A 64,705-nucleotide genomic window follows, 5' to 3' on the forward strand; every position below is an offset into this window, starting at 1 on the left:
GTACTCTAAGTTTTTGAGTCGGTCTGAATGCACCCCTTATAGAAGTAAAATGTAGGATAGGCAGTGACTGGTAGTGTTTGGATGGTCATAGGTCTGTAGAAACCAATCAGACAAAAGTAGTACTTAGAATTGATGGGTGTTTGGCATGGTCTTGAGGATCGATGAGACGGGATGGAGGGATGAGGAGAAGAATACAATGAAGGAGAGGAATGATAAAAAGAGTGAGAGCAAAAAGATAGATGAAGAGATAGTTGGGGGAATAGTACAGACAGAAAGGGAGAATAATTAATTAGCAAAAAGAAGGTTGGAACATACTGACTAACACTGACCTATTATCTGACAATAATGGCGGAAGGGGGAGAAAAAATTGATCAATTGGAAGAAGAAGAAGAAAAATAGGTAGAGGTACAAGAAGAGAAGCAAGGTAAAAAGAGAGTATGAAGAGATAAAAGACAGACTGAAGAATGGCAAAAAAGATGATGATGATAAATCTGGATAGAGAAAGAAATTGAGGAAGATTATTGTTTTACTCTCATGTTCTGTTAATTCATGCAATTTTACTCCAATGAGTGCATGATGCAAAGCATTTGATAAATAAGACTTGGAGATAAGAGTACATTACTGTACATGTACAGAGATGGAGAGAGAGAGAGAGACAGAGAGACAGAGAGTGGGAGATATAGACAGAGGAAAAAAATGGTAGTAGACAAGCATAAAACTTCAAGATGAATCATAGATGAAATACACATAAAATTTTGTTATAAAGAAAGAGAGGGAAGGAGAGAGTGAACTAGCAAACTTTTTATTATTTCACAAGGTACAGAGCAACATATGTTATTGACAATCAAAAGGAAATCTGCGAAATGACAAACGTCAGATGTACGAAGACCCGATGTTTCTGGGCTAGCGGGTTAAGTGCCGTCATAAGCGCAGTGTTGAGACATACTTCAGCCTGTCTCGTAGACCGTACACCGTGTCTTTCCGACTAGGTTTGCTGACGATAGATTATAGTCGTCCATCATCGCATGTGCTTTTAAGGTGTCAGAAGCACTTCGTACCCTGTGTCTCTCTGCATGCTTTTCATGCTCTCAGTTATTTTGGTTCGTGGTGTTCCTTTGAAGTTTGAATAGAGGATGAGTAATGCGTTCAGCTCTGATTGGTCATTCCATTTTTTTTTCCAATGGACTGAAAAATTCTGAATCAAAAGTTGCAAAATTTGTGAAGACTCTGTATGGCAACAATCATTAGACATTTATTTTGTATGATGCTGCATGTATGGTACTGGTACGTTTTGTCGTTATGATTTTTTACATTTGTGTAAACATTTTTTTTGCATTTAATTTGTAAAAATGAACAAATAAATCTTGAAATTGTATATTTTTCCCCTCGGGTGAATAATTCTTATAAAAGACAATGGTCACAATACTTTCATGTTTCAGCCTTATCAGTTTATTGATCTGATGATGATGCTGATGGTTGTAATGGTGATGAGGATGATGATGATGATGATGAGGATGATGGTGATAATGATAATGGTGATGATGATGATGGTTATGATGATGATGGTGATGATGATGATTATAATGATGGTGGTGATGGTGTTGACGAAGTTCATGATGGTGATGATAAGGAATCGATGGAGAATTCTTTCCACTTAATCATTCAAACCATTACACCAAAATTATATGATTAATAAAACCGCTTTCCTTCTTTCTTATCTCTTCACTAGGCATATGTGCCATACAATGCATGCATGGTGAGCGGCATCCGAAGAAATGTCGCTGCGTTTGTGATGAAGGATACAGCGGAGACCTCTGTCAGATACCAGACCCTACCTCGCCCCCTCCGCCCACCACACCCGTACCATGCGACCTTGACTGCGGAACCAATGGCACTCTCGATGACATGCTGTAAGTAGTATTTGTATTCGGGGGAGCATTTCATGAAACATGAATTCAGTGATTTTCACTGACAATTTTGGTGTTAGCCAATCAGATGCAAGGATTTCAGTAGATTGTGAAATAGTCGTGTGAAAATATTGACTTTCTGTTTCATGAAAATGCTCCTCTTTTTTCTTGTTATATTTAATCTTTTAGTTTTTATTCGTTATTAAGAACATACACTTGTGTGATGAAGCCAGGGATGAACTCACGACCTATCTATATTCATAGAGCAAGCACAGTACCACTGAGCCACCATATGTGCCATTAGTGGTCTAAAGTTTTTCTCATTTTGGCTCACTAGTACTTAGTCTAAAGCCAGAAGGTCTAATGACAATCTTGCCTAAACATCTCTCGTTTCCTTTTTAGGCAGAAAAAGTAGCAAAAGTTTGTTAGACTAAATGGAGAATAGACAAACTGGATAGTACTCCAACTGGTTATCATGCTAACAGGTTAATTGACGAAGTGGAGAGTAGACCAACTAGTTTTAAACAAAATTTAATTTTGCAATTACTAGTTAATTTGGTCAAGTGATTTATAGATCAAGCAAGCAGGAGTGAAACAAAGTATTCTGGAGTACGATTTTTTTTGTCTCCAAACATTCCTCAACTTACAATCAGTTGTTTGTTTTATACAAAATCAATATGGAAGACAATAGGTGGTTTCAGACCGCCTCGAAGTTCGTCAGTTCCAGGTATTCTCTGATCGGGAAATTTACCCCGATCAGAAAATACCAGGTATTTTGGTAATGTGAAAGCAAACTACGCGTAATTTCCCCGAAAGAAAATACCCGCTAAATAGTAGGTACTTGGCGAAATTACGAGAACTTTCGCGGGGATTTTTCCAAGGTCGCAGGTATTTTGGCGATGTGAAAGCAAATTACGGGAACTTTTAGCCCAGCGTGTCGTTGGGTGCGGCGCCGTGGGTGGCTGCTGGGCTAGTAGTTTTGAATCTCGCGCCTTGCCTGCTTATTAGACCATACTGCGCATGCTCCTAACTTCAGGAATTTATCCCGAAGTGTATGTTTTGGGGCGGTCTGAATGCAGGAATAATTAATGGGTATTTTTTAGCCTAAAAATGTTCTCGTAATTTAACGGGGATTCTTGTGATCGAGGCGGTTTGAAACCACCTAATTATGCGGTTTTGTAAGAAATGGAAGCGGTTATTGCTCCCATCTCGATAAACAATCTATTGTTTAAACAGATTATTTTGATGTGCTTGATATATTTGGCCTTCTGTATAAAAAGAACATTAATTAATTTTTGACTTCACGAGATGATGCAACAAGACTTGTTATTTCATTTCCATTTTGTTTATCTAACTCCACCATCAATTTTGTAATCCAGGCATATTTTGGGTGATTGTTTGCATTAAGTTTAGGGCCGTCGTCGCTGCTATTTGCGCAACTGTCCGCGGCACATCTGCCTCTGTTGCCAAATGGGAGACGGGGGCATGCATATATGCCGGTTGATTACCGGCTAATGAAATGGATGGTGTCATGTTGGTGTACGGTTATCTGATGGGAATTATCAATTTACCAGAGTCGAGTTTTGTTATTGGTTATATAAACATGACAAGGGGATGAAGGGATGGATGGAGGGAGAGAAGAATATAGTTATGAAGATGAGATACTAATGAAAGTGGCGATAGGAAGGAGGGAAGGAAAAGGGAAATTATTTTTACATTTAAGTAGTGACTTTCTACTTTCATAATAATAAAAGACAAGAAAGAAAAAGAATAAATGGAAAAAAAATGTATGGATGTATTTGATCTATCGGGTTAAACTATTGTGATTAATTTACATTCTTTTTTTCAAATTTTATTTGAAATAAGTGATGAAACTCCATCCCAGATCCAAATAACATACATTCATCTTCGAGAAAGCTGCTACAAACCTCGGGAAAATTTTGTAACCAATATCAAGGCAATGCCCTTATATTCATGATTTACTTTAGGGTGCGTTTATCCGCCACTTTTTTACCCTAGAATCATGATCTGAATCATGATTCAAATCATGATTCTGCAGAATCACGATTGCGTTTAGTCGAAATTGAATATAATCATGATTAGAATCACAAACATGAAACACGAAAAAAGGGGCGTTTGGAAAGACGTTTCTGCAGAATCACGTACGAAAATGTTCGAATAAACGATATCGTGATTACAATCATGATTCTATGACCTCACTGTTGTGTCGGGCTACTTTTGGTTTGGCTCTTGCCAAGCTCAAGGCGCTCTATATGCTCATTGTATGTACATGATTATGTACTACGCATGCATTTATTGTCATGTTCAAGTTCTGTGTTGGTCATCGCATCGTCCACTACTTTTCATTTTTTGGTCATGTCTTCAACTTCAAGTTCCAGTAAATTAATTAACTGGACAGACAATGATCCCAGTTGTTGTTGAGTATACAGTATCAATATTAAATTGGATCTGCGTTGAAATTCACTTCCGAACACCATTTTGGATAAACTAACAAGATGAATAGAAGCATATGGACTCTATATGATAGAAGTAAACAAAATGATGTATAGACTGAATTCTGGAAGCAAAAGATTTTTCGAGAGCCGAAATACGTGCGAAAAACTTCCTCTGTCAAACTGCGCACTAGTGATGCGCACTGGATTGGCCCGAATCTGAGGAGAAACAGCATTGGAATGAAGGTCGTCTAAACGCTGATTCTGTGATATTGTGATTCATGTTTGTGTTTTGAATCATGATTCAAATCATGATTCAAATCATGATTCTGGCTTGAGGTCGCATAAACGCAGCCTTAGTCTTGAAAATATTATTTTGTGTGTAAGAGATATCATTTTGATGCTGCAAACAATAACAACATAATTTTTGTATTTAATTGTGTTATTTAATGGGACAATACCTAGGCAAGTTTTATGAAGTGTTCTTGTATTTTCTTTCTCATTTTTTTCAGCTGTTTTTGTAACTGCAACCCTGGTTTCGAGGGTCAAACCTGTTCAGAAGTACTTCCGACGGGTCGCACGCCCCAGCCAATCAGCCCAGACAACTGCACGCTGGACTGCGGTGACCATGGCAACAGGGTCAGAGGTAGCTGTTCCTGCTTGTGTGACAAGGGTTTCAGTGGGACGACCTGTGAAAGTGAGTCCTCTTCCAGCGTCGTAGATGTCGGCGAAGATTCCGACATCAGTTCCAGCAGCAGCAGTGGCTACTCAGGTGCTTTTGAGTTAACGCTTGTGATTGGGTCATGTGACCGTATCATGTGACACAACAGCTTTCTAATCATGTGACTTGTGTGATCAGGATGTGCTTGCAAAACATATTTTATTCTTGACTCATTTGTTCAAATTATGTAAATTTATTTCTTCATTATCAAGTTGAAAACAAATGTTTTTAAATAAGACAGACAAAACATAACACCCCCTCCCCCCAAAAAAGTAAAAACAATGATTAATAAATAAATGAATGAATGAATAAAAGAGAGAGAAACGATTAAGTCTCTCAAACATGAGTTATTGGCCCGAATTCACAAAGGTTTATGCAGATTTCCTGTATAAATTATACTTATTTACCACGTATATTAAAAAATGTCCAATGCTGATATACGCTTTTGTAACAGTGCGCCAAATTGACGCTTGTTGCCATGAGTAAGTACACTATTTTGTTCATGAGTCCACTGTTTTGAATCAATGATTCCACTCTTCAAACACTGGACTCATGAATAAAAATAGCGTACATAACCATGGCAACAGGCATCAATTTTGCGCACTTTGACAAAAGCGCGCATCGGCATTGAAATTTGTTAATATACGCTGTAAATAAGCGTAATTTATACAGGAAATCTACATAAACCATGGGTTCAAACAATGGTTCTTAAAACCACCTTTTTTTTCCTTATCTAAAATGCCTGTATAAATCCATTATTATTCGGACTTAAATCCTTTTATGTACCATTGATCAGATATATTCAAACAGATAATTGAGTCAAGAAAATGTGATATGAATTGCATTTCACAAGCACACCTGATAAATAAAGTCATCTTGAAATTTCCACGTCGCCTAACCTTCAATGCTTTTGTTAATTATTTTTCACGACCACCCTTTTACACCTCCGCCCCCCTCGTATTAACATTCCACATTTCATGCACTCCAGTTCATTGTAACTTTCATTCACATTCATCACAAATCAATTTACTGTTCACACTAATTTAATTTCACCCTCAATTTGTCTCATTAGGGATACTTAATATCCCCATTTAATCAACATTCTGTTACTCACTGGAAACCTTTCATTGACTCCATGAATTAGCTCCAGATTCAGAAATGACTGAATAAATCTCATCGGTTCATTAAATGCTGCACATTAATCAAACTGAATTGGAACGTTAGGTCAATATATATTTGTCAAAGTCATTTCATTTATCTAACGCAATCAAATTAATGCCTTTGTCACAATAACATATTTCAACAATAACAAATCAGTCAATGAGCCACTTAAATTGCCTTTTAATGTTACCCAAACACAATATATTCATCTATCATGCTCCGACTCTCAGACATTAATGAAATGCTCATATATCACCCTGTCAAATTCTAGCTATTTAGACTAATTTCTTCTTTTCTGGTATCTATAAAATTGCTAGTCTTCTTTAAAACTTGTGTCACATGACTAAATTCAGCCAATCACATGACTAAATTGAGCCAATCACGAAGCAGTGTTAACCCAAAAGTAACGAAATAGTCAATGCTGTTGGCTAAAGTGATTATTGTGTGCACTTAATAACTAAAAATAATAGATGATGATTCCATTAAAGAAAAATAATAATAACGAAATAGAATAGATGTTCATTCCATACAAATTGTCACCATTTTCACAGTGTCTCACGAGGTCATGATGAAATGAAAAATCTGAAAATTGTATGTTAACTAGAATGTGGAATTTCTATTATCTCAAAATTTCAGTCTATAATGCTTTCATTTGATTCCTTCAATGTTCTACTATCGTGGTTTAAAATTTGATTTTAATCTCTGTAAACACATTCATCTTAAAAGTTATATTTTTCTGGCAAACTTCTCCTAGGTAGTTTGTGAAAATGGTGACAAAATGTACTCACATGTTTGTGTTGATTTAATTTCAAGAATCATTTTTATTTGAAAGTTTATATTACTATTATTTCTTCATGTCTGCTATTATTATTTATCCTTTGTGTCCTTGATGACTCATAACTGAAAATATTTCAGGTTAATTTCAGGTTGAGCTGTAGAGTGTTCAAAGAAAGGAGAGTGTGTTTCATTTGAGTAATTGCTCAGTTTCTAATGAAAATCAACAAATGTTTACTTGTATTAGACCTCGCCAAATAGAACGTGAACATTTTGTGCCTTAGAATCAAAGATGACAAGGTCATTTTTGTACCGAGGATTATTTTGCATCTCCAACGGAGAGAAAGGGCGAAAAAGGTAGAAAGGGAATTTTCTACAATTAAAGTTCAGGCTGGCATTGCAATGAACTACGTGAGCAAAATACTATGACTCACAGACTCCCACTTAAACATCATTAAAAGGAATAGACTTTAATATTGACATCTAAATTGAGAAGTTTAAAGGGCATTTCCAGCTCCCGTTCAGTGCCGACGTAATTAGTATCAAGCAGTGATAACAAGGAACCCACTATGTTTCTCAGCGATACTGATTTAACTATAAACAGCAAAGTACCATGTACATGAAAATGTGTCAGAATCAACAGCAAATATTCTTAAGGTGAATGTACAATGAAATACTGTACTTCACTTGCATCTTAAGTGGCCATTCCACTATCACGATTTGAAACCCCGATCATTAGATCGGCGGAGAGCGGGATAGGAATCGGTCAAAATCGGGAGCAGCGTAATGACAAAGTTGATCAAGACGGGGTAACAACGGGCATTTTATTTAGATCGGCGTGATCCGCTAATTTTTTAAAACATTTTCAACATTTCATGGGGATCTTTATCATCAGAAAACGCCCATTTAGAATCGTGGGGGAAGCGGGAAAAGCGTGAGCAACACGGTGCGCTGTCGTGGGATGAGCATAATCAGGTCTTTACTTGTGTACTAACAGCGGCACGTGGACGTAATGAATCCCCCATTTCCTTTGGAAAACTTATGTTACAGCAAATTAATTTTCGCTGACTCCTGGTAAAATGGTTCATTTTCCCCTGATCATGCCTGATCTGGGGTTTCTTAAATCGTAGCCAAATCAGCATAGTGGAGTGGGCTTTATAGACGAATTCGACTTCAGAGCACTGTAACTAATGACAGCCATAACCGGGGAACTTGTAAAAACAAAAGCACTTTCATGTACTAGTATTCTGCAATGAGCTAGAATTGGTCTTATGCAGGTGTAGATCTGCAGTTCTGAGGGGGTACAGGAGGTTTGTGCACCCCCCCCCCCCCGCAAAACTGTATACTTTTTTTAATTGGAGATGTGCCCCTGGCCTCCCCTCCTCCCTGATGAGAGGCAAATATTCTTGGGGGACAGTAAAAACCTTTTTGTCCATTTCCTTTGAACCTCCCCCCCCCCCCCATTTGAAATCTTTGATACGCCCATAGCATAGTGACAAATTCTGTCAGATTGACATTGATAAATGCAATAAGAGTGAAGAATTAGTATTTTTTTTTAAATTCACCCCACCCCCTTATGAAATCCTAGATACGCCCATAGCACAGTGACAAATTCTGTCAGATTAACATTGATAAATGCAATAAGAGTGAAGAATTAGTATTTTTTTAAAATTCACCCCACCCCCCTTATGAAATCCTAGATACGCCCATAGCATAGTGACAAATTCTGTCAGATTAACATTGATAAATGCAATAAGAGTGAAGAATTAGTTTTTTTTTTTAAATTCACCCCACCCCCCTTATGAAATCCTAGATACGCCCATAGCATAGTGACAAATTCAGTCCGATTGATCCTGATAAATGCAATATGAGTGAAGAATGAGTACTTTAAAACTTTACCCCACCCCCTTTATGAAATCCTAGATACGCCCATAGCATGGTGACAAATTCTGTCAGATCGTGGAGGTAGAAGTCAGATTGACATTGATAAATGCAATGTGCGTGAAGAATGGAGTATACAATGTAGATCATATGTCCGCGTTGTTGTGTAATATCCATCTTTGCATGATGGTATGTGAGGCATTCTCGACATGCTGTGTGTATATAAGTCGTATGACGTATTAGACAGTCAAGTATATATAGAAGCACACGTGCATGTGGGGTTACATCACAGTGTGTGGATATCTGGTATTATAGAGGGGAAGTTGAAAAGTAAACAAATATTTGTATTTCATCTTTTACATATCAATGTGTCAATAGCTATGATATCTATGATAAACATAAAAATTAACTTAATTATTAAATCAAGCTTTCTTTCATGAGGTAAACCTGTACAATTTAGTATTATTCAACCATAGCAAAACAATCATTTTGTATTTTTTTATGGTCCAAACCATGTCAAATGCCATTAAAAAGTATAAAATAATCGAAAGTATTTATTAAAGTCTAACAATATCATTTTGAAGGTGTTTGTAGATCAGTTTTAAGGACTAAGAACCAAAAGGCAAAGGGTTGATGTCTTACAGCAACAGGCATATCCTTAGGCAAGCCATTAATCATGAATTTGTCTCTCCCCATCAAGGTCAAGTTAATTTGTATCTTGCAAATTGCAATAATGTATTTTTTGATATATTAGTGTATTATCTGCTGCACTCATGTTCTATGGCAATACATCAATTTTCATTTGCCACCCTACACCCGGGTGAATAATGAATAATGGGTATTTTGCAAGAATTTTTTTTCTTGAGATGGTATAGTGCTTTTTTCAGTTGGTGGTAAAGAAGACAATGAGAATGAAGTCATTTGGAAGAGCTTGGATATAATGATTAACATTTTTTTTTTTGCTTTTTAATAGTATTGCCTTCTTTATTCAAATATTTGATATTTTCCATGTGCATTTTTAACTTTTCAGTCATTTTCAGTGGGTTTGTGTTTTCAAGCGCAGAAATCGTCTCTGGCACCACTGACTCTGGTGCTATAGATTTTACTATTGTAAAATTCCTCTCTATTCATTAGACTTTTCTTATTACCTGATAGGAGTGCACATAATCTTTTATATCGCCCTTTCCTACATGTACGTATCGAACCTCGTGGCAAAGAGGAGAACGGGTAGAGAGGGATGTTTATTGAGTTTAATCTTTCATAAATGACTCACAAAAGTACCCCTGATCAATACAAGTCCTTCAATTACAATTATGTGATTGCAATCGCATTCATATTCCAACTTCATTTGATCTGTTACCATGGAAACGTTCTCTCATGAGAAATTTGAAATATACTTTACCTATCACTGCTGGGAGAAATCGAGTCCATGTTTGATGCAGGTGAATAGTATGGATATTGCATGCTCAACTATCATTTCTTCAAGGGGGAAGTTCAACCCTGACATTAGGTTGGTTTTAATCAAAGTCAAATAATAAGAGATGCATGAAAATTGAGAATTTTTGTGAAAACACATCAGAGAAAAACAGAAAATTATTGATTTTCAAGCCGTCGATTTGTGACATTCCTCCGCATGTCAGTTGATCTAAATTCCAATTAGATCTAAATTCCATTTAGTGCCATATATTGGAAATTGAAAATAACTTTACCCTTGCATTGAATATTCAATCAGGCACATTTATATGATACATTCTTTCGTGAAAAGATCATTTTATATTTAATTTACCAAGTAATGGAATTTAAATTACATGAAAAATGGGGAACTTCTCACATGTCACAAACTTAAAACTTTGAAAAGAGAGGCTTTTTTAAGGATATTTCATCATGGCTGGGTGGTGAGAGGAACAAGACTATCCTCTCTCATTTATTAAAGCTGCTGGCCAAAATTCGAAATTCCAGGGGTGGAGGCATGTCCCACCCCCCTTCCATCAGCTCCGATTGCTGAGTTGCCCCCCCCCCCCCTATTACGCAGGTGTGTTCAACTTGCAAATTAATTCAATGGAGAATCTGTTCCCCTTACGATTTTTATCAGCAATGTGCAGTTATATCAAGAGGAATAGGTACACAAAAATATTGGGTGCTTTTACACCTTCCCATCGGTAACAATACTGGGCATTTTTTATAGGGAATCATTCCCCTATCACTAAGTGTAAGGTATTTTGCAAGTGTGAAAGCAAGTACTCACCTATAGTACATGTAGCCTAGATGGAAAATCCCAGTTAAATAGTAGGTACTTTTCCAATACAAGAACTTTCATTGGGATTTCTAAAAGGTTACAGTGCAAGGCAAGAAGAATCTGCATCTTTTGTAGCAAGTTCATGATAGAACTTAATCTGCTTGAGGCAGGTGATAATCTGCGAAATAAACCCCCACTGCAGCACTTTCCCCATTTGGCAAGGCATTTATCTACATTTGCCACTCTCCACCCAGGTGTATGGGTACCCTGTAGGAAGGAATTCCTTGAATAATCAAGCACCTGAGCAAGATAGCTGTGTTAAAACTGGGATAATAACATGCAGTGCTTAGAAACATTGTATCAAGTGCTGTAAAGGTTGTGTATTATTATCATTATGTTGGGTCTCAGAAGATTCTTATAATTTACAGATATTTTCCCTTGTGGCAGGTGTGAATATGCGTATTGGCACTTCCCGGTGACGTCAAATTCTAATCATCATTCATATCTAGTCATACCGGTCATTGTGATAGCTATCTTGGAAATCAAATGAGGAGAAAAGCTAGGTCAAAATCATTTGTGCATCTCCTTTTTTTTTTTTTGGGGGGGGGGTTCTTGTGAATAAAAGCAAGTTGAGTCATCCGTTTCACAACATTTGCTTTTATACACTGTATCGTCAGTTGAGACTGATTCAGGAGGGTGTTATTGCAGCTGAAAGATGTTCCGTTGAGTACCAGAACGGCACTATTGTTGTACAAAGTCAATGGTAATAGAGCCCTTCTGGTTCTCAATGGAATATAATCTGATGGTATGGCTTTATCTGACAAGCTCACTCAGTTTATCTTTCTTTTATGGTGACCATTTTCCTGTTATGGACTTTGATATCACAAAAAGACACAAATCCTAGTTTTTATTTTTTTGTATGTAAAATGTAATGTGTCTTAACATTTTTGTGTTTTGAATTATGTCATTTCTTATTTTTTTTCAACTAATGCTTGGTTTTGTGTACAATTTACATTATTTGATTCTCTCCTTATCGAAACTGTGGTAGCCAAGTTCACCATGAAGGCCAGCAGAAGTATTTCTTTGTCACTTGACTTTTAGCCTGTTTCAATACACTCAATGGCATAGCAAACTGGGAATTTCATATGTCACTTTAAGCGAAGACGCCGCCGATTCTAAATTGAGGCATACGAATGGGCACCTCTCCGGCTTTTAGCAGACACCGTCTTAAGTTGCAATTCTTGCCTGCCTGTTGCCGAGTGGTCTGTAGTGGTGGTGATCAGTGCCCAGTGACTCAAAGCTCTGCAATTGATCTTATAGTTGATTTGTATGAGTGATTACATGTAGTAATCCATGTAATTATTCATAAAGATCGCTCCTACAATTGATCGCAAAGCTTTGTGTGGCCGGGGGACCATCTTTATCCTCTGACTCCGTTCTGTTTGCTTTGTTTTAGATGACGATGTGGCGTCGTGTCTGGAAGGGACGTACTGCTTCAACGGAGGGACATGCGAAACCATTCCAAATACAGACGGTCAATCGGGGAATGCTCCAACGCCAACTTGCTCGTAAGTTTACACTTGGTCTTGATTGGAAAGTGCTCTGTACCTTTAACCCATATTTACTCATTTGATGTCTCATTCTGCAAAGAGACCAGGGGGGTTTTACACAAAGATTTAAGTATGACTTAGAGTCGCGCTTAATGCCTAGTTGCGTGCGATATAAAAGGCATGACTGCAATGGTCAGATCATGCTAAGAGGACGCGCACTATTGCGTATTGATCAATAAGATTGCGCGTTGCATATCATGTATGCATCGGCATTTAAAGGGATCGTTTAACTTTGTGAGCAGCTGATTAAAAAAATTCTCAAACTGGGTTGAAACGTGCGTATGAGTGCCTGTATTTGTCCTCAAAAACCCTGAAACAGACCACAATATAGGATGAAAAACTCTAATTTAGATACAAGTAGCAATTTATTAGCCTGAATTTGAGAACCGTCTAGTAGACGGGTTCAGCTTATGACCAGTTTTCTCCAATTCAAAAAGTCTGTTGGCTATTTTGACTGCCTTCTGTTGTGTGTATCTCCTATACACACACTATTAGCTGCACTGTACATTCAGTGTATACCTTGTACACACTGTATGTAGGTCATGATGTGTTCATCTAGAATTAATGTGTTGTGGGCACAGATTCCCTGTATACACATAGTCATTGAAACCAACTCCCAATTATTTCAAACTTTGGTTTACATCTCCAAGGTTTTAAAATTGATCCTGTAAATATAATACTTTGAAACTTTGGGGATGGTATTTTTACACTATAAGCCTAATGTTTAGCCCATTTTCAGGAACCAAAAGGAGAATTTTTTTAAATCAGAACAAAGTGAAATGATCACTTTAAGTGCGACTTAAGTCATACTTGAATCTTTGTGAAACATCCCCCTGGACCCAGTGACACATAGCGTAGTCATCAATCGTATGGTTGATTTGTACACTTTATAGCACGTAATGATCAATGCTATCAGTCATAGGAATCAGTCGTAAAGAATAGAGGTCCAAGCTACTACAATCCTTGAATCTGATTGGCTGAGAAAGAAATTAGTGAAGAGCGTTGCCAAGATGCTTAATGACACCCCCCCACCAATGTTTCAATGTTTCATGGTGTTCCTAAATGAGGTGACCATAAATGATTGCAAAACGAAGGGATGTTCTAGTTCAAGCAATTGGAAGAAATAAAGAGCAGTTATAGAGCGATTTGGAGAAATGTTAGTATTTTGTTTTAAATTGTGAATTAATTCATTGTCGATATTGATCATTTTTATATTCATGTAAAACAACACAAACAGAAAAGTTTTTGGAGAATGATATAAGTGATTAGAGAAAATTCATGGTCATCACTCGCATAGTTCTACAAGATTTTAGGGGCTGGGTATTGAAAATCGTAGACTGTTTAGAAACATTTGGAAGTGAGCAAAGCAAGCGAGCAAAAGTATTTATAATTTTCAAATTTTGAAGTGAATTTGACATTTTATAAAGGCAAATTAACCCAATAATGAAGGAAATCAAATAAAAATACAGATGTTTATGAAATATCATGAAACAGCATCCAAAAATGCTACTTTTCTTATTTTTTTAGGGGGATTTGTGTTTATATGGCAATGCTATATCAGTATTCAATTAGATCACCACCGCAGAAGTTTAATTACTGATTCATTCCATTCTCCCCATCGCTAAAGCCTTGGAAGGAAATTGGAAAAGAGAAAGGCATATTGACATTCATTGACGACTGTTAGCTAGCTTGTCAGTTTGGTCTATCGATTAGTGAAAGTTCATTGGTGGGTACCATACTCTCAAAATGAAGACTGATGGCGGGAAAGTAGGGAGACGACCACTCAGAGAAATCAATGAACTTGAGTCACAAAAAGGACCTTTCGAGAGAGAGACCCAGAATTAGTTTAATATGCGGTTGTGTCTATGTTCTAAGCGCTCAATTATTTGTAGATTAAAAGAAAGCTCTGTATGTTTTAAAATTTATATGAACTTTTGTCACAAAAAGGACATCCTTCCGAGAGAAACCTAGAGTTAGTTTAAGCTTGTGGTTGTGTCTATGCTAAAAGTGATCGGTTAACATTTGTAGATTGATAGAAAGTTAGTATGTTTAAAAATTGATACAAACTTGAGTCACAAAAAGGACCTCCTTTTGAAAGAAACTCAGAACTTAATCTGTGCTTGTGTCTGTATGCTTAATGTGATTGGTTAACATTTGGAGATTAAAGAAACGCTCATTTGATTGATTGATTTTATTTTATTTATATGTATATTGTCAACATTACAAACATTTGTCACTAGTATAATCACAAGGATAATATACATACATGAAAGGATCATCATAAGCTGTAAGAGCTTGAGAGCGATGTCCAAAATATATTTATACATAAATTATACAATAGCTAAAAGAATACAATCAATGATGCAAGCATCAAATTAAAGAACAGAATTAGAATTAGAGAGAAAGGGTGAAGGGGTGGAAAAAAATGACATTGATTTGACATTTAGAAATTGATATGAACTCTATTTACAAAAAGGACCCCATTTCAAGAGAAACCTAGAATTTGTTTCATCTCAGTTTGTGTCTATGCTTTATAAAATGATTGGTCAATACTTTAGATTAAAAGAAAGCTCATTCAAGTATTGTTATGAATTGGAGTATCAAAAAGGACCTCCTTTCGAGAGAATCCTATAATTAGTTTAATCTGCGAGTGTGTCTATGGATGCTTCAAGTAATCGGTTAAAGGAGAATGAAACTCTTGGAGCAAGTTAGCTTTTGTGAAAGCAGAAAAATCAAAGAATAAGATCAACAAAAGTTTGAGTAAAATAGGACTAGCAATAGAAGAGTTATGAGCATTTGAATGTCGAGATCACTAATGCTATGGAGATCCTCCCATTGGCAATGCGACCAAGATCTATGATGTCACAGATGAACAACTCTCCCCTTTTGGACACTGAAAATATACCCCAAAACATCTCTTTTTGCTCATTCTAATCATATGACAAACGATTCATCAATGATATAATTTTGTGAAACCTCTGTACTTGTCCTCTCATATAAAGAGAACACCTCACCTTGTGATAGACTCTATAAAAGTGAGAATATAAGTGAAATAAGTACTAAAGTAATGAGGGAGTTGTACGTGTGTGACATCACAGATCTTGGTCGCATTGCCAATGGGAAGATCTACATGGCATTAGTGATCTCAATATTCTAATGCTCATAACTTTCTTATTATTCATTCAATCTTCCTCAAACTTTCAACAATATGTTTCTTTGATTTTTCTCTTTGATATGGATTCAGCTGGTTTCAAGGGTTTCATTCTCCTTTAACATTTGCAGATTAAAAGAATTAAAACTCATTTTGATATTTATCAATTAATGTATGACATCAATGGTTTCATCAAATACTGTGCAAGATCAAGGGTAGCATTCACAGAAATGGTGAAATATAAATGCTATATTATGCATGATTTTGCCCTTTGTGCTTCCAAAATCTGTATGTTCATTGGAAATGTTGATCTCAAAAACAGAGTTTTGAAGTTGAGTGTCATATTGAAGTTGATACAATATTAGAAAGAGAGCAACCATTTTTTAAACCAAACATGTTTGAAAATGTTCAATTCAGTTACAAAGAAAGGTTGAACATGAACACACCATGATGAGAGAGACAGAGAGTAGTCTGCAGGCACAGATCCTTGGGTTCCATAATTTGCATAGTGCGTAGTGCAGAGTCTGACGTAGTGAGACTAGATTCACAATGTACTGTGGCTGGCTCTTCCAAGGTCTTACTTGACACAGACAGAGCCTTTGGCATCTAGTCTTCTCTCTAGACATGTTGTAATTGGTTAAAGTGTCAGATATGAGTCTTTCAATTTGTTAGTGTGTTGGACTTGGAACAGAATCAAATTCCGGTCCTGCCAATGAGAAAATGATTATTCCCAGGGATTTGGGAGGGAGGAGTAAACAAGCACAAATCTTTATCTGATTAATGACATATGTTTTCAATCAGGGGCAGCACCCACTCGGGGGGGGGGGTGTCCCCTGCCACCCCCCCCCCTCCCCTACACCTATGGTCCTGCCCCTGATAATGAACCAACCCCTAATTGTAAAAAGTTTGTGAATAAATTACTACTTACTGCCGCTACTTCAGAATAGCATCAAATCATTTCATGATTTTAGATTCAAGATTCAACATTTATTAAAACCATACAATGAAAAATTTAAAAATATGATGAGAAGTCCTCCAAAAATTCATTTTGCCCAATTCATCATGGCCCCCCCCCCCCCCCCCCCCCCCCCCGGGCTGGCACTGAGCAGCTCTTTTCCCAATAGGGTAGTAGCATTCTCCATCTTTTAACGTCATTTGGTCTGACGTGGCCGGGGTTTGAACTCCCGACCTCTCGGTTGTGAGATGGACGCTCTACCAACTGAGCCACCACACCAATTGCAGCTTGACAGCTGCATTGGCAAGTGTTCTCACAGCAAAATAAAAATACACATCAAATACAAATATGCAAACTGACAACAAAGCAAGAAATGATAAAAAACAGTTTGCATATATAATCAAATTTTAAATATTATGGTATGATGCTAATTCATGTTAACGGTTTCTTTGATATTTCATTCATTTTTCCTAGTTGTCCGTATGGTTTTACTGGTGATCTGTGCGAGGTAGAGGTAAGATGTCCTGATCTTGACTGTGGTCCTAATGGAAACCTATCTCCCGATGATTGTTCCTGCGTCTGCCAGGATAAGTACTCGGGACCAATGTGCGAAGGTGAGGAATGACGTAACGATAAGTATTGGCTGTGTTTCACAAATGACTGTGCTTGTTTATTATAATGATAATAGTCATAGCGGGGCAATTCCATAAAATATGTACATCCGACCCCCTATATGTAGGACCTTCATAAGTTTTTATGTCTCTGATTTCTGATTCTTTTGACAGTCTGTAATGCTCTCAAGTGACCATGACTTGGTCAGTTTATGAAGTAGAGTGAGACTTGAGAAAAATGGGGGTCGGACGTACAAAAAGGTTGATCATTTTATGGAATTTCCCAGCGGTATATTTACCCAGGGTAACCACTTCAGTTCCGAAAACTGTTCTCCCAGCGGGCCCTGCTATTATTATTACCCCGGCTTTAGCTGGGCTGCCTTGGCGCTAAGCATCCAAGGAATTGATCCTGCCGGGTACCCATTCACCTCACCTGGGTCGAGTGCAGCACAGTGTGGATAAATTTCTTGCTGAAGGAAAACACGCCATGGCTAGGAATCGAACCCGCGACCCTCTCTTTGAAAGGCAAGAGTCAGAACCACTAGACCACGACGTGCCAACCCGTGGTGGGCACCTATCTCTTACATTAAGAACAGTTTCAAGCACTCTACAAATAGCTCTATGCTACAATTATAGTGCAGCATCATTTCCCTGGCTCTAGCAGAGCAGCTGTTGTGCACTTCTGAGTTTCTCTGAAATTATTCATGCAAGGCCCCCGTTTACCTCACCTGAGTTGAGTGCAGCTAAACACGAATACATTTTCAATTGTCATAACTAATAAGATTATCCTGTATTCAAGTTTGAATATAAATGCATCATAATCCATAGTTTTTAATAGACTTTTAATAGACTGAGTACTTTTTCCTGCATGGTTGCTATTTGTTAGGGGAAAAATATAGGTACACTATATACAAAATTTGTAAAGTATAGGATACTTATACTTAAAAAAAGAGAATAATGAATCAAAAACAATAGAAATTAAAAGGTTAAAACAGAAAAAAAATGTAATAAAAGTGTTTGCAACTACATAAATTACCTGTACCCACTCATGTTTGTGTATATCCTTCATGAATTTGTATGGATAGATAAATTTGTGTTCAGAAAGTATGAAGTCTATCAGATTGTATCCATTTAAAAGGAGTATGGGTGGATAGATTAGGATATTGCAGGACAAAATCAGGATTCCATGAATTTATGCCATGATGACAGATGTAAACAACCTAATTAAGGACATCTCCAATTTTCTCTCGGAAGTGTTTTTATGACCAGCACTCTTTCAGATAGGAAAAAGCACATTCCTACCCAAATGGAGAAAGGAAATTTATTTTATTACAATTCTTCCTTGTAATCAACTTTCATTTCTGTCTCGTCTTGAATTAAAGTGATGATGCAGGATTAAATTGCAATTTGCACTCTCAAGCTGACGTATTCAAAATTTTGTTTAAAAATTTGTTTTAATTTTGAAATTCATAAATAGCTCTGTCTTATTTCTAAGAATATATGTATATGAGTTTATATTAAATTTGTATGTAAAAGAATTTGGTGTCCCGATGCAAAACTGGGAATTACAGAATAAAGTCAACCATCACTTGATTATCAAGATACCACTGTGTTTTGTATATAATTGATCCGCTGATGAAATTTAAAGGAGCAGATCTACTTGAACACAATCAGTTTTACAATTTCACAGTTTTATATTGGTTCAACATAAAGCGGCAGTGAACATAATAATAATAATAATGGTGGCTACTTATATAGCGCACAGGTCCACCTTTCGGTGCTCATGGCGCTTCAAGGAAAATAAACACAAAACACAACAACAATAGAAAACAAAAAAGAATAGAATTTGAATTCTCCTGAATAAACACAATATTAAACTGCTAACGGGAGATTAAATAAGTTTTCAACTGGGACTTGAATGCTTCTGTTGATGAAATTTGGCGTAATTGGATAGGCAGTTGATTCCATAGCTTTGGTCCTATAACAGAGAATGCATGGTCCCCCCATTTGTGTTTTGTTCTGGGTGTCTGGAGCAATAGAGAATCAGATGATGAGCAAAGACTACGTGAAGGCTGATATTTTGAGATAGAGCTGCTGAGATACATGTATGTGGGGAAGAGAGAATAAATTGAATGATGTATTAGTAAAAGAATTTTGAAGGTGATTCTTTTACCAACAGGCAGCCAATGAGAGTAAATTAAACCATGTATGTGACCGACCACCCCAAAACCACCAATAAATCGCCGGGTAAGGTTCTCTCTAAATAGCCAAATTAGTAATTTAGTCTCCAAAAACCAAAAATTATAAAAATAGCTTATCTGAAAGAGCAATTCTTCTTCTTCATACTGTAAAAATTTAAAGTCGTGAAGTTGAATAAAAGAAAAGATACAGCAGTTTCTTGGACACTACTTTTTCGGACTGCTCGCAAGTTTCACTGAGATTACACAGTATGCACATCTCACGCTTGAGTGAACCCCACACTTCAAACCTTGTTTTCTCCTTATTTTTTAAGCTCTTGCTGAATTTCCTCAGCATTCAATCGAAAACTTGTAATGGTTATTGTTGGTCAATTTTAACATGTTATATATCATTTTAAAGCTTAGGAAATGAATTATCAAACTCAATAAAGATCTCAATATTCGTTTGGGTCGACTTTTTGTTTGCAGGTCACATATGTACACAAATTTGTTGACTTGCAAGGCTTTCAGAATTACGGAATAAAGTAGATAACAATTCAAACCTTACATCTGCTTAAAATACCCTGATATTTCTTTATCCCCTGATGGAGTTAAGGTAGTAGGTCTACTTGCACACAGTCAATAGTTTTACAGTTTTATATTATTTCAACAGAAAGCAGCAGTGCACATGAGAGAAAAACGTGCCTGAAGTGTACATGAGAGAAAAATAAACCATGTATGTACACAAATTTGGTGACTTGCAAGGCTGTTGGAATTACAGAATACAGTAGATAACCGGTCAAACCTCATTTGTGCATGAAGATACTCTCGTGTCTTATCCCCTCCTTGAGAGATCTTGTGTTTCCGTGGTTATCAGACCTCAATCAGAATGACCGCAAATAACCCTTCACGGGTAATCGTTTGCCGAAAGATCAATCTATCTCGTCGTTCCATGGCTACAAAGCCACTGACTGAATAGGAAATAGCCGCAGTGATTTGTACTGTATCGTTATAAGTGCACTCTAAAAACGCAAAAAGTGGAAAGGATGGAAATGGTCAAAAACAGAGGAGTGACTTTGTTTTCATTATTTTGTAAAAACCCTGTCGCTTCTCAGCGCTTTCGAGGTCTTTTTTGTCCTTTCCACCTTTTTATTTTTTTAAGTGTACCAGCTGGGTGATATTCTGCAAACAAAGACTCACATTTGACACTTTAACCAATTATACCATGTCTAGAGTGAAGACTAGATGCCAAACTCTTATGTCTGTGTCTTGGAGCCAGCCACAGTACTACATAGTGAATCTAGTCTCACTACTTCAGACTCTGCATTATGCACTATGCAATTTGCGAAAACCAAGGGTCTGTACATTGAGACTACTTGTAGCTGGGTGTTGCATGATGGGGTATGATAATACTTTACAATTATTAATTGCAAGTTTTGGTACATGGATTGCCATAGAACAAGGACCTGAGAAATATAATTGCTGTTCCTGGAGTCTCAAAAGGTGTCGGAAAATTTTTTGCCATCCCTAGCGATTTTGAATTTCTTCAAAGTTCCTCATATTTGGCAATGGTGACACAGCACATAAATAAAACATTGTTTTTTAATTCAATCGGACAAATTGGTATGATTGTCATTATGTTGAATGTAAGCAGGAACGTGGGTTATGTTTTAGTTGTTTGTTAACAATGTAACAAATGAGTGGTTAGCGGGCATTACCCATCATGCCGTGGGTGGTTATCGGTCATCCATCACGATCGCCATGGTGATGACGCATCAGATGTTTAGGTATCTCTTCCAATCCATGCTATGTATCATCCGGTAGCACGCTGGAGGGGACATGGGGAGGATGAGGAGCGGACGGATACTGACGATTTCTTTTTATCTAAGGATGCATTCAAACAGCCTGTTCTTTTGGCCTAGAATCACGTTTTGAAACGTGTTCAGAGGGAAAATGTGGTTGTTTTCATTCGAATAGTTATTGCTGCGAATGAGAAAGACACCACTATTGCAGAAATAATCACAAAACAGTCAAAGCTGCTTTATAAGTAACCACCTGCACAGAAAGAACATCTGTCTAATAATTTTATTTATCTTGAATAATTTTCCTCATTGAACACAAGCCTCAAGAACCTGGTGGGTGTTTCATAAAGCTGTTCGTAAGATAAGAGCGACTTTAAGAACGACTGGTGATCCTTTCTTTTGGTAAATGGTATGCACCATTGACGATGTTTTAGCGCGTAAGAAAGGATCACCAGTCGTTCTTAAAGTCGCTCTTAACTTACGAACAGCTTTATGAAACACCCACCTGTTCATAAAGATCACTTTCGCTGTCCCCCTTTTGTGGTCCTTTGATACAGGAGGCCGTTTCATAAAGCTGTTCGTAAGTTAAGAGCGACTTCAAGAACGACTGGTGATCCTTTCTTGCGCGCTAAATCATCGTCAATGGTGTGTATCATTTACAACAAGAAAGGATCACCAGTCATTCTTAAAGTCGCTCTTAACTTACGAACAGCTTTATGAAACACCCGCCTGGTCTCACTGTATTATGAACAATTGTAATGTGCCGGTATCTATCATGATTTTTTGCTTGTGGCATAGTAAAAAAGGAAAGAGAAAATGAAATATAACAATAAAACAACAGTTATAATTTTGAAATTATCATATTAGTAAATTATCATTGCACTGCTCAAGCTACATGTAGAATTGAAGAAAAAAAATTAATGAACAATTGTTTAAATGCTCTTTCACTGAAAAAAGCATTATGGATTACATACGTGAATTGTAATACCTTTTGGTGTTTTGAGGTGGCACAAAATATGTGTGAACGCAGCTGTAATACTGTACATAGGAGAGATCAGTGTAGCGTTTATCCCTACAGGTTTTTCTTTGACACTTGTAAACTGATTTTTATTGATGTGTGGTAGTAAACACATCTCGGTTAAAAATCTTGGTTGATTGCATTAATAGGGACATTTACACAAAGAAATAAATGCATTTTGATCACAATTCTGATTTCATATAAAAGGAAAATTGCTACTTGCAAAATGTTTTTAGTGAGTACAGCATTGAAGCTGCAGTTTTCATCATAAAGATTTCTATAATTTTAGGAGTGTTAGCTTTGGTGCTTTGTATTCCTAGATTTAATGCCACAGTCACTGACACTGGAACAGATTGGAGACTGCCCGATTACGGTATATTACATTTTTTCTGATAACACCGTCATGGCGCTATAGCTTAGTCGGTAGAGCGGAGGTTTCGGATTCCGGTGACCCGGGTTTAATTCCCACCTGGTGCGCTAATGCCCTTTGGAAGGCATTAATCCTCATTACCAGGTCCCCCGGAGAGTTCCTTAAGCCGTCGGTCCTCTGGTTGCTTGCTCACAAGCATTTGTTTATGTAGTCAGGTAAAAAAATCACCATTTGCCGTTGGTCTATTTGTTGATTTGTCTGTATCATTTGTTAAAATTGTGTATTTTCTAAGTAAATCATACCGTTAATATTTGAAGTATGCATACATGTATGTTGTAGTTTTGCTCTATCCTGTATATATTTTTTTTGGGGGGGCGGGTTGTTTGCTTTCGACTTATTATCTTTGATTTGCCATAAAATCTGTATTTATTTTGTTTTTCTTTGCAGTTTTGAGTGACAACCATACGATTCCTTGCAGTGATAAGTACCTCAACTACTGTTTAAACGGAGGGACGTGCCATCAACTCGTGGGGATTAAGAAACCAACGTGCAAGTACGTCACTCTAACAAACAAACCAAACACTTTCAAAATTCTCAAATTATCCCTTTTTCTTCCAAAGCTTAGGCATCAAACATGTTTATCATTCACCATCATGCGATATCATGAAAGAAATTAAGACTGCATGTGAATTAAAACCATTCATTTTAACAGGTTTTTCTCCCTCCCTCCCTCCCTCCATGATGCAGCTATCTACCCTAGATATCAACATGGTAGAGTCCTGATCGCATGTCCTTCTCCCATTGGCCCGATGCATGTAGTGGGCTTGAATGTGGGAGTGCTGATACAATTACTAGTGCATGTGCAATCATAGCCGATCATAATCATGACAAATAAATCCACCATCCTATCCTAACTCTGCTTTCATCATCATCACCTTTTTTAAAACATTTACTCCCCCAAATGACCATGTGACAGTTAAAATATGAGGTCTCTGCAGGATTTGGAAGACATTAAAGCACCTTTGCTTTATTTTGCTTATGAGTTGCTCATGAAACTCGAAGCCCTTTGCTCATCTAGAGTACATTGCTCTGCCGTGATGCTCATGACATGATTATGTATTGATGGGACTGTGATAAGCATCTGTCATCACACATGGCGCCAACTTCCTTCAATTTTCATCCAAATTGGAAGAAAAGTCCAAATGGCCAAAACTTCGACATTGAAAAATTCTTTTGCCTGTCCGAGGCATATTTGTACACCTGCTTTCACTTCTGCAACACATTATGATATTCTTTCTTTTTTAATAGAGGCTCTTTGAAATGCATTAAAGAAGGTAAAATCCTTGATGTACATGTACTAGGGGGGGGGGGGTAGTGCCCCCTCAAAGATTATTATAAATAAATGAATAAATAATAATTATAAAAACACTGATAATAATTAGATAACTATATAAAAACAGATACAAAAAATTAAGAATAAATTAAAGAAGATAAGAATGATATGTTTTTAAATAAATGATGGTGAGAAAAATGATGATTATAGTTATAGAAACTATAACGGTGTTAATGATAATGCTCATAATATTCTCTTTTATTACTATCAATTACTTTTTCAATATCGGAATTTCCATTAAATGTTCTCGAATGTCTGGCTGATTTGACTCTATTACATTATCAACAGTAAATAAAAGATTCATTTCACTTTTTTTCCAAACAAATTTGAAACAAAATAAAAGGCAACTGGAAGTAAGTCTTGTAATGTTAGCAACTGAATATTCGGCCTAATTGTTCCGATTGCTAAAGACTCGTAAAGTGAAGCCTAGAATAGAAAGGGGGTGTTCCTTAGATTCACAGATATATGGATTGCATTACCTCATCCTTCCATTAGCAAGTTCAAAGTGAAACACCTGTCTTACGTTGCCATGGTAACTGAACCTTTTTCAAGGGGAAGTTCTCATGTAGCCAGGCAATTACCAGGGATTTGAGTTACAGCATTTTTTATAGGAATGGTGGAAAGGTAAAAAATAAGAAGACCCCATAGGATTGGGTTGATTGGACGGAAAAGAGGATTGTGAGGTTTTTCATTTGTTTCATATTCGAAATGAGGTGACAGATGCACGAAAAAAGGGAATTGGTATGTCATGTCATATTCAGTTAGGTGTTGATTACTGACCTTCAAATTCTCAGTTTGTGATATTTCTTAATTTATGAATTAGGTTTAGGTTTTCAAACATTAAATGAGTGTCCAGAGGAGATGGGGGCAGAGATATAGAAAGAATGAGAGAACAGGAGAGAGGGAGAGGGAGGAGAGAGGGGTGAAAGGGGAGATAGAGAAAAGGAAGAGTTGGGCAAAGAGATTTAAAGGGGCAGGGTGGAAAGTGGGATAAACAGAAGATAGAATGAAAGAGACAAAAGTAGAAAAGAGATGCAGGAAGAAAGGGAAGGTGTAATAAACAGAGACAGAGAGAGAAAGTCAGAGATAGAGTCAACGAGAAATGGAGAGAGAGGCAGTGGGGCAGATATCTGACTGGCAGAGAGGGATAGAGGATGAGGGTAGAGAGAAGTGAGAGAGTGATAAAAAGAGAAGACATACATACAGAAGACAGAGACGGATAGAAAGTCAAATATGGAGAGAGATGCAAAGAGAGAGGGGATGGGGCAGACAGTAACAGAGTGACGGAAAGAGTGGGACACACAGAGATATAGAGGGGGACAGAGATGGACAGATGTAGGGATAGTAAGAGAGAGATATAGTAAGATAGAGACAGTCAACGGGAAGAGAGATGAGGGTGGTAGGGGTTGATAGAAAACAGCTACAAATTTTTGTAATGAATGGGGAAGGAAATGACAAGCAAGGAGAAAATGACAGTCATCATACATACAATTTTACCTGTTCATCCTTCGTCTAGTAGGTAGATCAGTATATAAGTTTGAGCAAATCAAAAGGAGATCAGAGAGAGAAATGAAGAAATCAGGCTCTAGCAGAGAGCAATAAGCTCTGAAGCCTATTTCTTGAAAGTTATGAATGCTCTAGAATTGGGGGAGGGGGTGCATGGGGGCTTGGGTGATTCGCCCCCCAAATCAATTAAAAAAGCCCCAGTAACTCACTAATTTGTTGAAAAAGAAACACAGGAAAAAAGTCCCCCCCCAAAAAAAAAAAAAAAAATGATAGATGAATAAATAAATAAATATATATAAAATGAAATAATTTTTTTAGAGTGGTAATTATTAATCCTTTGCCTCATGTCTACATGTAGTTATGGAGGAAGAAGAGTTGATAAGAGATGCTTTTATATCGTTTTTAAAGTATAGACAAAAAGACACAAAATCATAAAGCAATTATTTTTATTAATTTTAGAGAGAAAAGATAAAAGAGAGATGGTGGCCAAAATTGTGTGGAAGAGGTAAGGATATGTTAAGGAGGTAGAGACAGAAAATGTGAGGTTCACTGACACCCCAAATTGGGCATGACATCATTTCCCCCAAATCTTCACCCCACCCCCCCCCCCCCCCATCCCTTTGATATGTTTTTGATCAGGAAAAATCACCTTTTTTATACCATGGATCAAGTACTACTAAAAATTGGAAGACTATCAGATACATTTATTTCTACACAACCCGGCCTATCAGCATAGCATTTTTTTTGGGGGGGTGGGAATGGAGGAAGCAGAAACTAAGGAGATAGAGAATAAAAGAGAGAGATAGAGAAAGAGAATGTCAAAGGCTTACACAGACAAATGAATGAATGTATCACATGATAAATGGATGTATATAGAAATGTCGCCGATCAGCCGAAGACGTAACACAGGAGTCGACAAATGAAAACGTCTAAGAATAACCGAGCTATTGAAAAATGGGACACCTAACAGATATGAGTCATGTACTATCATCACAGCACCCACAGTGATTGGAAGGAAATAGAGAACGATGATGAGCTCGGGATTTGATAGATGGAAAGGAAAACAAAGTGTTACATTAGGGTGCGTTCATACCCACCGAATGATGAACAAAATACTGGTATTTCCTTATTGGGGAATCTACCCAGAAAATCAAGGTTATCTTGTCAGTGTCGAATCAAATTGCTCGTAGCGAATTCATTGGCGGTACAAGTTCTTTGTTATTTTTTCAAAATTAAAAATTTTGCCAGGATTTCTTTAAAGTCACAAAGATTATTTTAATATAGCCTTAAAAAACGGACATACTGAAGCTTTCGATGTGCACTCAGAGTAAAAGCACATGAATCACCAGAACTGTAGTATTCTAGCAAATTAAGAGAACTTAAGTTATATAATAGAAATAGAATTGTCATAATTTGTATAAGAATGAAAGAGTCTTCTTGCTCTCTGATAATGGTAACTTGATACTTTCTGACATGTGGGAATGCAGAAATTATCAGGTATTTGTATGCCTGAACCAAGTTTTCTAAATTTTCCAGATATTTTTTTTTTATCTCGCAAGTGTGAAAGTGCCTCTTTGTGAATCGCTATGTCAGGATAACAGAAGGTGGTCTGAAAGAAATTGGTAGGGGAGAGCCGATGAGGACAGGAATTTAGTGCAGTGTCCATAGAGATTATCTTTTCTGTTGTGTTTTCATTCTGTTAAAGAGATACCCCTGGCATGTACATGTATCATTTTTTTTCTCACATATGAGATCTTGATTATTATGTATAAGTATATATCCCTTAAAGATCAGTTCTAACAAAGATGATATTAGCAGTCAATCCTTCTCTGTTATCTTTGGAGTAGATATTGAATTATGTGGGTAAATTTTTCAACCCCCCAAAATGAAAAATTCTTTGGACAAATTTTTTTTGTCTAAATCGTATTATTGCGCAAGTGGTCTGTTCTGTGGCTCGCTCGTATGAAAGACCTGACAACGATGTATGACTTCTATCTCAATTCGCATCACTGGAAACCATGGAAACCCTCATCGTGATGGCTTGTGAGAGGTTTCCCCTGTCTCCATTTCCTTCTCATTCATTGTCTTTGTTGTTCATCCATTCTCACAATGAGCCACACCCATTCAAATCACCATACACTATTGTTACTGTTTTCACAAAATATCCCAAGAGACCAAATTTAATGAAGAAATCCGAAAATAACTATTTTTGTTATATTTAGCTAGACTGCTTGATGTTTATAATCTCATCAAATTGCCATGTTTGTTTATCTCATTTGATTCGTTAGAAAATGTTTTAAAAAAAAATCTATTTCAATCACACACTCTTTAATAGCCCTCCCAAAGAGGCGCAAAACAAAAAACTTTAAACGTGTTTATTTCAAAAATATATTTCTGTCCGCTGAAACCCTCCTTGGTCAGTTTGTGAAAACGGTGACGTCTTCCTTTGTGAATTGCACATGCACTGTATCTTTGTAAAAGACTTGCACATTCTTTCCATAATGAATGAACCCATATACAAACCCTTTCCTCCACCCACACTTAAAAGACCCAACATGAAGGTGAAGAATATTTGTCAAACATCTTGAATATTTCCATTCTTTACAATAAAAAAAGGCCAGCAAGAATTTGTTTTTCCCTTTTCAAATTTTACCCTTAGAATCTTATTTTTCATTTGAATATCTAAACTTAAATGTAAGTTATATATCTTTAAATTACATTGATATTTTAAAAGAAATAATGTAATTAATATGCTGATGTGAACGTTTGCCTAATTTTTTAAATTTAAACGACTCCTTGTTTAGATGTAAGTATCAAACTTCATTCCAATATTACTTTGATTATTATCATAAATTATGGGGATCAATATTAATAGGAATGATCTTCAATTCTGCATAATAAACTTTGGGTTATTGTCAAAATATAAATAACATGCAAAAATGAAGGGCATATTGTCTTTATTCTCATTTTCATTCCATATTTATTATTTGCATTTTAAATATAAGATTACGCTTTTCGAAATGAGTTGTTGAAGGGTATATAAATGAACCTCTGCTGTCACAAAATATTTTGTTTGCAGTGAATATGTAATCCTGTTAATTTGCATGGTAATTCCCTTTCTGTCATGGCCTAAATACACATTTTAATATTTTTTCAAGGAATTTTTATGATAAATACTTGATTTTTTTCTACGGTTTGCATGTGTGGATGTAATTACTTCACAATCAAAGCTTATTTTGTGATAAATCAATTATGGGATGTGTGTGTGGGATTTCGACATATTTTCGAATGGTTTGAATAAAATTTATCAATATATACCTCATTGCATGGTTTTGATATTTTTTAATAACATAGTATTGTATACTTTGCAATATGTATTCGAAATAGAAATAAATTAATATTTGATTCCGTATTCATTATCTTTCTCTATGAAATGTAAATGCTGTGAGGAAATTCAAAGAAAGCATAAAGAATGTGTTTTTAATGATATACAGTATATGCATATATTCTATCACATTTTGATTTTGATCTAAAAATGGTGTTGTCAAATGGGTGTTTTTTGAAGAATTACATTGAATTGTGAATTTGAATGCATTTCTCCATTGCTGGTATTTTGTTCTTTCACATTTTTATAAACTACACTGCACTTCACCTTTGTTTTACGAATGAGAGAAAACATTGATCATGGCACATTCATATCTATTTCATCTCATTACCATGGTAACGTGATATTATCTGGACTAAAGGGAAGTATTTCATGCAGACGCTGATGTAAATGACCCATTGTGTGGTTGTCAAAACTTGTCTTTCTTGGGCAGTTTGGGAAAATTCACCTTTTCATCTTTAAAGACTGTTTGAAGTTTTGGTCAATCTAAAGAAAATTTATTTGGGATGTTACAATTCATCCTCCGATAAGATGAAAGAATCTATCAGATGACGCAAGTTATATGGAGATTCCATGGACATCTGATATTTAATAGTGAAATTTCCCATTATTAAGTTCTCAAGTTTATTTTTAAAATTCAGGTGTCTCAATGGAGGCATAATATTGATTTGTAAAAATTTTCTAAATCCTGGCATTTTTCAAGTTTGGGAGGAGATTCCCCCTCCCCCCTAATTTTTGCTTTTTAATCATATCTGTAACGAGAAAGGGGCAAGAGGCATCGTGTGTGTTTGTGTGTTTTCTTTCCTTTCTTATTGTCAGCTCTTTTCTTTTATTCTTAGGTGTTTTATACATCTTAAACTATATTATCTAATCAGTAATTTGAATAATAAAATCATTTTGTTTTTCAAATCGTTCATGTCACTTCATTCTTTTGCATGCTTTAAAATCATCCATCTGTAACTTTTCATCATCGACTTGAATGAACTTTGATTCAGGCTTTTTAGGAAAACATGGAGTCATAAAACTGAACTGAAACAAGTGCTAATTTGAATTTTCCTTTCATTCCAAATGAATGCCAATATTTCTCGAACGATCCTGAAAGGTTAGAACCAAAATATTACAGCAATTTTGTTATAATAAGGATGAATTTGATTAAAGTGCGTCTCTCTGTTATTTTCTTTTAAGAAATCTTGCTTGAATTCTTCCAGGATTAAAAATGACCACCACCATTATTTTTATATACATGTACAATTTAAGAATACAACAGCTTATCCTTGAAAAAATGGATTTCTTTAAAGGTAAGATAGCTCTGAATTATTCCAACTATCTCTTTTAAAATCTCAGTGACGCCCTGCTCTCCCTTTAATTACCACGTAAGATCATTTAAGGATAAACAGAAAGAGATTTTATGTTGGCATCTGCCCATATGATCAATTAGAGCAGCCCTTTTAGGTGCTAACCAGCGCTCGTTCATCCAATTTTATCGGGAAAACCGGGCATAATTACATTCAAGCTTATTATTTGAGGTAATCTGTTGCACCAGCTTCTATGCTCCTCTTCTCCCTCTTCTTTTTAACCTTTCCTTCTCTCGCTCTCTCCATCTATCTTTTTAATTCCTCCTTTGCTTTACAGAGAAGAGTTGAAGTTGAAGAAAGGTGTTTGTAATTGCACTCGAACACGTCTGTGTGTTTGCAGAGTGTGCTAGGCATACTGGACCAGGCAGCATTAGTAGGGATTTAACTTAAAGCTAAAAATCAGTACCTGAAGTAAATCTGCATTATTAAAGCAATAGGTTGGCATTTTAAGGTTTGAAAATGCATTTTGAGTCTTGAAAATGTATTTTGATACCTGAAAATCATGTATATAATAATAATGAATTAATATAAAATTGATATCGGCTAATATATAATTGATATCAGTTAATATGAAATTGTATCAATATTAGTAATGATTATTATAATAATGAATTTTCAGAATTACTCAAAATTATTTGCCATAGCGTCTACCATACACGAGGACTTAAGAACTAGTCGTTTGATCATATATAATATATATTACGAAGACCAAGCTAAATGTTCTAAATCTTGCTAACCATTGTAAGAGCTTTTGCATAGTGAAGGGTTGATCCAGTGTTTGAAAATGATATCTTTTGATAAATTTGTCAAGTTTCCCTGGTGAAAATATATTTCAAAAATCTCTATTGTAACTTTTCTAATGCATTAAATCAATAAGTTATTGGTTGCAGAGTTATTATTTAGTTTTATGCTATCCAAACATTCACATCTTATTTGACCTGTGCTTTAAAAAAAAATATATATATATGCTCAAAGGGCTCTCTAAAGTCTTCAAAATTAATTAATAGCTTTGGTATTTTGTTGAAATTTGATTTCTGTATTTTATCATGACATGAAATGGATAGGCGCACAGCTGGGAACAAAACAAATGTGAGATACATGTCAATGATGTTACTATAAAGAATTTGTGACCAATTCCTGCCATTTCCATATTTTGGGGGATATTCTTTAATATAATGCATATGGGAAACTAGTCAGGGATTCCTGGTCACTTCCAGTATTTTTTTCCTTTCTTAGAGGATTTAATGATGTCTTCATCTTAAAATGCAAATGAAATAACAGCATCTATTGCGAATCACAACTCATCCATTGCTTTTGTACTTTCTGTGAAAAATGGGCCACTGCATTGAATGTATTCCTGCATTGTTGTTGCTGTTGTTTGCAGCCATATGTTTTGCTGTGTCTTGCAAAATCGTTTCGTTTTGTCTTTCCCATCGGCGTCTAAATGCCATCATCTCACTTTGCCATTGCATTCTTCATATTTTTGTTTGATTGTGATCCAGTTTGAGTTGAAAACGGTTGGCTTTTTGCTCCTTCATATATATTTTTGCAGCCCTTTTTTGCTTATCATCATACTTATAGGTTTTTGTGAATGACTTGTAACTTCCCCTGGTTTGTACTGCTATGTTTGTATTAAACAATCCCACCCCTTATTAATTTGAAGAAAAAAAAAAACTCACCGAACCCTCCCCTTCCCACCAAACCACACCCCCTTTATGAATACAGGTGTCCGGACAATAAGCGCGGGCCTCGATGTGAGAGTACCGTGATCGAACCGAGTAAATGCTACCCAGGATATTGTCTCAATAACGGAACTTGTCGTTATTCAGTCAAAAGAGACAAACGAAGATGCATGTGAGTAGCTGAGGAAATTTTGACGTGGGCCATTTAGACAAAAAAAAAATCGTAAAAAACAAAAATAAAATCTAAAATCATGTAGACCAGACATACTTGCTTCATCTTGTAATGCTGTCATGAATATAAGACGTAGAATAGAATCTTTGAAAGGTGATGGTTGTCTAACTTTTGGATATATTATCGTGACATTTTGACAAACATTGTTTGAGAATATATCTATATACATGTATATCACCACACATCCAGATCATCTATGGAATCAGAATTGTGAAACCGGTCTTGATATTCCTAATCGTGAATCTGTGAACTATACTGGGATCATTTTCATTAATTTGTGAGAATTCTTTGTGAAGGATCAGTTTCGTAACACACCTGTTCCCCTCCTTACACTTTCTTTGCCATGCCCTACCCATTGATTGCCACACCCTTTCACCCCCCCCCCCCATTACCTCCTCCACCAAAGCTTGAAAGAGTCACCAAAGAGATAAATAAATGCATTGCATGACAGGTTTGCCAAGTTTGGAGTTGGTTTGAAAGAAAAAAAAGAAATCCTAAGACTTATTTCATCTATCATAATGTGTTGCTTGAGACTTGATTGAGATTTGAATTTTTTTAACTAAGACATAATTTATTGTTTTATGTTGCAAGTATAGCAGACTAGCAATCAGTCACTTAATCTTAATTAATTGCTATTCAAATTTTTGTTGGGAATTTCAGTTATATTAACTTGCAGTCCTGCAATTCATTGCATTGTCAACTTTTGGCCCCAAATTGATTATAAGTCTTATAATTGATTGCAAGTGAATATTAGGTCCCCAATCATTTTTTTTTGGGGGGTTGCAAATATTTTTAATTTATTTAAAGTATTGCAATTAATTGCACATCAAATTCATGTCCAAAAATAAATTGTTATACGTCTTGCAAGTAATTACTTATCTGCTCCGTACAATGTACGTATGGCTTGATATTGCCTTAATTAAAATTGATTCATCACCTGCAAATAACATTCTTGCGTTACCTATGCAAACATGAAGACAACATTTTTAGATGAAATGAATTATTATCAAGTATTTTTTGGTATTATTATTATTCAGTGATATATTTAATGTATAGTTTCATTTGTTACAAATCTGTCTATTCTGTGACTCTATTTAGCTTCAACATTCTTCCCTGCAACCACCCCCCCCCTCGTTTCCTATATAAAAGGAACCCTATCCTCCACCCCACCCCTCCAAAAAATAAGCAATATAAAAAACATAATCAGCCTATATACATGTACATACAGCATTACCATTGTCACTATCATTGTCAACAGTATTACATTAAAATGCAATTCATCATCGATGATGATTTCATCAAAATCATATGGTGATATTTGATATCAGAAAACTGTACAAACTATTTTGTTTTGTAAAGAAATAGTTCTTTTAAAAAATGTAGTAAAGTAGAAAATGGCCATATATTTCTTTTTTTTTATATAATTCTGGCTCTTAGGCTTAGTCTTTTAATTATCAAATTTCAGAGCTACATGAAATACTTAGTGCCATAGATATATATCTCTATCAAACAGAAAATTTGTACTCATAAATTAAAAACAAGATTTGATCATGCATATTCATATGAGTATTTGGCCACAATGCTTGAAACTTCCAGTCATTTCTATATCTCTTTATCACACCCTGTGTATTGCAAGTACATAATTATTATCATTATATGAAAATTAAGTCTACATAAAAGAAAATATACTATAAACACTATGTCATGATCAGATCTATTTTTCATTGGTCAGTGCAAGTGATTGAAATGATTACTGACCAGACCTATCTAAAAGGAAACAATAACTAGTAATTTAGACAATTTTATCATCACATGTAAAAAAAAGTTGGAGGTATAATGTGTGAAATATAGTGCAAACATTTTAGGCATCAAAGTCCTCTCAAAGATCCACAATTCAATATACACTCACTTTAGGCATTTAGTTAACTGGCATCTAAAGCTGTAGTTTAGATCAAAGACAAGCTAATTCTTAGCTAGTAAAGATAATTATTTGAATCATAAATTTTTTACCTGGTTTCAAAATATTCTAAGCAGCTTTAGTTTGGAACAAATTTGAGTGCTTTATTGTGTTTAATCCGATTTAACCTCATGGGATATCAGTCTTCTAAACCGGTTCAGGAAAAATTGTACTCTTTTCCCACCCCATCCACCCAACTGTTCATTTTCGTTGCCTCTGCATATCATATATCTTCATACCAGGTGTATACCAGTACCCCTCTAATACCCCCTTGATTACCCCCCCTCTCGTACCCCTCCCATACCCCCTTGCTACCCTCCTATTACCCCAATGCTAAATCTTCAAAATGCTTTTGTCATGTTGCTAAGTAGAAGCTAGTGTCACAGGAACTTGTTGCACCCAAATCCAAATGGAAACAAATATGATTTGTTTATTAGTGAAAAATATGCCCCAATCACACAAAAGTTAAGAAAAGGAAGCAATATAGTGTATAATAAAATGTTAGCTTTGATTTGATTGGCTATGGAGATGGCTAGAGCACCTAGAATGCAAATTATGAAATTGCAGTTCTAATAAATGATGCTGTTATTGTGAAATGAATACCTCATTACAATGGTGTTTCATAAAGCTGTTTGTTAGTTATTCATGACTCTATGAACAAGTGTTGACCTGTTCTTGGATGTAAAGTCAGATTTTTAGTGATTTTAATTCTTCTTATCAGCCAAAGAAATCTGATATTTATAGATTGAAATTCTTGTCGTTGACATTTGAATACAAAGTTTTCATTCTGTCAAAATTTGATAAGGGCTGTAGGAAATTCACTCCTACTATGTTACAACAGGAGAACAAAAATCTTGGTTGTTGTTTAGCACAGGTACGTGTACGTTTCACCATCTTGCATGAAGTCATGGGTAATTTACAAAAAAGAGGTTTATGAAACCTGGCCCTATCCTTACTTAATGCTCCAGATGCTATGACTGTATGTGAACTTCCCCGTAGTTGTTTTACGTTTAAACAACCATTCTGAACTCATTGAACATTGAATATCAAATATTAACCTATGTTTAAGATTTTAAACACTTGTTTAAACTGTTAAACAACTACTGAAAAGTTCATATGTGAACAGTGTTTTATACAAGTTTTAAACATTATTTCTGAGTAAGGAATCAGTTACCATTTTGCAACAAGATCCCTTTTAAACAAAATGTTTTCTCTAAATCATATCTCTACACTGCCTATATAGATCAGTCACAACACTTTCAACTACACATCAGCTTTACAATTTTATATACAATCATATGATCATTGTAATCTGTAACTTGTTACATTATTGTATTCATTAAGGGTGTGAATAAATACAAATGGAATTTGTTTTAAAAATTGCTATCATGTGATTAGAAAAGTTGATTGTGTGACCATTAGCTCACATGATAGTTTTCATGGCTGCATTCATTATGGGTGTGAGTAGGAAAAATAAATTCAGGTTTTATCGTGGGAATAGATGCATTATCATGGTGAGAAAGTAAAACTTGGCATTGAAACTATAAACAGGAATTCATTTAAATCATTATTGATGCCAATTTATAAAATAATCAGGATTTCCGGTCTATATATTCCCTTACATCATAGCTTATTCCTCATATTTATTGTAAATTAAATATCTTAGCCGTATACTTTACGAATCAAATTTCTTTTAGTATAAAGAAAAGCATCTTTTTGAAGTGGTAGTTTAGTATTGATATGGCAAATTTACGATAGCCTCAGCTTAAAAAAAAATATTCAATGCTTATAGTGTACAAAGAAATAATTATTTTTCTTCATAACTGACAAATTAAGTTGGTGTAGCCAGGTTTATAGTTGTCATTTGTGCAATTGCTGTTGTGCAAATCTTTATGCCTTTGCAAGCTCAGATGACTGGGTTGTTTGTTTCATTGTATTTTCATTGTTTTTATTATTAATGATGTTCTTTTTTCAGAGTCTTCTGGGTATTTTATATTTCTCGGGTTTTGATTTTGTGATTTCCAAAGCCCACACCTCACCCCCCCCTTCCGTTCCCCTACCCTTCCATCTTCCTCCTCACATGTTCCCCATCCCCTCACTTTTCACACCCTTTCTTTACCGCCCCCCCCCCCTTCCCCTTGCCCCCCCCCCCCACCTCTACATTGCCGATCTGAATTGTTTGCCTTTTGTTTTGCCAGTTTTATGCTGCCTATGCCTACTTCTTGCATTATTATTTGAAAGTTTATTTTGCTGCAGTGTAGTGAAGCTACCTCTACATCCATTGCCTTCTAATAATTAGCATGAACCCTCAATTTCATCCGTATTATAGCAATTTTCATTTAATATGTATACTGGTGTATATCATTATATCATATTTTTATCTGCTTTCAATTTATTAACAATAACATTGATACAGCTGTGTATGTATGCTCTAAAAACTAAGATGTCAAATCAGTATCTTTTTCACAAAATGTTAGAATCAATTGTTAAATATGCTTATTGATTTTATTGGATGATATATTTATAAAATGTTGATTCCAATGAATAATATTGTTAATAATTTATTAATTTTGCTTTACCTATCCATTCACATTTACAATTGCCATTCTTATGCCACTTAGAATAGGAAGATAAAGCATATTCATTGATTAATGTGTTGGATAAAAAACATACAATTTCATCTGCATTTAACATCTTAGTTTTTAGAATAATCTTGATTCTTGATACTTTAATCACTTTTTTTTCTCTCAGTTCCTCTCTCTCTCTTCCTCTCCCTACCCTTTCTCTATATTTTCTACAAAGTATTAACATTTATATGATATCCTTTTCTCTGTATTTGCCTCAATTATTAGTCACACTGCTATGTCAGAGCAATTATGATTAACAATGAGAATGAGACATGCTTTTACATACTCTTTTTTTTTTGGTAGGATTAACGAATTGAACATTCATTTTGATAACTCATTTCTTGACGAGTTTATTAATTTTCTGTAGAATTAATGCTTTATGAATGTGTATATTTTATGTATGAATTGTCATTTTCTTGCTTAATTTCACTCAATGAGTGAGTTGACCATTTTAATAACCACAGAATCTATCAAACATGTTATTGGTAGATCGTCCTTTTCGTCTCATTTTTAGTATCATGCTATTCTCACTCAGAAACATAAAATGCAATTAATGCTACTCGACATGCTTAACCCCATTTTCATTCTTATTCCAAATTGTAAATTCAGATGTTTAAACATTGCCAAATTTGTATCCATTCTGTTTATTTCATATCATACATGAGAAAATCATTGAGGGGAAATAAAGGGATGTTTATATATTTTTTATTATTCTATTATCATGTTTATTACTGAACAATTCATTAATGTTTCTATTATGCTATATATTTTTGTACTGGGGTAGAAGTATAAAGGTTTTCATTTAATCTAATATTGGGTGGAAGTTCAAGATAACTGTGATATTGGATGTTTTTTGTCAAATATTTGATCGTTAGGTTCTAGCACTCAGTATTAACTCCGCATATTGGCGAGTTAAGTGGCAATTTATGAAACTTCCCCATTATGTATTGCTCTGAGGAAAATTAAAAGTTTACCCTTATGTATTTCCTGAAACAATGTTGAACATTAACCTTGATAAACGATTACAATTTTCTCTCAATTGTTGGCAGTAAAACCCAAATCAGAGATTCTGTGGTGTCCTTAATATTTTATAATTCTTGTTTAACTCATGAAAAATGCATTGTTATATTGCTTTCTTTTCTCTCTTTATTTCTCCCTCTTGATACTCCTCACACCTTCGTTGACTCCTCTGTCCACTCATCTTGTTTGTATCATCCGTTCTCTGTGTCGTCTATCATCTCTACGTTTGTTCGTTCGTCTGTTCGTCACCCTCCTCCTCCTCCTTCTCTTCAAGTGGTCCACACACTTCTTTATTTTTTTGTTTTATTTTCCGCCTCGTGTAGCTGTCCCGACCTTTACCGTGGGTCCTCACGCTGCCAGTATATTAATAATTATGATCCTAGCAAAGCGCCACCTGTAGTCCATCCGAGTAAGTACTTGATAAGCAATCACGTATGAAAGAACACGGGAAGTCAGTCGGGGCAAACGGTCGGTCGTGCAAATCGTTTCTTACAAACTTCGACGTACAGTATTCCTCGTGGGTGTTTGGGAGAAGTTTGTTGGAAACGTTTTGCAGCGGCGGACGATTTGTGCCGGGTTTCTTCCGCGTTTTCCGTTGTACGTGGTATTAACCGGAAACTGATACTAACAAGAGTAATGTGATGATATCCGTTCTCTCTCCCCCTTCCGAACTTATTATCTCTCTCTTGTACAGTTGTTTGCAAACCTATGGCGGCCCCCGATGTCAGTTTATAAAGCCACAACACGTAACCAGTAAGTAGGCAACACCCGCCTGTGACCCCCCGTGACCTTTGACCTGATGACCTTCGGCACCATGTGATCTGCGGCTCTTTCTCTTTCTCTCTCTCTTTCTCTTTGTCTTGTGATATCTTGTGCACCGTCATGCATATAGGTCGTACAGTCAGTTACAGCCCTCCATTCCACTGCTTGACATCATACAATTATCTCATTGTTAGCCTCTACAAATTACACCAAAACTACTCTCTGAACCCAGGTGGTTGGAACTTATTTATAAAAAATATTTGAAAGCTACATTTGTTCATTAAATTGGACTATGCCTTATTCCATTTCAGCTTTCTCCAAAAGAAACGATTCAGTCCTCCATTTCGTAGTGTTTAGTTTTGACCATTTTATTCTAATGAAATTTGACATTACTTCAAAACAAAATGAATAAATAAAGAAAATTTGTTTGGACATAAAATGTTCATATCCCCATCATTGTTATTTTGATTTTAAAAAATCATATACAAATTATCATTGATAGATAAAACTTACACAATCTTTGAAAAACATTTTATTAATGATTTCACATCTACTGAAGAAAGTATGAACATGAAAAACTTGTATTTTTCTGGAGCAATACATATAATCTTTAGAGGAATCATAGTTGTATGTATGATTGAGCAGTAAACTGGCTTTCAGTCCCACTGGTTTAGATCTGTGTATAGGTGAAGTAATGGCTACATGGCTGAGACCTGGAGCTCGGATGTCGTAACCTTTGACCCCACGACATCACAGTCTCACCAAATTTCTTTTCCCTTGCCTGTTTGCATTATGTTGCTATTTCTCATGCATGTGTATTTCAAATTGGTATATATTACACAGGAAGATGTTCAGGGAGCTGGGAATGATTTTTGAAGAGGGGATGCTGGTTTTGAAAAAAAAAATTGTCAAGCAAAAAGAAAAAAAGTTCTTCGCCCTAAAATGAAGGTAATTTTGGTCAAATTTCAATGTTTGAGCATACAAACTTAATTTCCAAGGGGTGCCGCCTATGGTGTATAACATAAACACCAGACAAATTTTAGGGGTGCTTCTGCATTCCCTCTTCCCAGGGCCATTGAACATGTTGTAACGTTTTGGAATAGCAGTTATATAAGAAGGAAAGAAATGAGAACAGATACATTTATGGGACACGGTTCTTAACAAAATTATGAAAATTCAGATATCTCAAACCCTTTGTCAGGGTTTGATTTTCTGTGCGGAATATTTGAAAGTTTCTGATTAACGATTGGTAAAGATATTTGATAATACAGGAAAAAAATTGCCTTCCATCCTGTCTTCCAAAATGTGGTCACTGTGTACAGCTGTTTGTTAGGATTACCACTGTAAGTTGATATTTAGGACCCCCTTTTGTGAATGATTTAATCAATTTCAACTAATGAAAGCCATTTAATCATAATTCATCATAAGATGTAAAGTCGATGATGATGCAATCAATGCATAAGCCTGTGATGGTGTATATGGAAAATATGTCTTTACCTTTCCATGGTTGAAAGTGGTTCAAAAATTGAAACTTTTTTTTCTGGCAAAGCCCTGATAGATTCAAATGAATTATTAATTACACAACTTGAGAGATTTCTCAGCTGATGTTTGATTTGACTTGATCAAAGTTCTTTGTAAAAATGGGTCCTAGGCTGAAAGGGAATTAGTTTAATCATTATCACCTAGAGATTAAGATAAAAGAATATTTTATTCTACCCTTCCCTTCTATTACAAAGTGCTTGTAGAATTTTATTTAACAATTAGCAATCAAGCAATTTCAGTTGGATCTAATGTCAGTGTTAGATGTACACACACAAGCTATTTGGCTATAATAGATGTTTATCTCAGTAAGATGTCAGTGTATATTAAAGCCTCCGTTTTACTTTCAGCTTTTTCCTTCTTTCTTCAAAGTGCCCCTTTCTCGAGAAAGAGCCCATTTATTTAATCAGCTTCTTCCCCGTTCAACACCCCTCCCCCAGTTGCCCTAGATGTATAAGTCCTACTTGTGGCTGTAGGTATTTGCATGTTATAGCACACAGAGGGAGTCGTAAGCATGCTATATTCAATGTCTGTATCAGTGGTGATGCATTGTGGGTAAAATTGGGTATACAAGGGCATTATGAGTAATATATAAGGGTACTATGGATAATGGGTTGTATTGGGGGATTTATCGTACTGAAGGCTTAAACAAAATCAGTAACTGTTTATTCAATTGGGAACTTGCAATGACCGTATATATTATATTTTCAAATATCATTTTTTCATATCAGATTTTAGAATTAAGGATATTGTGATGTATCCCCTTATCCAACTTTCCCTTCACCGAAATTGGTACTTCAGTGGATTTTATTCTTTGTTTTATGAGCATAAAATTGAAACATTAAAAGGTTAAGATAACTAGGGGAACTTAAACAGAATGGACAAAAAGCTTCATGACTTAAGGAAATTAAACGGAATTAAATTTGTGTTGACGTTTGGAAATGAAAGAAATTCCCCGCCAAAAGTGTGGGGGTGTAATGCCAGGATGAAGGAGATCTTGCTGTTTGTTTTCTAGATAAAATGTTTTTCGCATTTTGGGCAAGATTTCCAAGGACTTTTAGCTGGAGGAAATAACATAAAGAGAGAGTGGGGCACATAGCCAACATCAAGTATATCATATAAAAAATGTTAAAGTGTCACGTCCTATAATTGATTGATTCATTTTAGGGGCTACTTCAAATATTTCCCTCCAATTTTTTTTTTTTTTAACCAAATGTGAATCTTTCAGATGCAAAATTGAGATAACACTTGAGTGTCTATTCAAGGTTACAATTAATTTCCACCAATGAAATTATAGCAAGCATTCAACAGTCCAGACAAACTCAATTGAACAAATCCTTCTGGAATATGAATACAGGGAAATAAGCATTAAAATGCATTCAATGTGAATTGGTGTATTTGGGGGTAAAATAGTTTCATTTTCAAATCCAATATTTGGAGATTTTCTTAGAGAAGAACGATTTTAAGGCATTTAAATGAGAGGGGTAAAATTGTTGTTTTCAAAATGTTTCAAACCAAATAAAATCAATTAATTTAACAGAATTAACAAAATTGATTGATATTAAGCCTTCAAAAAGGTTTATTTGTTGGTATTACACAGATTGACTTTTATGATTTTGTTTTCATTGAAAAACATTCGTGAAAAATCAGAAATCAGTAATTAGAGATTGACTTTGTAATTCGGAGGAAAAGTTCTTACCCTTTGATACCAGACCAAAACCACTTATGACCCTAGCATTGAACAGTGTGTGGGGGAGGGGTATTGGAAGATCTAGGGACCCCCCCAGCCTCTGAATGATTTGCCAATATAATAACCATAGATGAGAAGGCTCTGGCCCCCGCCTTTGATCTGTGTTGACTTCCATTTCAATATTCAACCATTGTTATTTTGATAACATTTTTCTCCTTTTATTATTTTTTTTTTTTTGGGGGGGAGGTAAAAATTAAAACATTCATTGGCAACGAGAACCCTTGAAAAAATGCACAACTCAATGGAATATTGTCCCCTATTATCCATGTTTCTTTTTATTTAGAAGTGTTGGAGGATGGGAGAAGTGGAAAAATTAGACATTTTTGGGCTGTATGCCATTCGTTGATCAAGGGCAGGCCAAGACGGGGGGCTCATAAATGAACCACAAACCTTTCAAGAAGTGTGAAACATACTTGTAAGGTTATAGTGACTCAAAGTGTCATCAAGGAATTGATTATCGTTATCATTTTCTAATGAAAATTAGAAGAAGAAAAAAAGTACATATGGTTGATTTTCATGAGATTGTGCATTATTAGACAACCCCCCCCCCCAACAAAAAAAGAAATACAAAACAAAATGTCACTACTGTGATTGATTCAGAAAATGTACGTGTCCAAGCTACATGTATGAAAGTCTTGGCAGGTGGCATTTACTTTTTTTTTTGGTATTGAAATTTTTCATGGGCTTGAAGGCAAGTCAATGAAATTATGGTTGTATTTGAAGTAAGGAAACCAGACTTTCAAAGCTTTTTATGACAAAAGAAATGATGATTTGTCATTAGAGTAGATTTCATGTAATCCTTGGGGATTGATTTGAAGAAGGGGTGGTGGGATTATCTGTGTGACTATTAAACCGTTATTTTACCTCCTACATCAGGCATCGAGCAGAATTCTATGAAGGTTATCATCACATTGACGGTCATCTTCATCAGCCTCTTACTGGTCCTTCTTCTTGTCGTCTTCATCTACATCAAAAACAAGTGAGTACCATAAGGGAGCAATCAGACCATTCTCTCCGCAGGTAAATTGCTGATTGGTCTAATGGCCACCACACCCTATTCCCATACAGCACCCAAAGGCTAATTGCCAAAGATCAGGAACAATCTGGACCAGACCCCTTGGTATGTTCCTAGGCATGGTGAATGTGGACATGGTCTACATTGTAGATCGGTCTAGTCCCGGAGTACACCCTAAGGCGTGGCGGAACTTTGGAGCGATCTAAACCGCTCCATTCAATCCTGATGCATGTTACAGGCCGTTGCATATTTCCATGCATGTCCCTAGTCTGCAGGCGCAGACCTTTGGTTTTCGCAATCTCGCATAGTGTACGTAATGCAGAGTCTGAAGTAGTGAGACTAGATTCACTATGTACTGTGGCTGGAGAGAGACTAGTCTAGTCTTCACTCTAGACATGGTTTTATTTAAAGTGTCGAATATGAGTCTGTGCTTGCAGACTAGCATTTCTCTTTTTTACACTCTAAGAAAAAAAAATATTGGGTTGGTTGACATATGAACCTAGTTACTCTTGGTTAAAAGAAAATTGCATGTCAAACGAATGGAGATTTTTCTTAACCGACAGTTACATGTAGTAAGTTATATATGTTAACCAAATGGGTATGCGTTGGTTAAAGCATGAAGACCCGTATTCTGAAGTCGGGTTTAACTTAAGCTCTGGTTTTAAATTGTGGTTTAGCTATGAATAGCCAATAGTGGAATAAATCTCTGATAGTATGATTTCAATACGTCAGCTCTTTTTTCTCTCAAATCATTCAGAAGAATAAATAAATTTCTTCTTTCACAAGTTAGGAAAGAGCACAGTAATCATAAAAAAATGTACAGTGTCAGGAAAATGTAATTTTTGGCTTTCCATAATTTTAGCAGAGTTAGACCATGGTCTAAGTTAAAACCGACTTCAGAATATGGGCCAAAGAGTGTAAACCAAATGAAATATCACTTTGTGTTATCTGAAAAGTCTCAAAATTTATAGAGAGAACTCTTCATAGGCAAATGTGTCATAACTCTAAAATTGAAGGAGTTTTTTTTAGCTGTCTTAAGAAAAATGAATTTGAACAAGCTTTGAAATCTTATGTGAGGTCTCCAAGCCCAGCGCCACTCAATAATACAGCTGTTTTGTTTTGAATATTTTTTTTAAATGAACTAAGGTGATTATATGTTCAAGCCATGAGCTGAGAAGTAAGTAATTGGATGTGCCCGTTTATGAATGCATGATGATGGAAACGATAGTATTGTGCTCCATAAAAGCATGATCAATGGAGACTGTTTCGAATGCGCAAATTGTAAGATGATTGCAAGTGAATTGGTGTAGGGGTTCTTGCCTCTTACTCTCATTCAGAGGGTCAGCTGTTCAAATCCACCTTGGGATATTAATTAGAAGCACTCTGCAGAGTTTTAGCGTGGATGCCATCCTGGCACAGAAGGGTTTCAATGCCAGGAACTGATTTTCTTGGTCAAGTGCAGCACAAGATGGACGGATTTCTTACTGAAGGAAATTAACACCATGGGTTGGATTCAAACCATGATCCTCTGCTTGGAAGGCAAGAGTCAGAACCACTAGACCACTGACAAAAAAAATAAAACTCAATGTCGATTTTGTAGGACTTCAGAAATGATTTGTTAAGGTTCAGATTCTAGTTTGGATCTACATGTAGCTAATAGGAGGACAAAAGGCACAATGAAAGGGGCTTTCACACTAGAGCAGTAGTCATGCAAGCGTTGGTCACAATGGTCAATGTCGGTTGAGTGACCGTTATGATGTTTCTGAAACATAGATCTGCTGTCATTCAACTGTAGTAGACCCCATTATAGCTGTTATATACTGTAGCAGACCCATTTGCAGTATTTACGTCCGGAACCGTAAAGACAATCACTCAAGTGCCATTGACAAACCCTCGCATAAGAGCAACAGTCAATCGCAATCTTGACGTGTAATGATGGTAAGGTGACCATCTTGATCTTTCTGGACCGTAATACAACCATGGTTTTTATTTTAAGCAAACCAAACAAAAACTGGTTTGATAATAGATGAGTAGAGTCTTAGGGATGTAGTCTTGTCCGGAACCTACAAGTCACAAGGCCACTGGAGAAAACGTTTCCCATAGACTTGGTGAACGTGCCTCGGGCCAAGGCCAAGGCTGGCAAAATGTGGACTCGAGGCTGGCCTCCACTACCTCCCTGGAGCTGACGTAGTAACTGGCAGATGGAGGAATTTTTAAACATGTTTATAAACTTTTTTCTGACCTACAAAAGCAACTGTCAGGGTCGGCCAGTGATTTTTGAGTGACCATTATGTCCAGTTAGGGCCATGTAGCCTAAAAGTGTTAGGCTGGATTTTTACACTTCATTACATTGACCATTGTGCTCAATTCAATCTACTGCCTTCGACAACAACTCTAATACCACAACTGCAATGCCGCTGAACTTTTGACTCGAAGGTTCCATGACATTTGCTCCTAACAGAATGGCACACATGAAGCCAAACATAAACATTAGCTTTAAAAATTGCCTATTCCTTATAATCCGTATCATCACATGATTCTAAAATAAAAACCCTACCACAGCTCTTACCCTCACCTTATATCTTTAGAAAAATGGGGATTGCTCTAAGAGCACATCCTGAGTTACCGTACTGAATCATCAAGACCGTAACTTGTCCATCAGTAACTAGAACGACTTGAACCTAATCATTGCTCTGGTTCAAAGAGCATATTTCTGTCCATCCAGATAAGTGATAAACAAAATTAATGAAAGGCAAAATAGAGGAAATAATATAGAACCATTAAAATTTTTTATGAATTCTGAGATATAAGATTGTAAAACCACAGCAGTGATACAGTATTTTGGAGGGGGGGGCTTGCCCTGAGTGCGTTCCCCCCCCCAAAAAAAAAAAATGTTGATATGCCATTGGGACTATATTATTGGGACTTTAGCTTATTCATCAGCAGCTCAGAACGGTTCGACTGATTTCTGTTTCCTCCAGGAATTATCAGGAGAGGCATAAGAGGGCCAAGACAGGTCGGAATCCACTGCGACCCCCCAGCTACAACGTACCCCATCCTCTGCACCAGAACACCAATAACCAGGCAGGGAACCAATCCAGAGGCATACAGGAACTGGAAATGGAAGTAAGTCGGGACTACAGCAGTGTGTCCCAGAAAAACAGAAAACTCAGTTTAAAGGGGAATCCAGCCTTGGCCATAAAATGTGGTGTTGGGAAGGAGAAAAATAAATTAAACAGAATGGTAAAAGTTTGAAAGAAATCGGACAAGCAATAAGAAAGTTATAGCTGTTTTAAAATTGAGATCACTAATACTATGTAGATTTCGAATTGGCAACTGAGTAAGTAAATTATGACAAGGGGCAAGGACAACTTTCCCATATGCCATGTACTTTATTATCAGGGATATGTGGTTTTCTCCTAAGTACCCATTCCCCTGGGGCAGTAATCTAAATATATCCCAGGTAGTATATTGTTTTATGTCCTCAAGAAAGAAAAATATAATTTGAAATAAAACTTTTGGGAAAAATTACATTTTAGCCATATGTATTGGAGTACATGGAAGAGTAGTCCTTGCCTTACATCACTTTGACATCACATATGCGGCCAATTTGAAGTCTCCATGGGTATAGTGATTACCAATATTTACAACTTTTAAAAATTCATAACTTTCTTGTAGTTTGTCCAATATTGTTCAAACTTTCACCTATCAATTTGTCTGAATTTTCTTTTCCTTATAAAAACAAGTTTTTATTTGGGTTGGATTCCCCTTTAAGGAATACGTAGATATCTCAATTGTCAAATATGCACGTGGCAGATTACAATCATTCACAACTGCTGGAAAAATTGGTTGTACACGTTTATTCCCAATTCGTCCAATTGCCAACTCGTCTACTATCATTTGGTCTACCATCGGTTCGTCCACTCTCCACATGGTCTAATTGCCAATTTGTCCACTCACCATTTCGCCTGATAACCAGTTGGTCCAATAGCCATTTGGTCTAATGGGACTAAGTGTGCAAAATGAATGAAAATGAAATAGATATTACACCTACTGGTTATGAGAGGAAATGGTTATGGAAGAAGTGGTGATTAGATGAAGTGATGATTGGACCAAATGGTTATTAGACCGAATGGCTGTTAGAAGAAATCTTGATGGATGGAATGGCACTAGACTAAATGAAAGTAGACCATGTGGTGAGTGGACGAACCGAGAATTGTGGCTTCCTGTACACTGCAATGCACTGCATAATGACTTGGTCTTGTTCATCCTATTCTCAGAATAGGAAGTTCTATGTTTCGACACGATGTTTGTGATGAACTTATTTGGCAAACATTGTTGCTATGCACATGCACAAGGGGTTTTGAGTTAGGCAGTCCCCAGTGCAGATTTACTAGTACATCGTTGAAAAGAGATTTTGCTGTTTACAATTATTGTCGTGGGATATGTTTTGTTCTTGTCACCAAATAAAGGTATCATGCATGTATTTGTTTTTTACCCGTAGCCAAGACGACCATCAGCCCCACCCACTGTCATGAGGATGGAGAGCGAGGGCAGTGTTCACTCGACACCCAGTCAAAGAAGTCACTCCGTGGATGTGCGTTACAGCAGTGTTCCGGTCCAAGCTAATCCAGTGGTAGCAAGGACGATGCATAACGGTTCGGCTCGCAAAATATCGCAGGCGAGCATTCATTCAAATCGCTCCACATCGAGCCATCGTTCGACCGGGTCAAGTCCCGGATCCGGAAAGCGGCGTAGGCTGGGCTACGAAGCGGTACCTGCAAACGAGCCGGCGGATACGATAGAAGAGTACCACGGTGACACAGCGGCGTGTGAGGATGCGAGCATAATCATGTTACCCAAGGAGGACGTATGTAGTGACGGAGAGAGCGTTTGCTCCTCGGAGCCCGATGACGTCGTCGATGTGCCCAATCCTCAGATCTCGGCCATCGAGACGCACCTGGCGCAACCAAGCGAGGATTACGACGACAACGTCGACAGAGACTTCAGTGCTGACGTGGTGAATGCCAACGTCCACTTCTCAAACCCCTATGCACAAGACGACTCGCCGTCTCTCTCGCCGCGAGGTCACTCGACCTCTTGCGCGTCACCTCACGACGTCAACCTGCATGAAAACCCATTCCACGGTGGGCTCAGCTTGCAGGGCAAATCGCACCAACCTAACAACAAACTCTACGCCAACGATGCTTATTATGGCAATAGGTACGAAGATGAAATCGATAGGAGTAGCCCACCGCATGCCGTTTAATGCACGAAAAGACTTTATCTCAACATGTTGTACATTACTTACTGTATAATCATAAAAACTTATTTATTATCTCTGATCTCTTTACACAGCTATATTATATAACTTTCTGCTGCAGCAAGTGGCACTATTTCTTGTCAAATGTAAGAAAGATATTACCTGCGTGTACTTGAGTACACCATCACTGTTTTGTCTCGTTTTGTAATTACCAATCATGATAAGATTATGAAGTGGCAGTTTTGTGATCATGAAACTTCAGGTCGCAAATAAAATCAACATCAACCGGGCCCCGTCTTACAAAGAGTTGTGATTGATCCAATCGATCGTAACTCTACGGAAATCCATCAGTGTTATACTTTTTTTCTGTAGGAAATTTGCACAACAACGAATTTATGAATGTCATATCTAGAAAACATTTTGAACCAACATGCATTTTAGATGTGGGCGTTGCTGGCTTTCCATAGTTGAGGTTGGTCGGATCCATCGCAACTCTTTGTAAGACGGGGGCCCAAAAGTCGCTGAGATTTATCAATAGATACAGTATATGACCTTGACTTTATTCAAGTTTTGGAGCAGATTTTGTTTGTCTATTTGTATTATTCTGCATCAAAATTCACGACTGTGTTTTATACAGTATGTACTGTTATATTTTGAGTATTTGCTGTCAAGAAGTCATTATTTGACATCAGAAAGTCCCATATCCTGAGCCTTTTTCTGATCACAGTGTTGAGCAAAACAAAGTAAATGAAGCGGATGCAGGGAGTCTAAAGTAAGTTATTTGGAAAAGCAAAATTTTCTGCAGTAAAAGAACAATATCTCCATGCATCTAACACAAATTGGTATCTAGATTTATTCATGTTATACAGAATCTCCTCAAAAATGTTCAACCACAAGTAAAACAATGTAATGTTTTGTTTTGGGGCATAATTTAACCTGCTTGTATGATAGTTTTGGGGGTATTAGCTAGCATATGCCATTTTATGAAGCAGTTCATGATTTTAACACAACTTAATGAATGACTGACAACTTTTGTTGATATTAGATATTCCAAGTTTTCATAGTTTTCAAATGGGAGTAAACTCTCCAAAATTGAAATCAAATCTTGACAAACAAGCATTGAATCCAAATACTTGTTTAGGGATTTAACGCCAGGGGGGGAGGGGAGCATTGCCGTTCGCAGCGGGGGGAGGCAGTTGCCCTTAGAAATTTTGAAAACTGACATTTGTATACTGAAAATTTTCACAAAATCAATCAATTCAATTTACCTCATGCAAAAGCACCCAAAAGACAAGCTCGGTCGCTTCGCTCCCTCGCTTTCAAGTTTTTCAAAAAATGTCACGCGTCCTGCCCCCCCCCCCCCCCCAGCAAAACATTTCTGGGGGAAGGAGGAGGATAGGGAAAATAGGTTCTTTATCTGGATTTTTCAACTCACATGCATAGAATCCCCCCCCCCAACAAAAAAAAATATTCACTGGGATTTTGTTATTGCCCCCCCCCCCCCATAAGTTTTCATCAACTGATTAAATAATCTGAACTGCTCAGCTGCTTTCTAGGTGCAAGCAAACTTTTTTAATCATTGATCCACATATTCACAAAGATATACTTTGGAAATTTTCTTCAAAAAGAGAAGTTCATTCAAAAATTTCCAATCTATTGTTGTTTAATTCACTTTATTTATCCAAGAGATTTTCTATGGCGATTTGGGGTGCAAAATTTGTGAAAATGAAACGGCAAAATATTGGGGCTAATGCAGTATTCCATTATTTGTTACTGCGTCTTTGACAACACAAGTGATTGGAAGAAGAGCTTGAAAAAATTGTCCTCTTTGATCCCCTCTTCATCTGGTGCTCATTGAATACATCTCGTCATTTATCATCCGTTGTTTGTGTATATCTCATACCAGTAGGGACCAAATCTATGCTTACTTTACTTATCCTATTTAAATGTGTGTTTTTTGCACCTGTCTTGTACTGTAAATGTCTTCCCCCTTCTCTCTCTGTCTCTCCCCCTCTCTTTCACTGTCTCCCTCTGTCTTTATCTCTCTGTTGTAAAACTTATTTATAAATAACCTAACTTATATGTATATTTGTTACTCTGTACTTAATATGTTATGAAAAAAAATACATGGTAGTTTATTATTAAGTTCAACTGAAACATAATGTTTTGTGTCATAATAGAGATTATTATTTTTGTGTCTGTGAGGAAACTATCATGAGAATTATATTTTGTATTTATATAGTATTGAATGCACACTTAATCAGGTTTGTGTTGTATTGATAAGGAGTCATATCTATGTTGTCTTTGTTATAGTTCTTTTTTTTCTCTTTTTTTTTGGTGTAGGGAAGATGCGAGGCATCCTCTCTGTATTATTTATGCACAGAAAATGATAACATCTCACTTATATTATCTTATCATCCTGTGGAATATTACTATTGAATTGATTTCACATGCAAAATATCCCTACTTTGAAGGAGGGGGTATTTTACTATGATTTGAGTCTGATAAAGAAAAAAAAAATAACTTTTTATTTTTTTTTATGCATGTTGTATTATAATGCATTACTGTTTAAGTCAGATCACGCTCATCAGATGAGCTCTAATGTGTATTCATCAATGGGATTAGGCTTTAAATATCACATGTGCATTGGCACTTGAGCATGAGTTATATTCAGACTTTATTCTTTGTGAAACACCCCCCCCCCCTCTAGTCTTGAACTACACTGTGTCCCAGAAAAAAAAGAAAATCAATTTTTTTTTCAGAGGTGCTGTAAATATAACAATCATCAAATGTGTTTTGACTTCGGATTTGACATGAATTACACGAGTAATATCTCTTCTTTGAGAGACTAGATATTTGGTGAATCCTTTTACACATGGGCATGGAGATCTACTGCCAGTAAAAGATTTTTAAAAATTGTCAGAATCAATTTGCAAAGCGATTCAGGTATGAATTAATTATATTTCCTCTTGTAGAGATATCATAAAATAAACATGGCATAGTAAATATTTGGAATAGAAATGCAAATGAACCAGTCTTTTTTTTGCGCAGCATTTTATTTTTCTGCACAACTTGTTTTTGACAGAAATTTAAACAACTCTCCTGGCTTATTAGTACATGTATCTAAGATCCTTCATATTACATTTAAAAGCAAGATAAGAATATTCTTATTGATGCAAATGATATATTATGAATCATTTTTGCAAATGTTGGAAAACAACTTGAAAACCATTTTTCTGGGATGCACTGTACAACAAAATGTTGCATTGATGGGGAGTTGTTACAAATTCAATTTTGAAAAAAATAATTCTTTATATTTTTTTGACATCTTAGATCATTCAAATTTCCCTATAAATAGCATTTAGCAGATGAATACTTTGGAGTTTCTTACAAGAAATCATTGGTATTTCTCCTGTTTGGTGAGAAAAAGAGATTGATTGCACACAAAAATTAAGCAAACATTTATTGGTTGTGATTTTTTACTTTTTCTTGGACGTAGCTATGTACCAAACTTTTTCATGATTTCAGAATTCTTTTTCAGTAATTCCAACAATCTGAACCTGCCAGCTTATTTTCATAGCTCATGGCAATGTAATACCTCTCCTTACATTTAAATTTGATCATGGAGATTTTGCCATTTAATGTGTTTTTTTAAACTAATAATAGTCCACTTACATAAATCCTTTGTACATCATCAGCATGATGCCTATAAATGCTTAACAAATAAGTTATCTCTTTCATCAAATAGTATTTATTCCTTTTATTCAGGTTGAACCTGAACTGAAGAAAATGAACTTATATTTTTAAAAATGAAATAAATATATTTATTAATTACATTTGTTGGGAGTTATTCCTAGGTGTTATCAACCAGTGGCAGATAGGGGCGGGGGCACAAGTGATGCACGCCCCCTCTCTGACATTTTGAGAACGATCCATTGGACATTAGGCCCTATGGCTACATTTAAGAAATAAAGCCATCTGGACCCCTGTATTTTCAGATTTGCTCTTTGCGCCCCCTCTTTTTTTTCTGAATAAGCCACTGTCGACCAGTATATATATTTCACGTTTGAGGAGAAATGATATATGACTTTTTTTACCTAATGAATTTACTATGGGGCATTTGTAGAAAATCAAAATAGATGGATCAATTTCACTTAATGAGGTATTCCTTTTTATTGCAGGCCTGCAGTTAATAGACAATTTTCATTTAATTACGTTTGCAATTGATTTAGATCATAAAACTTACTTGGTTGATTGATTTTTCTATAAACTGTAAGAAGTCAATTTATACCAGTGCAAGAAGCACACAGAGCCAAAATTAATCACAAATTTTCAATTTGATTGCATATGAATTCAATTCGATTCAATGCATTTATCGTCGACCAACAAGGTATAAACTTCAATTGGGTTACTGAAGTTTGATGCAAACTGTGATTGATTTTATGTTTGATTTAAGGCCAGTTTCCAATGTTTCATTCTGTAGTGCTCTCTGTGTTTGACTTGTGCTTTGCTCCAAATTGATTGACTTCATAAATGAACAGTATTCATTGGCTTTGTGCTATCTACGGGCCTGTATCACAAACATTAGCAATTGATCTGAGAACACATTTTACGTTTGATAGCATTGACCACCATGTACTGTTAAACATGAAAATCAATCATGCAATCAATTTGCTAACTTCGTGTTACAGGAAGTAGAAGTGACCTCATATCTCAAAATCAAGAATAACTCACCAGTAACCAATTCAAACAATCTAATATCCCTTTTAAAAATTGCATAAATCCCAATTTTTTTTCAATAACTTTGATTACTGATATATTTGTTAAATATCTAGTATGAAATTGTCCTCACAAAATCTCCCTTTTTGTGCACATGACAGTAATCACCAAACTTTCCCTTCTGATTTTTTTTTATCACTTGAAACCTAATCCCTGCTTTATTAAAATAAATACCAGTCTATATTAATGTAAATAGAAGCTATATTATTTTATGATATACTTTGGTAATAATTAATGCGTACATTATGTTTTAAAGAAAAACAAACATGAATTCAACCTATTTTGATACATATTGTGCTCATGACTACTCCATTGGAAGTTTTCAGCGGATGGCATTTGATCTCAGTTCAGAAACTTAACACACTTAACTTTGTCAGAGAAATTGCATTATTTTGTTATTCTTGCTTTTGAAATATAAGGTCACTGAAACAGTTGTCATAGAAACAGTATTAAGACAATAGAAGTTTCATTTCAATATTGATGTTTATGACAATAATTTCATGAAAAAAATTTGGTCTAGCCATGGTATGTTGAAGAAGTAAAAATGCCTCCCTCTCTGAAATGTTTTTTTTTTTATCAACCATTTCAATTTTTGACATCCACGCTGATTACTTTTTTTGGGGGGGTGGTTTCACAAAGCTGTATGCAAATTTATGCTTGACTTTACAAACAACATGACTGCACTGAAAATATGATGAAGAAGGGTATTTATATCGCATAGATATCCACGTTATTTGGTGCCCAAAGTGCTCCTACATGTATATTTGTGGCGGTAGGGGATAGCCCTCAATTTATTGCTATTAATAATACAACGCTGTTGTATTATTAATAGCAATACATTGAGGGCAGTATTGCATAAATTTATTTTACAGGCATTAAAGAAAATTACAATGTTTCAACTTACCCCGCGTTCCAACTAACCCCGATCTCCCCTACCCATTTACCTCACATGGGTTGACTGCAGCACATTCTATTATGTATTTTACATAATATATGTATATTATAATAATATGTATATTTTACAATTTTTTAAGGGATTTGAGTTGTTTGCCTAGTCCAGTGTAACTTTACAGACAGCTTAATGAAACCTGCCCCAGAAAGCAATTGATTTTGATAACCACAAAGTTCAACTCTAATCGCTTAGAATCTTTTTTGAAATTTCACAGATTGAATTATTTCATATATCTTTTTTGTGTGCACTTGAACCAATTTTGTAACTACTTGTAGATCACTGAGGTAGATAAAACACACTTTGACCGTGCATAGATATTGTGCTACATAATTATAATAGACAAATATTTTTTATTCTTGTGAATGCAGCCAATGCTATTTTCATGTACCTCTTATTTTCATTAACTTATGAACAAAATATATAAATTATGTTATCGGTTTTTAGAGATTTTGTGCTCTGTAAAATGGAATTCAGTAGGGCAACAATTTTGAAAATGCCAATTTTCATGTATATGCAATCAAAATTATTTAAATTTCTGGGATTAATTTGTAGAGCCTGCAGATTGTGGACAATAGACAGAGTTTTTTTTTCTCTCTGAAAAAAATCTTTGTTTAGAGAAATGTAGTATACCAAAAAGATTTATGCATTTCAATAATACATTATGTGCTTTTTTAGGGATTTTATTTTATTTCTATCATAATAAATCAAGCAGGCATTCAATTTCAATAAACTATTTAAAAAAATCATTGTAATTTCTGGTTATGTGTCGTTGATTGAATCATTCAAGTAGTATGATGATTGGTAATGGTTTCAGTTTGCAGTGGTGGAAACTATGATGGTTGTATACAAATCTAAACAACACGAAATCAATTTACACCTTAATAGGAATAACCTTTTAACTTAAAGGTTTTGAGAAAATTGGTGGTGCATGGTTATGATGGTGGAATATCATGGTAATCATGGTTCTAACAGTGATGGTCATGTGTTTAGGATCATGGTGGTCATAAATATCATGGTACTCATGGTTCTAACGGTGATGGTCATGTGTTTAGGATGATGGTGGTCATAAATATCATGGTAATCGTGGTTCTAACGGTGATGGTCATGTGTTATAATGATGTTGATCATGAATGTCATGGTAATCGTGGTTCCAACGGTGATGGTCCTTTGTTTTGAAAGATGTTGGTCATGCATTTCATGGTAATCATGGTTCTAATGTTTTGCAATGAATGGCTGTATAATGTGACAAGTTGTGTTGACAGTGCAAATGCACCCCCTCCCCCCCCCCCCCCACATTCCCTGTGGTGCAGCCACTTTGTTTTTCCAAGTAGCATCTCGATCTGAGGGATGTGAAATATTCTCCCATTCAGCAAGCTCACTTCATCGTTCTTCTTAGTTGCAAACAAACAAAAAATATATACACGATTATATGAAGCTAGGTTGAAGTGCATAGTAAAGAAAAGTAAAAGGAATAGATTCAGGAGCGGATCCAGGATTTTCCAAAAGGGGGTGGGGGGCAATTTTTTGGGAGCAAAATTTGGACAAGCAAAAAAAAGTTTTTCAACCACAAATAAAGGATATTTCGTATCCGAAAAAATTTGACAAGCAAAAAAAAAAAAAGGTCTTACCTCTGTTTTAATGGCATTTTTACATTAAAAATTTTAATTTTGCTTCTCAAAGGGGGGGGGGAGCCCCCCCCCCCCCCCTTGGATCCGCGCCTGAATAGATTCTCTCAAAAATCATTTTAATTTTCACTTTTTTTCCTCAAGCAGACGACGTGGCGCTGAACAGCGCCCCCTTCGAAGTTGAGCTGATTTTGGCGACCACTGAACACTGAATTAGAAATATGTATTTTGAGTTTAGTGCCACGGAATTTGACTCCATTTACAGTGTCGTCAAAAAATTAATTTGAAAATGAAGATGATATATTTAAAATGTCGATTTTTCTTTTTACCACGACGAGCCGCCGAGTTGTATTTTCAAAAACATGATTTCAAAGGACAAGGCCCAGCAAAAAAGTTTGTTTGAATAGGAGAAAAATCCAACAAGCCTAAAACTGAAATTCATCAAAATCGGATGGAAAATAAGCAAGTAATGATATTTTAAAGTTTCGCTTAGTTTTACACAGGCGCATAGCCAGGGGGCGGTCGCCCCCCCCCCCCCCCCAAGAAAAAAAGCCCCCAAAAGGAAGAAACAAGGGGGAAAGGAGAAAAAGAAAAAGCGAAGGGAGAAAAGGGTATAATTTTATTGTTTTTTTTTTTTTTTTTACGCTGTCATCCCGTGGAACAATATTTCATCCACTTTCAATAACAATAGGAACCATCTCTCTATTTTTGCGACCGTTAAAGGTATGCTCCGGGCTGAGCAAAAAAAATAGAGAGAAATTTACAGAGCAAAATGCTGAAAAGTTCATCAAAATCGGATAACTTACAACGAAGTTATTGAATTTCAAAATTTAGCAATATTGTGTGAAAACAGTTATATGCACGTCATCATGAATATTCATTAGGTGGGCTGATGGCGTAAAATCCCACATTGCTTTTTCTGATGTTATTACATGTAATCATAATTGTTTCATTTGTTCATACATTTGTAAATGGTGTGTCTCCATTGTGATGAAATAGGTTGCAGTAATAAATAACTAATGCACTTAATCAGATGTCAATCCAGTTGTTTTAGTTCTTGGTATAATTTTTTTGAATGAACCTAATTCCATAAAATAGAACACTAAATAACAAGTGGGGATATGACATCATCAGCCCACCTAATGAATATTCATGAAGACATGCCTAGCATTGTTTCACCGGAATAATGCAAATCTGTAAACTTCAATAACTTCGTTATTTGTTATCCGATTTTGATCAAATATTCAGCATTTTGTTTTATGAATTTTCCTCTATTTTATTGAAATATAAATATCTACAACCTGGAGCATCCCTTTAACCATGATACATACACCTCGCGGCACGCATTGCCGCGAAGTATGAATTTTAAAACCGTCTTCAGTCTGGGATGTAAGAGCTTCTCTTTAATCCGATATGTTACACAAATTTCCTCTCTCCGTTCATGTATTCCGCTTTGAAACAATCTTTTATAAATCTGTAGGTTACGATTAGACCTAACAAGTATCATTAGTTTTTTATTTTTTGTCCGATAAACATGCTGTTCGACTCGACATTTATTGTTCTTAGTTTGATCAGTTCAGAGTGAAAATTAATTCAATCATGAAAAGAAATAATAAGGAAATAATAAAAATGTTCATAAAACTTTGAAGAAACAATCTTCATGTATTATTAAGGCCACCGCACACCTTACCACTGGTCTGTGACCCGATTTTAGAATAAACGCTTGCAAGATAATTTGATGCCATAGTACGGCTTATTATAAACACTCGCGTCGCGGGCGGGTTCGTAATCACTCGGGTCGCGTTCGAAATCACTCGGGTTTTGGATTTTTTGCGATTTTTTTCATTTCGGTGCTTCTTCTTCGATTTTTTTTCTAACTGTGTCTTCAATGGGACAAACACGCTGGGAAAATAAAATGAAATTGAAATTAGAGTTTCGTTTTAAGCCGGCAATTAAGTGCCTTAAATAAAATGCACTCGACTACTGTTTTAACATAACAAACAAGCAAATTTTGACTACTGTTTTAACATAATCACATTTCACATATTTGACCTGATTTCTGTTGATTTTGTTTACATCCCACATCGTTATCTCCCATTTACTCCAACATGTACTTCTCTCTCCGCACACTCGATTTGGTACCGGTACTAAACTGAAGTTGTTGGTCACAAACACACGAACTTCTAAGGTCTACGGTATCCCTAAAAAGATTCTTGTGCAAGTCGTGTTTTTACTTTTTTGCTGTGCTTTTCTCTCTAGACACTCTTAGCCTCTTGACACCTCACTTGAATTTCACTGAATCTCTTATGTCTTTTTTTTTTTTTTTGGTCGGTGAAAATCATCCAATGCATGAGCGCGCCAACGAGGGCTTCAATGACATATTAAATATTCATGATTGAGGCCGAAGATCGTATAATACTGTTGCTGGAACACGAAACGATCTGGAAGCATTCACTACTAGTATTTCATTAGGTGAAATGATTCCTACACGTAAATTAGGCCATTGCACGCCAAATTAAACCTTAGAGCCATAGGCGGCCGGGGGGGGGGGCTCCCCCTAAAGAAAAGAGAGAGGGAAAAAAGAAAGGAAGGGAGAGAGAGAGAAAAAGGGAAAGAAATAAAGAAAAAAAAAGAAATAAAGAAAGAAAGAAAGAAAGGAGAAAAGGAATGAAGAAAGAAGAAAAAGGAGGAAAGGCTACTCTCGATTTTGCTTTGGAGGATTTCTCCTGAAGTCTGTGGTATCCTTTATAAAGCATAGTGAGGTGCTACAATTTCATAATATCATTATTTATATTGCTTCTCCCTTTCTTTGTGAATTATTCTACACTAACGTAAAATGGGGGAGGAAAAAAGTGTTGAGGAAGAAAAGCAAGAAGGAAGGAGGAGAAGTAGAAGAAGAAAAAAAAAAGAAGATGGAGGAGGATATAAGGAGAGTAAAAATGAAATTGAGAAGAGAAAATTGAGGGGAGGATGTAGAAGAAAGAGAAAAGGAAGGGGGTGAGAAGGGGGAGGAGGGAGATGAAAAAGGAGGAGAAAGGGAAGAAATGTAGAAGAAGAATAAAAGGTAAAAATTGAAAAGTCGAAGAAGAACAGGGAGAAGGAGAAGAAGAAAAGAAGAATATGACGACACAATAATGGGAATTTAAAAAAGAAGACTGAGAAGAAAGAGAAGTAGGAGGGGGAGTAAAGTGCACTCTGGTTATAAATAAGTCCTGGGGACCAACAAAATTGTTCCTTTATATATATAGTAGTCGAGTACATTTTATTCAAGGCACTTAATTGCCTGCCGGCTTAAAACGAAACTCGAATTTCAATTTCATTTTATTTTCCCAGCATGTTTGTCCCATTGAAGACACCGTTAGAAAAAAAATCGCACCGAAATGAAAAAAAATCGCAAAAAATCCAAAACCCGAGTGATTTCGAACGCGACCCGAGTGATTACGAACCCGCCCGCGACGCGAGTGTTTATAATAAGCCCATAGGACTGAGACATGGGACATCTTACTGCATAACATAAATCATCATACGAATACCTATGTTTAAATCTGTGACTATGCTATTATCCTTATTAATTCAATTCAATTCAATTCAATTCAAATTTATTTATTTCACTTCAATCAAACAAAAACAAATTGTATACCATATATAAACATAAATATTTGTATCCGTTGCAAAAAAAAAAAATTATGATACATATGTTGTGAAAAAACACTTATACAATTTGGGCAACACATTGTAGGTTTTAAATATGTATACTATTTTTCAATAGAAATTAAATTAAGATGGAAATGGGGGGACCCACTAAAAAGCAATGCTTGTACAATGTGGGCCCCTCAAAAAACAGATAATACAACAAATAACAAAATAACAAAGTATAAATACAGATAATCAAATGAGAAGAAAAAATACATGAGAGGGAAATACTCACAAAATAAATACAAAGTTATCAAAAATATATAGTTTGATAAAGGACAAAACAAACCGTCCTAAAAATATCCACCCTTCCCCACCCCCCCCCCCCCCCAGAAAAAGAGAAGAAAAAAAGGGGAGAATGCCCTGAGAAGATGGATCGGTGCTGTTGTACGTAGATAGAACACATGCCGTCGTGGACTCAAGCAAACTGGATTCAATGATGTGTATAAAAGGAGAAAAAAAATATATAAAATAACCTGGAAAGAATATAATGCACGAAGAATGTGATTAATGCCGTGAACAAATAACCGGTAGGAAGGCGGATAAGCGGACAAGGAGAGGAGAAAATAGAGAGGATAGACACAATAATGTATGAGGTTCAATAATGAGCACATCTGAGAAGGACTTGTGTCAGATTTTTTTTTATATAAAAAAGGATAATTACTTTATGTTTTAATTGTAGTCTTTAAAGTAACAATGATGACTTGACAGAGATGATGAATTAAACTTAATTTGGGAGTATATTATAAGGTTTTAATAGAGATAATTTGAATTTAGTCTTAAAAGAGTTCAAAGATTTTGCATCTGTTATATCATTATGAAGTGAGTTCCATAACTTCGGTCCATCATATTTAAAATGTGTTCTGAGCCCGCAAAGTTCTTAAAAGTGGTAAATGAAATTCACCCAATCGCCTTGTTGGATAGTTGTGAATGGATTGATTTATTGGAAACATTGAATTGAATACATTTGGGAGGTTGTTGTTGTTATAGTTATACATGAACTGACCGAGATTAAACAAATATAAGTCTTTAATTTTCATACGATGTCGAATGTTTTTAGAATGTCCCGGTCCCAGGTCAAATATAATAATAAAAAAAAACATATCAGTTCGTGCTTTGCGCTCGCATCATTTATTAAGTGCGACTCAAATCCACTTCACAATTTTTTTTAACTCAGTGCTTGAAATGGTGCTTGAATCAACCCTTTTTCAGATCGGAATATCAAATATTTTTCAGCTCGCGCTTCGTGCTCGCATTATTGATTTTCATGATAAAAATATATTTAAAATACCCAAATTCTAGGTCTAAAATCTAGAACACGCGCATGCATGTTTATTGAGATACGCAGCTTGTTTTTTTTTTAGCGTGCTTAGATTATCCAGTTTCAGATCATAATATCACAAAATTTCTGCTCGCGCTCCGCACTAGCATTATTTAAGTATAAAATACCCAGTTGTCCAGTTTTCGTGATTTATAAAGCATGAATTGTGATAGTGTCCCGTTTTTAGGCCTAAATTTCAATTTTCCGCTCGTGCTTCGCGCTGGCATCAATCGCTTATTTATATAACGATTTCATAATGATTACAAAAAGTGCCTATAGAATACTATTTTTTAGGTCAGAACGTCAACAAAATTCAGCTCGCGCTTCGCGCTCGAATTATTTGATTGTTGATATATGTTTTGTCTTAATGGCTAACTACAATAGTCCTTAACATATCCCTTTTCGATCAGGCTAGAACGAATATGAAAACTTTTTTCGCGCGCGCAGTAATAGTTACATACGCATCTTGTTCAGGATCACAAACATTGCCCAGAATGTTCAATTTTCAGGACAAAAGTTTTAGCTCGCGCTTTGCGCTCGTATTATCTAAATGGGGCTTGAGAATTGACATGTTTATGTTGAGTTAAAAGAATAAAGCTAAAGTGACTGTTAGGAATATCCCTTCAAAGAAACAACAAAAAAATCAATTTTGAGCGGCTGATCGGGGAAAATATGGGTTAAAAAAATTGCCCCCCCCCCCCATTTGCGAAAACTGGATCCACCCCTGTAATCACGTCAATAGCAATCGTATGATTGGCTCAGATTTGAAACTAATTTTACTCTTACTCCTAAAATAAAGGCTGGCAATTATCCAAAATCGTTATATTAGTATTCTTACGGTTAATGTGAACCTCAAATAAAAAGAGACTTTTCAGCCACATTTTCAGAAAATGAGCAAAATGCGAATCGGGGTGTGGACCAGTCGTAAGGAGTTTAAATTCTCAAATTCATTTTGATACCCGTTCAAATAATCAAATATTTATTCCAAACATAGAAAAATAATCTTCCAACACAACATTCGTTATACTGGCCCCAAAATATGGAACGAAATTCCGGATTACATAAAAAAATCTCTATCGATAACTAGCTCTAAGTATAAAATAAAAAAATTGCTTCTGTCATTTTATATATGAATATTTTCCATCTTACGTTTCCTTTTGACTTTAAATTAACATGATAATATGAACCATGGACAATATTGTTGTTGCGGCATCGATATTTTGCCCCCACTGATACATTTGTTGAGCATTCTATTTTATTGAGTAATTCATGCCCGCCTTTCCGCTCATGTCTCCCTCTCTCGCTCCCTTTCCTTCTCTTCTTCTTTTTTGCCCTTTCCTTTGTATTGTTTATTGTATTGTATTTTTGTCTATAGGCGTATCCCGCCACAAGCCTCAACTTTTAGGGTATACGCCTTCTTCTTTAAACCCAACATGTACATATTTATATTTTTCATAACAAATTGATTTTTGTATGATATTTTATTGATGTTTACGAAAAATGTAATGAAATGGAAGAAAATAAATGTTTATTTGAATTGAATTGAATTATTATTTTTTATTTGTCACAGCAAAATACAGCAATAAACCATTCAAAAAGGAGTTATAATTTATCACATTGTTGAGTTATTAATATATCGTACAGTACTCGCACTTGGAAAATTAAAATACTGCTCTTCCCTATACGTTTCCGTAAAAGAATATTCAATTCAATTCAATTCAATTTATATTTCACTCTTCAACATAATACAAATAATTACATGATAAATCAATTCAATTTAAATAAAAGCATGAACAAAATTCAACATTGAATAAATAATATACATATTTAATAAGTGATTCAAATATAAATTAACATGCAAGTCAAATTTAAATCAATGTAATTAAATATAATTAAATCAATATAATCATATATCATGAGAAGAATGGAGGGGTCCACTGAAAAGCAAAGCTTGTAAAGTGTGTACCCCTCAAAAAGTTAGGATAAAAAGAATATTGAAATATACGTAAAGGAATACATGAAGATAACGAAAGGGGCCAAAAAAATCCTATGTACAGGATTGTGAAATTCAGAGACAAACGACAATAATACGACACAACACAACACAGGGACAACTGCCTAGAATATAGAAAGAAAAATATAGATAGGGAGAGGGATGCAAAGCTAATCTGCTGCATATATATTATGTCTACACGTACATACACATCATGTACATATATATACACACACACACACACCCATATATATATACATACATACACACGCACACGTACACACCCTTACATACGGACATACACACATACACATATACAATATAATGTATAGACAAGCTATAACTTTTGTATTTTAAATCTTATGTCTAACTGGAAAAAATATGTCATGTTCTGTATAAACATAGATAATAGACTAGCAATAAAAGATACAAAATTTTAGTTTAGAATAATAAACATAATTCATTAAGACTTTAGGAGCATAAATTTTAGTTTGTTTTTAAAGGGCAGTAAAGAAAGGGCGTCTTTAATCTCATCGTCAAGGGAATTCCAAAATCTTGGACCTGTATATAAGTAAGTATTTTGTGCTAGAAGCGTTCTAAGAAGGGGCAAGTGATATTCATTTGACTGCCTGGTGGGATAGTTATGGAGGGATTGGTTTCGGGGAAACATGGAATCAAATATGCGTGGCGACGAATTATTTTTATATTTAAACATGAATTGACCTAATTGAAACAAATATAATTTTTTTTTCATGATTTTATGTTTCAGAAACAATGGATCTTTTTGAGAATGAACTAGTGCATTACATATAATTCGGAGTGTTTTCTTTTGTAAAATAAATATTTTGTCCAATCAAGAATTGTGGGTATTACCCCAAGCTAATATTCCATAATTAAGGTAAGGTAAAATCAAAGAGGAGTATAACATGAGTAATGTGACGGAAGGAAAAGAGTGTTTTAACTTATTAATTACACCAATATTACGAGATAATATTTTGCTCACGTAAAGAACGTGGGGTTTCCAAGAAAGTTTATTATCCACATTGTTCCCGCGTTCGTGCGTACGGTCCTGGGGATTGGTATAAATAGACTACGTTATCAGATAATTTTCGTCACTTGATAAAGAGTTGCAGCGGCACTCGAAAGCTCGTGAACTTGTAAGCTAGTGAACACTTTTTGCGAGAGTGATCACGAATTTCCTTGTTGACCATAGTAGATTGCGAGACAAATGAATACCCTCTAGCGATTATTAAGTTTATTATCAACTATAATTCCTAAAAATTTAATTTGGGAAACACATTTTAAAGTTGTATCATCAAAGATGATGTCAGAAGGTAAAGATTCAATAGAATTACTAAATATCATATATTTGGTTTTGTTTGAATTAAGAGATAGTTAATTGGCACGTATCCATTGAGTCAAATTTAGCAATTCCAAGTTCAAAATCTGAACTAGGGTGCACGAGGGTTTTTGTGAGCAAAAAATACATTGGAATCATCTGCAAAAAGAATAAACGAAAGAATGTCAGATGATCTGTGAAAATCGTTAATGTAAATAATTAATAACAGAGGCCCTAATATACTATTTTGTGGGACACCACAATTAATGTCATGTTGATCAGAGATGATTGTGATTATTTAAATAAACATATTGTTTTCTTTCTTTAAGGTAATTCCTGAACCACTCCAAGGCTATATAAAGTAGGCCTGCCTATCGCAATCCCTCAACTCACTTTTACACTATAAAAACACAAAACAATAATTTCGAAACTTCCTGAAAATATTCAATTGTAGTTTGTAAAAAAAAAAGAAAGGTAGATCGATTGCATTGCTAGCATCGATAATAGCAAATTATTACTCATGATATTAGTAGTCGCAAAAGATTTACCACACTGAAGATTGTCCGTCCAGTTTTGGACTAATATTGCCGAAAAGTCAGTCCTGTCTTCAATATATTCCCTTATTCTTTCCTTGACAATTAATTTTAGGGTGAATTTCGTTTGCCCAGCCTCATTTTCACTCCAACAAGT

The 64,705-nt window shown here is 35.6% G+C and overlaps 1 protein-coding gene across 3 annotated transcripts; it reads left to right on the plus strand.

Annotated features, from left to right (window-relative positions):
* The first annotated feature begins 1,724 nt into the window (after positions 1–1,724).
* Positions 1,725–49,763, plus strand: LOC129281592 (protein eyes shut-like). Of its 3 annotated transcripts, none has more exons than XM_064112979.1 (10): positions 1,725–1,910; positions 4,873–5,132; positions 12,590–12,701; positions 17,324–17,463; positions 23,275–23,380; positions 32,192–32,320; positions 38,308–38,393; positions 42,912–43,014; positions 46,032–46,176; positions 47,555–49,763. In XM_064112979.1, the coding sequence occupies exons 1-10, from the start codon at positions 1,750–1,752 to the stop codon at positions 48,317–48,319; spliced, it is 2,007 nt and encodes a 668-aa protein (XP_063969049.1). In that variant the 5' UTR covers positions 1,725–1,749; the 3' UTR covers positions 48,320–49,763. The 3 variants fall into 3 exon arrangements, with proteins under 3 accessions (XP_063969049.1, XP_063969050.1, XP_063969051.1); XM_064112980.1 differs by lacking the exon at positions 38,308–38,393 and adding an exon at positions 38,679–38,737; XM_064112981.1 differs by having other exon boundaries at positions 4,873–5,057.
* Positions 49,764–64,705: the final 14,942 nt, after the last annotated feature.

Source organism: Lytechinus pictus, chromosome 18 (assembly GCF_037042905.1).
Source record: "Lytechinus pictus isolate F3 Inbred chromosome 18, Lp3.0, whole genome shotgun sequence".
NCBI lineage: Eukaryota > Metazoa > Echinodermata > Echinoidea > Temnopleuroida > Toxopneustidae > Lytechinus > Lytechinus pictus.

Coding starts and splice junctions, on each gene's coding strand:
- LOC129281592 (XM_064112979.1), top strand. CDS start 1,750: ATGCATGGTGAGCGGCATCCGAAGAAATGTCGCTGCGTTTGTGATGAA. Junction 43,015..46,031: donor TTCATCTACATCAAAAACAA/GTGAGTACCATA, acceptor TGTTTCCTCCAG/GAATTATCAGGAGAGGCATA. Junction 46,177..47,554: donor TACAGGAACTGGAAATGGAA/GTAAGTCGGGAC, acceptor TTTTACCCGTAG/CCAAGACGACCATCAGCCCC.